Raw genomic sequence first — 72,089 nt, forward strand, 5'->3', positions numbered from 1 at the left:
TCCCCCCCCCAGGAATGTTTATTAGCATATTAACATGTTGAACTATGTCTGCTTTATTTTAGATTTGTAGGGGTTTTTTTTCCTTAACATTAAAATCCTTTGAATTTGTTTCCTATGTTTTGTGTGTCTATTTGGATAAGTAATTCTTTTTTTTTACATTAATTGCTATATTACAGTGCTTATTTTTCTTATGTTAAATCAATTCTAGGACAGATTTCAATTAATCATGGTATATAATTATTTTAATGTGTTGTCTGAATCAGTTCCTAATATTTTAAACAACTTTTTCTTTTTTTTAATCATTTTATTAGGGGTACATACAACTCTTTTCACAATCCATACACACATCAGTTGTGTAAAGCACATTTGTACATTCATTGCCCTCATCATTCTCAAAATATTTGCTCTCCACTTAAGCCCCTGGCATCAGGTCCTCCTTTTTTCCCCTCCCTCCTAGATACCCCCCTCCCTCATGAACCTTTGATAATTTATAAATTACTATTTTGTCATATCTTGCCCTGCCGATGTCTCCCCTGACCCACTTTTCTGTTGTCCATTCCCCAACGAGTAGATCACATGTAGATCCTTGTAATCGGTTCCCCCTTTCCAACCCACCCACCCTCTACGCTTCCAGCATCGCCACTCACACCACTGGTCCTGGATTCCCTGTTTTTCTGTACATCCTCTGGTCTAGCCAGACTTTCAAGGTAGAATTCGGATCATGATAGTGGCCTACAAACGGGCTTTGGGTTTCCACTCCGCACTCTCCCCCACTCATTCACTATGGTAAGATTTTTTTGTTCTGTTGATACCTGATACCTGAATGCTTCAACACCTAGTCATCACACCAGCTCATGTGCTTCTTTGGGCATGATCAGCTTTCTTTATCACATTTGCTTATTCACCCACTTTGTCTTCAGCGATTGTGTTGGGAAGGTGAGCAGCATAGAATGCCAATTTAATAGAACAAAGTGTTCTTGCATTGAGGGAGTACTTGAGTGGAGGCCCAATGTCCTTCTACTACCTTAATACTAAACCTATAAATATATGCACATAGATCTATTTCCCCATCCTCATATATAAATATATTTGCAAATATACATGTCTTTATCTAGACCTCTATAAATGCCCTTTGCCTCCCAGCTCTTTCCTCTATTTTCCTTGACTTTCCTCCTGCCCACTATCATGCTCAGTCCCCATCAGGGTTTCAGCAATCCCTCTTGGTTACATTGCCCTTGGTCATGCCCTACCAGGCCTCCCACCCCCTCCTCACCACGAATTTGAACAAGTCTTTCATGTAGATCCATTATCAATATTTGGCTACAGTTTACTTGAAATGTATGATCTTGGTATCAGGTTATTACTGGTCTCAAAGAAAATGTTAGTAATTTTACTTTCACAAACATTGTTAATATTTGCACCCAATAAACTTGAACTTAAGCAACAAAACATTAATCTGTCTACAGTTTATCCTTGAAGTTTCTCAGGAATTTAATTGTGATTCAGTTGTTTATAGCCCTTCTGAGCATCCTGAAACCCACACAATTCTCATAGATCACTTGCTCTGGCTGGATCCTCTGATCTTGCAGCTGACCCTTCAGTGTAGACGGCTACGTGATTTACACTCCCCTTGACAGACTCACACCTTAGTGACTGTGTGCTGACCTCACACTAGAGCCCAAGTTTGGGAAATATTCTGTCATAAGACATGCTAGGTGGATCTTAGAGAATTTCCTCAGCTCACCTCTAGGAGAATTGTCTAAATCAATGAGGGGTAGGAATTCCTCAGTGATTTTGTCATTGCTTTGTTCTACACACACACACACACACACACACACACACACACACACACACACACACACACACAAAACCTATTCCTTCTTTTTAGTAAGAGAACTAATGTTCCAGCAAATGTCACATGAAAAATTTGGCATTGGTTACTATGGAAATAACATTTTTAAACATAACTAACACACTGACTGGAATTTTGTGCACGTGTTGGGTACTGATTAGTGGTTTCTGAGGTGGTTATTGTTGTTAGGTGGCATTGAGTTGATTCCACATCATAGGGACCCAGCATACAACAGGAGGAAACACTGCCTTCTCCTTTGGCAGACTCACAATTTTGGATGAACCAATTGCTGCCATCCCTGAGTCACTCCATGTAGTTGGGGATTCCTATTTTTCCCTGCCCTTCCACTTTACCACATACACTATCCTTCTCCAGGGACTGCTCCCTTCTGACAACATTGTCCAAAATATGCAATGTAACTCTTACTCTCTTTACCTCTAACTCGCACTTCTTCAAAGACAGACTTTTTCGTGCTTTTGGAGACCAATGATATTTCAGTATTCTTGGCCAGCATTACAATTCAAACAACTCAGTTCTTCAGTCTTCCTTATTCAGTGTTCAACTTCCACATACATATAAGGCAATTGACAATGCCATGATTTGGGTGAGGTGAACCTAGTCTTCAAAGTAAGATCCCTGCTCTTCAACACTCTAAACTAGCCTAATAAGGCATATTTATCCTATACAATGTATCTATTAATATCTTGACTGTTAGTATCAACATTCTGGTTTTTTGGGTATGTTTTGTATAAGCTAGCAGTATTTCTGGAAGGAGTTAAAATTTAGTCAAGGTTAAATTAAGAATGTTGCTCAAAGAGGGGCCTGGAAGCCAACGTTACTCTGTAACCAACCAATGTAAGAGCCCTGCGTTTAAGCCTGTCAAGACGTGGTGGAATGATGAGCCTTATATTCAAGGTATGCTTGATGGCTGGTGTACATGAGAAAGTTTAAAACAAATTTTACTTTTCTCTAGTAGCCTGACTGGCTGATTAGTTTTAGAGATGCACTAATCTGCACCCTTTGTCCTATAACTGCAACCTCACACAACCCCGCCTTCAGAAACACCCTGGGGGTTGCAGAAGCGCAGTGCCAATGATATCCAACTAGCCACTCAGGCTACTGCCTCTCTAGTTCATCGCAGCATTGCCTCTTCCCACCATGTTCATTTTGTTTTCCCGCCAAACTAGGTTCCTGGTGGAGCATGTTTCACAAGCTCAAGCCTAGGCACTAGCCTTGAACCCAAGCCAATGACACCTCTCCTACAGTCTATGTTGTTTGCTCTCTGTCAGCATTACCTAGAAAGCTTGGAATCCAGAATCTAGGCCAAGATGACACAATAGTTGATCGGTCATCTCTTTCCTGGTTCTCTCTTGTACTTTTAAACTTCTGCCCTCACCTTGGCTCTTTCTATGACCCCTCTACATACCCCTTTACTTCCTTGACTGTAGGCTGCAATCTTTCCCAAAGGCTTTAAAATTGGATGTCTGTAAACACAAGAGCATAAAAGAGTAGCAAATAAAGGTTTCCCTGGCTTGTTTTCTTGTTTAGGATAGCTCTGTCTTGGCTTAGGTACCTCTAGGATGTCCTATTGGTGTCCCTCTGTCTCTTGCTGTCCACCTGTACAACAAATTTCTCTAGTTACCACACTCTACTTTGCATAAATGGACTACCCAACCATAGGCAGTTCTTCACAATAAATATTGTAAAGAACACACAGGATGCAAGGGGGTAGGGACAGGTTAAACTTGATGAAAAGCTTAGCATGGGTTAGAGTGGTGTGACCACTTTCGCCAGATATGTCAAGGGTTATGGTCTGAGGTGCAATACGGGCTGGTAAAGAACGTTCTTCATAAAATACTCCGTTCTTCAGTTAGATTGGTTTGAAAACATGATATTTACCTTCAATGGAGATTGAAAATTTTGAGGCCTTATGCACTTTATTCTACGAATAAATATTGTATATATAGGATGTGGATCCAGCGTTGAAAATGATATTTCAGAAACTAGTAAAATTGTTCCGTAAAGATAGAGTGGACTCTTGTTTAATGCAAACACCCTCAGATGGGAGCATGGTTTTGATCCCAAGGGGTGGGGGTGATCACTATTTAGCACAAGAAGTGTAGGCCAAGAACCTGACATGCCTTTCTTAACATTGATTCCACTTCTGTTTCAGAAAAAAGAAATATGGTCCAGTCTAGGGAGTTAGAAATCTCTTACTACTGCCTTGCACATTGAAGCATCACAAGGAAGAATTTCAACTTCTGGTTGGGTTATTAACCAAATCCATTGACCTGACTCCAAACAGGGTGAGCCACTCTGGGGTTTCAGGAGGTAGTGCCGGGCAGGGAGCTCGAGGGGAAATAGGAGAGCACCAGTGTACAAGGACCCAGGCTGTCCTGATAGTCAGGGTCCGAGGTCTTTGCTCATCTTCCTGAATGAGAGAATTCCCTGGGTAAGTAACTGTTATAATTGTATTTGAATTTAAGTTCTGAGCACTCCAACTTACAAAAGGCTCATGGCATAGTAGTTACAGATTGGGCTGTTTGTTAACTGCAAGGTCAGCGTTGCAGAATTACAAGTCAGGGTGTCTACTCTTATAAACAGTTAGTCTTGGAAACCCACAAAGGGCAGTTCCATCTTCTCATAGAGAGTCTCTGTAATCGGAATACACTTGATGGCAGTGAGTAGGGTTTTAGTTTTGGGTTGCTGATGACAGTGACAACTCAGTGTCTATTTGCTGTGTCCTCACTTTGATTAAGCTTCCATTAAATTCTCTCTGATCATTCACCAAGCAGGTAGATCATCTTCCCCGGGGTTAGATTGCCTTCGAAGTAGATTGCCTGCACTTCTTTCCAGCCAGCCCCACTCCACTTGCCAGCCTAGGTGTATCCTTGATGGAGGTCAACTTCCTGAGTACAGAACAGGGGACATTGTCATAAGTGTTACCTTGACTGGCTTTGTGTAAAGGCTCTGAATCTATCTTGTAAGTACCTCTATCTAATAATGTGCATGTGCTGATCATGGTCCCATTCCTGCTGCTGAAGTCCCATCTGTACCTGTAATGTATTAATCTGTCACCGAACGTCATTTGTGACTTGCATTTTTTTGTATACCCTATTTATTCAGGGTCCCGGCTATGAATCCTCAGTAGTTATTTTGACCTCGTGCTCATGGCCTCCCTTAATATATGATGTGTGTGTTGTTGTGCGTGCATGTGTGCGTGTGTATCTTTTGTTATCTCTTAAGTTTAATAAATGTTCTCCTTAAATTACATTTGGCATAAGGGTCACTTTTCTACCCTAACACACAATTTAGGATCATAACACAGTTCTCAACACAGTTCTTCTTTCGGACATTATCTTGACAGACATAAATGCGGATAAGGTCAGGCCCTGCAGCCTCCTGGTTTCTATCCTGAATGGGAAAATGTTACAAAGGATTTTTTGCTCTGCCCATAAATTCTCACTCCGCCCCTTAGTCTCAGACCAAATACACTCAGCACTGTGTAGGTTGGCAAATGTAGTTCCCCAGATAAATACTCATACGTACACCACTTCACCTACTAACCTCCTGGCCAAAGGCACTGAGCTCTCTTGTTCTGTGGCATGGGAATCCCACTGCTCTGTCTCAGTGTCTTGGTGCTGTTGCCACCCTGTCTCTGTATCTGCTTCTCCCCAATACTTTCTCTCTTGTGTCACAGTTCTCTGTCTTCTGCATTGAAGAGTTTCAATACCAGAATCTAGCATGCAAAGGCCCCACTCCTGGCTCTCTTTTTTAGATGGTAGTGAGATCCTAATTTCTGTCTCTGAAATGGCTCAATTAAACCTGATGTGATGTCCAATGTGACTAATTGACAGGTTAGGTTGTTAGACATCTTATTTGCCTAACTACAATGGTACCAGTCTATTGTTGGGGAAGCTGCCCATCCTCTTAAACCCGAAAAACCAAACTCAATGCTATCAAGTTAACACAGATTCATAGAGAGCTTATCTGACAGGATAGAACTGCCCCTGTGGGTTTCAAAGACTGTATCTCTTTAGCAGAGTAGAGAGCCATGTCTTGCTTGGGAGAAGAAAGTGCCATCTTTCTTTTGTGGAGAAATATGTGGTTTCCAACTGCTGACCTTGGGGTTAGCAGCCCAACAGTCACCACTATGCCACCAGGGCTCCTTTGCTTCATTCACATTGGCGGGCGACAAACCCACGTAAATATTTGGAAGGAGTTAAGGGACCACAGCTAGAAAGACTGTGTACTTGTGTAAGCCAATGAGCAAATTCCATTAGGTACTACAAATAATGCTGCATTAAATCATTGCTTACCTTGGGATTGAAAAGTGCACTCATTATGGGGGGATATATACTTCTTATTTCTATTAAAAATATATAAATTTCAATCTAATATGATATATACGTGTTTATTTTGGAGCCCTGGTTTTGCCCCATGTATTAAGAGTTGGACTGCTAACCTCATAGTCGGAAGTATAAATCCCATTGGCTGCCTGTCTTGGCTTTAGTGTCTCAGAAACTCCATGCAGCAGCTTTATTGTGTCCTATCGGGTGCTTACATGTCTAACTCTACTTGATGGTGAGTTTTAAAATGTTTCTAAAGTGATTGTGCAATTTATAGTTCCTCTAGAAAATAATTTTCAATTTATAATAGCTTTTTGTGTAGCCCATTTGAAATGTTTCCAAATGCTTTAACATAATCATCTTCAAATTTCATTGATTTGTCATTCTCCTTGAGAGTCACACAGTAAGAAATTGGTGGTTGTGTATGCTGTGAGGTAGGGACCCAGCTCTTTTGTTTCTTCCTTTTGATATGTATGTTTGATTATCCAATCTCTATTTTATAAAGTCATCTTTTATTCACATGTCTGAAAATTATGAATTTTAGGTTTTATTGCTCATGGTATAAGCATGTTTTGTCACTCAATAAGGTATAAGCATGTTTTTGTCACCCATTAACAGTACTGGGGACTTTTTGTAGGAAGAGGGACAGAATAGTAACAGCATCTGGACTTACAGGTTTTGTATTACTCACATTGTATTCTCCCATCAGCCTGCAGATTGTGCATCACCAGCAGCTTAGAGGAAAGAAGAAGTTCCTTATTTTGGTATTATTATTTCTGGGGTGTCTTCATGAAAGATTGAAATTTGTCAACATCATTAGAGCTGATCCTGATAAGACAAAAATAGAGCATCCAAGTTGCTGGCAGTGGTCTAAGCACCAAAGAAAATGAGAAATGATCAGGTGATTTTGATGTATTTTATCCTTTTCTGTATTTCCTACTGAAATCATAGGAACCTGTATAATATACCAATTCAGTTCATTGGAAAAGTAGAAATTTGAAACAGTAGAAATTATATTTAAACTTTGATTCTGATTTCAATATTGGGCTGGAGAAGATTAGGAATATGTTGATCATAGGAATAATACTAAACTACTGACATTGAGCATAATATGTTGCTGAGGATTCTTTGGATGATATTAGCTTCCAACTCATAATTCATTATTCTATGGCCAACCCATGAGAATCATTCATATTAAGTACTATGCCTTGTTTTTAATGCGAAATAAGATCACATCTTTCAGAGAGTTCAGTATTCCATGGAATTTTTATCTGATAAGTTTCTTTATTGTTTTTTCCTGAAGGTGATATGTTATGTAATCTCCCAAACAGCAGCATCCTCATTAATGCATCTAAAATGGGCCTTGTAGAGCTTTCCTCTAGTTCCTAAGTGCTGCCGCGCCCCCTCCCCCCCACTCCCACTATCATGATCCGAATTCTACCTTGCAAGTCTGGATAGAGCAGAGTTTGTACACTGGTGCAGATAGGAGCTGGAGGCACAGGGAATCCAGGGCGGATGATGCCTTCAGGACCAGGGGTGTGAGTGGCGATACTGGGAGGGTAGAGGGAGAGGGGGTTGGAAAGAGGGAACTGATTACAAGAATCTACATGTGATCTCCTCCCTGGGGGACGGACAACAGAAAAGGAGGTGAAGGGAGACGTCGGATAGGGCAAGATATAACAAAATAATAATTTATGAATTATCAAGGGCTCATGAGGGAGGGGGGAGCGGGGAAGGAGGAGGAAAAAAAAGCAGACCTGATGTAAAGGGCTTAAGTGGAGAGCAAATGCTTTGAAAATGATGAGGGCAGTCAATGTACAGATGTGCTTTACACAATTGATGTATGTATGGATTGTGATAAGAGTTTTATGAGCCTCTAATAAAACATTCAAAAATAAATAAAACGGGCCTTGTAGCAATAGTGGTTTAAAACTGGTTGATAGCTTCTCACCTCCTCTAACTATAGATGTAGAGGAGAATATCAGCCATCAGTACCAGCTCTGATTCCTCTATGGGAGAGCTTAAGCATACACCTGTACCCTCCAATGGTTTTCCAGTTCTGACAGCAGTTACCTTTACCACAATTCACTCCTTCTCAGTTCACTAGTTCTTTTCAGTGGCCACATAGAAATTACAGTACAGAGTCATAGGTTCAAGTTTTATTAAGTAACAGAATGTAACTTGGTATCAGAATCAATAGGCTACACATTGGGATTCATAGTAAGGAAACATTAGGCACATTTGCTCTTCTTCAGGGCAGGCCTGTTTTCCCTGTCCTGAACAGTCATCTTTTCTTCTAAAGATAGGCTCATTTCTTACTTCCATCTGTATAGGCTCCTCTCAGCTCCTTGAGGATATCCTCCTCTTGATCTTGCCTGCCTGTTCCACTATCTTGGCTGAAAAGCCCTCTCTGGACTTTTCGCCATTGACTCCTTTGCCGTGTCTTTTCTGCCCCGGTCATTATCTTCATTGGACGGCTCTTGATCCATAAGTATTAAAGTTCCTTTTGCAGGAGCAGCAGTAGACCAGTCCCTATGAAGTAGAGATATAAGCTGTTCTATGATTTGCTCTGCAGTATTTCACAAAACTAAATATATATCAAGTTAATAACTCTTCAGGATGTGGAAGCTGGTGAGTCCCAAATCCATAGTTCCAGTATCAATCTGGAGAGTGCTCCTCATTAATGTGTTTGCCAAGACTGATGAACCAGCTGCCTCACAAGTTGAAGTTGTTGAATCTGGTCAGATAGTAGGTTGCAGGGGTCAGGAACCCAAAGGGGAAGGTCACACAGCATGCTGGGGCTGACAGAGTAGTGGAAACTCCCAAATCAGGTCATACATGTAGCACTCAGTTGCAAGGATGTCAAGGAAATACTTCCCGTATTTCTGGAAGCTGGCAAATCTTCAAACCATTGGTTCATTCTGAACTTTGTGGCTGCACAGGATAACAAAACTAAATCAATAGGTCAGATGATAGGCCAATATCTCACTGTCCCTTCTCAACCATGCCTGCAGGCAGTTCTCTCTCTCCCTCTGGCTTTTATTCTGGATATGATAGCTTCTTTGGCCATCCTAGCACCTTCACAGCCTAGGTGAGATTAGGTGGGCTTCAGAGGTCAAGGCAATGGCAATAAAACTAGGAGGGGCCCATTGGTGAGCTTGTGATGACAGGTAGCAGGTCCAAAAGGACCCTGTAATTAAAGTGAAGGCAATACTGTCCACAGGTGGCTGAGGAGAATTTGTCCTAAAGTAAACTAAACAAGAGATGTTTGTCCTAAGGTGGCCTCCAAGAGCTTCGAAAGTTGTTCTGTACTCAGGAAGGTTTTGCCTTTGAGCTTTCTGTTCTTTGTCCTTAATTATAGGTTCTTGTTCCTGATCCCGACTTTTACTTTGTTCATTAGTAAACCACTGTAGTCTGTGAGTTTTGTGTGACCATAGCAATGGATTATCATATCCGGAAATAAGACAAAGAGTGGTGTGGGAGGAATGACTTGTGTAAGAATTGACAAAAATGTTGGAGAGCTGAGGTATGTTTGACCTTTCCCATAGGGATCAGCTCTGAATTGAGCCTGATGCCTATCACCACTGAAGGTACTAGAGCATCTTATAATGGTGATACTGCTAGGCCTCCTAATTCCATTTCACAATGTACTGTAAACTTGTTTTTTAATATAAACTGGTATGTGTTTACCTACTGTGTGCGAGTATAAATGGGAGCTATTTCTAGCTCATTCAGCTAATTTCACTCTTACACAAAATTCTAATTTTATGAGTGGATGCATTAATATTTCCAACACTGGATCAGGTCCGCTGGAATGACTTTGTGATTGTGGAAAACATTAAAGACAGACAGACAGCAGGCACAGGAGCTCCTCTTCCCATGTCGGGACTGAGAGATTGAATATATTTTCCACTGGATATATATAATTGCATTTACAGATCTTTCATTAGGCATGCACGTCATAGAGTTAACATACTTAGTCTATGGGTACTATTACAAGCAGGTAACAACAAAAAATCAAGGAGGTGAGTTACTATCTTTACCTAATGCTACTTGACCTCGAAAACCCCAATCGACCCTTCCCTTTTCCCTCCCCAGTGATTTGTTACATTTATATTGGGTTGGCTATACAAGATGATTGCTCTAATCTACAGATAACCTTCAGATATAGTGAAATAGTCTAGTCCACACAAATGATTCATCTACTATGGTAGCTGCTTTAAAACTGCTCCTTAATTGAATGTTAATTTGCTGGGGTCAGGGGCGGGTGGGCACATTAGTTGGCCTGGAGAACGTGTATTTGCAAACATTTCTATTTCAGAACAGTGGAGATTTTTCTATGAATAGGGCTAGTATCTCGTGCTTGTGGTAGCGAGTATAGAAATAAGGTCAAATACTTTCTACTAATTCCTCGGTTTACCACACACTATGGAATGTACTAGCACAGAATAGTTTTTATTTCTGTTTTGCTTTCTTTACTGTACAATAATTTTTAAAAAATCTTCCAATGGAAATTACTTACCATATATACTTGAATATAAGCTGACGTCAGTATACGCCGAGGTACCTAATTATTACCTGGGAAACCAGAAAAACTGATGGACTCGAGTATAAGCCGAGAGTGGAAAATGAAGAAGTTAATGATGAGTTTCAATAATCCAAACAAATAAAAATAAAATTACTAAAAATTGAGAAATCAATGGGGTAATGTATTTAAATATTTATTTTTAACTAAAAAACTTAAATAAAAGGACAAGTCATTTGACATTAGTAAACCAGCACAGTAAGTTGAAAATAGGTTCAACAAGACCAATAAGATATTAACAATGATAGCTTAATAGTACTATTCCCTGAGCTCAATCAGCAACGAAGCTAAAATGTGAAGAGTTAAAATCCTTCAAAACTGGATCCCTAATCATCATCCATATCCCAATGCAGAGCTTCAGCTGGTGTGAGGTCATCATGGACGCTGTCCTCATTGATATTGCTGTCATCACCATCACTGCTGTCATTTTCACACAAAGCGCAGTCTTCACTGCCATCCATTGCATTACTAATACTACCACTGACTCGTGTATAAGCCGAACCCCATTTTTTCAGCACATTTTTTGTGCTTAAAAACTTGGCTTATACACGAGTATATATGGTAATTAACTAGACTTCTCTGACTACAGGAATCACTGACATTCAACGATGTGGCTGTAAAGTTCACCTGGGAGGAATGGCTGCTCCTGAACCCTGCTCAGAAGACATTATATCAGGATGTGATATTGGAGAACTTTCACAACCTGGTTTCCATTGGTGAGGAGCATTCTAAAGTCATTGGTTTTTCCTATCGTATGTGTTAAAATCTTTGCAGTGTCTGTGGTGTTCTCAACGAGGTAGATTCTTGTTGCATTCTCTGGTCCTAAGTTAGTGGATACATTCTTCTACCCTTGAGAAAACACTATTTACTTTGTTCCTTTGAACATTTTTGTCCTAGAAATACAACATCCTGCACGCTTTACAAACCTTAGGTTAATGATGGTCTGTCTGATTCTGTAAGTTCTCATGAACAGGTTATCTAGTTGTCATCCCAGAAACTTTCTCTCAATTGAAACAAAGAGAACTGTGATCTGTATTAGAAACAAGCTACAGTACACTTTTTCATGTGTGTGGTCAAAATACCTTAAGGAGAATTGGCCAGGGTGGTTGATTCAACTGGTAGAAGGCCTCACAGCCATGATAGGTGTCGGATAATGCCTAAAAGTGTGTACTTGTTCAAATGTGATAGCCCAATTTTAGTGGAAGTTGAGAGAAGAACTCCTCTAGCTCTTCTGAGATTAGATTTCCAATTATTTGATTTTTACTATTGTATATTTGGTTCCATAATTTTCTTTCTTGAAGATTCTCATACCTTTTCCTATTTTATGTTCTTCTACCTTACTATGAAAGTCCGTCTTATACGCCTCTCTCCATACAGAGAACTTTCAATTTGTAACTGTTGTCCAAATACAGAACACTCTTCCCCTATTGAGTAAGAATGGATTTCCCTTTGTAGTATCTCACCCCACCTTGGATCTTGAGCTCCCACCATAAGCGGGTCTCCATTGTGCATCCTTAGCTTCATCCCTTGGAGTTTCTACAAAGGTTTTGGTGTCCATTTTCTCATTTGGTCCCCTAACCCTTTAAAGTTTTCTTCATTCTGGGTGATATAAGTTCTTTCTATTTTCTAGTACTGATGGTCAATTTGCCTTCTGTGTGGGAATTACTTAACAGACATGTTTCTCTATATTTTACTCCTTTTAGTGAAACAAGTTTATGACTTCTGTTAATTTTCAGATATCTAACATCATCTTCCCAGCAAGACAATTGTTATCAGTTTAGAATATCGTTTAGCACTGTACCTTCAATTTTTTTTCCACCTATAGGATTTTCTTTGAAGTTGTCTGCTCCTCTAATAATTTTGTAAGTGGAAAGGACATTTTTAACATCGTGCATCCTTGGATTTTTCACGAAACACTTACCTGATGTATATTCCTTACTATGCAGTATGCCTTCTTTAGGCCCACCCCTTCCTAACACGTCCAAAATGGGAAAGATGACCTTGCTGCTTTTAAAGAACTCTTCTGGCTCTATTTTCAACATTGAAGTTTTGGTGATATTCAAACATGCACGGTATAGTCAGTACTGCTCTTTTGTTTCTGTCTTTTGAGTAGCCTTTTGGTTTCCATATGTATGATGTCTTTGTTGTAATCCCACAACTCATCTGGTCTCAGTTATTAGTCTTTAGTCATCAGTATTTTATTCCTCAAGATTATTTTTTATATTATCTCTAAACTCAAGTGAGGTAGATATTTTAGCTATTGTTGAGTTCTTTGAACTTTTCTTCAGATTCAACTTGGATTTGAGCATTTGATGATCTGTTCCACAGTTGATCCCAGGCCTAGTTTTGACTGATTAGCTTCTTCATCATTTCTTTCCACAGATGTGGTTAATCTGATTTTTCTGTAGTCCATTCAGAAAAGTTCATATATATAGTTTTTAATTTTGATGTTTAATGAGGAATTTGCTATGAATTCATCATTAGTTTCTCAAAATTTTATTGTTAATTTTGAGTGTCATTTCTATCACTCACACCACATTTTTCAACTACTGATACTTTTTTGAAATTTCACATTCATCAGTGTACATGATTGCATGGTCGATCAATTTCAGGCTATAAAACTTAGGTGAAATTTTCAATATAGATTTTTTTTAATTATTGTTTTGTGAACTCTTACAGATAACACTAGTTCAATCACATCAACCAGCATTACAAAATTGCTACCACAATCAGTTTTAAAATATTTTTTTTTCTTCTAGAACTCCTTGATATCGTCTCCCCTTTTTCTCCTTCAACCCCCACCCTTCAATTTCTTAATTGTGGGAAACAGAACCTGAATAAAAGTGTAAGCAGCCTCATCTCAATACTCCTGACCACAGGGCTTGGAAGACCAGTGTTAATGGTAAAGGAAATCATCCAGAGTCTAGAGGATATAGATAAAGTTGAAACTCCAGAATCTCCAGATAGAAACAGTTCTCTCTATGCTGCCCTCCATTAAGATGCTAGTATAAAACTGTCTCCTATAGGCATCTGACTTTCTCTCCTCAGCTAAAAGATGTCTAGCTTTAAGAGGAATCAGGCTCTCTTTGTTGCTATCAAAGAGTCAACTATTCCTTTGTCTCTTATATGCCTTCTGGATGGGTCCTAAGAGATGGTTGTGTAACTGAGGGGCAGAAATAAAAAGGGAGAGAAAAGTCTTCAGGCAGTCACCTCTTCCATGATGTCAGGTCTGAGCTGGATTGAGAGAATGTATTCTTTCACCACTTTATATAATCTCGAGGCTTGCAAACCTACCCCCACCCCTCAGCAAACACAGAGAGACTTACCTACATAACGAGGTGGCAGAGTCTTTACCGTGGAGGTCCCTGAGTTCCTTGATTGAGTAACTTAACACCACTGCTGAGGGCAGTTAGAGGCGAGTATCTTGTCCCCTGAGTGGGGAGAACAATAACAGAGTGTCTGCTCCTCTAGATAAAACTGGTGGCTATTAGATATTAGCCATATGGTCTTATGAGGTATCATTACAATGGGAGAATATTGTGAGAATGATGGGGATGAATTTTCATTAGGACAATATGACTGGGATGCTTCTCTAATCCACCTTCAGGCTTTTTATTCCAGACAATAGAGAATTTATCTGCAAATGGGCTCTTCCTGGTCCTCAATTTCACAGCCTGATATTTATCATGAAGTGTTCTAAAAGGATCAGGATATTCCAGATTCATACTTTGCCCATTCTGTTGTGTATTTGGCTGCTGAAGACTTTCATGTCTCACTACTACATAAACTCCCTACTAAATCACCTCGATCATTTATCAGCATTGGAGATGAGGACGCTGTACCCTGTTTTTGCTATCTGCTTTATCTTCCTTAATTTCACATGCTACTTCTACGGACCCATTTAACTGTGAGGCTGGATCCCACAGTTAATGTCTGCTTTAAGAGTTGGTACAAAAATGAAATAACAGTTGTAGTCATTGTTCTCACTTGTAGGCATATGAAAATTAACCCACCACTGGCAACATTGTACTTCAGGAAAGATCTTGCAATATACTTTATTGATGGTGAATATGACACCAGTTTTTAATTGGTAAATCTCAGCCTCATAAACCACTTGGTAATCTAAAAATAGCTAGTGCTTAAAGTCCAATAGTACATACACTATCAATTTTAAACATTTCGTTTTTACAATTTGCAATTTTTCTTGATAGTGTTTCATGCATTCTGTCGTCCAATTGTTAGTGCATGTTTGCAGGCAGCTATTTTTTCTCATTTTCACTCATGCCATGTCACCCACTGAAGGTCCCCAAAGCGTTACTCCATTCGCATCATTACTGTAGACTGTACTTTGGGAAGTTAGTACTTCTAAAGTGTTATTTCAGTGCCATTAAACCTGAAGGGCTCATGTTCTAGAAGTTAATCACCAGTTCTTTCTCCCAGTCTGTACTTCTGGAAATTCCACTAAGACCTGTGCACCATGTGTGATCCTGCAGGTATTTGAAATACTGGTGACATTGCTTCCAACACAGCAACCTGCACACCACCACAGGAAAACACTTGAAGATGAGTTTTATAAGCTAGACGTAGGCTTCACATAAACATAAGGATTATGTTTGTGTAACATAGTACCTCTCATATATACCTGTAAAATTGTGTTCTCCCAAGTTGAACATTCTGCATTTTACACGTTTCCAATTTGTCTAGTACCTAGTTGTCTTTCAGTAAAGATTGATGGAATGAATACATCTGACCTCTAGCATCTGAAATTAGAAGGCCTTACCACCTTGTGGTCTATGGGTCTCAGTGTCTTGCCTGTATTCACATTTTTTGCATGTTTTCTACAGTAACTGCATTTACCATTTGGATTGTTTACACAATTGTGTTTGTACCAATGGGCAAGAAACATGAAGCATAGTATTTTATTTACATTTATATAAGCAGTTTGTCACTAAAGATCTACCTTGTATCAATGCATGTTTTAAGGGGTCCATTGTAAATCAATATGATGGAGTTTCTATGTTCTGTTTTTTTTATAGAGACTCAGAAAGTTGATGATCATTTGGTTGAGCACTCGCAACATGAAAGAAGTGTGGAGAGAACTGAACGATGCTATAAATTTAATACATTTGAAAATATTCTTTATCAACACAAAAATAATTTTCCTGTAAAGGCAAATTATGAGATATTAGGCTTACATGATAAAATTGAAAAATCAGATTTGATCATTTTGGCATTAAATCAGAACAGTAGCAGCAAAATAAAGAAGTCAGTTGTTTTCAATGAAGACGAGAAAACTTTTCTCAATATTGAAGAAGAGCAATTTTGTACTGAAATGAAATTCCCTGAATGTGAAAACTCCAGTAGCATGAAGTCACAATGCATTCAGCATCAAGAATCGCACAAAATTAAGAAATCACTCATAGGTGATAAATGTAGGAAAACCCTCTTCAAGGAGTCTTTCCTCTGTGAGCATCAGTTCATTCATATTCTAGATAAGATCTATGAATGCGGTCAGTGTGGGCAAGAATTCAAGAAAGTATTCAAACTCACTGCACAATATCAAACCGCACATAAAGGACAAAAGCCATATACATGCTTGCAATGTGTCAAAACTTGTCACAGTAAATCATACCTCAAGGAGCTTCAGAAAACTCATGTGGCAGGTACCCCCTGTGTATGCAGTGAAGGTGGGAAAGGCTTTAACAGGAACAGTGATGTCACTGCTCATCAGCAAACTCATACTGCAGAGAAACCCTATGTATGTGGTGAATGTGGCAAAGTTTTCAGGCAGATGCGATGCCTGAGAGCACATCAGATATTTCACACAGGAAAGAAACCCCATGTCTGTGGTGAATGTGGAAAAGCCTTTACCTGGAAGACAAACCTCACTGTTCATCAGCGAACTCATACTGGAGAGAAACCCTATGTATGTGATGAATGTGGAAAGGCTTTTAACAGAAAGACAAACCTCACTGTTCATCAGCGAACTCATACTGGAGAGAAACCCTATATATGTGATGAATGTGGAAAAGCCTTTACCTACAAGACAAACCTCACTGTTCATCAGCGAACTCATACTGGAGAGAAACCCTATGTATGTGATGAATGTGGAAAGGCTTTTAACAGAAAGACACACCTCACTGTTCATCAGCGAACTCATACTGGAGAGAAACCCTATATATGTGATGAATGTGGAAAAGCCTTTACCTACAAGACAAACCTCACTGTTCATCAGCGAACTCATACTGGAGAGAAACCCTATGTATGTGATGAATGTGGAAAGGCTTTTAACAGAAAGACAAACCTCACTGTTCATCAGCGAACTCATACTGGAGAGAAACCCCATGTATGTGGTGAATGTGGAAAAGCCTTTACCTGGAAGAGTAGCCTCATTCTTCATCAGCAATCCCATGCTGGAGAAAAAACCTTATGTATGGTGTGAGTCAGGTAAAGCTTTTAGCCAGAAGCGGTGCATGGGATATTCTTCCATTTGTTGAGGTCACTCTGGGTTTCTTGTAATAGTGTTCCATTGTTTTCCCCATATATTTTCTTTTAGTCAGGTATATCCCTAGATATTTCAATATGTGCTTGGCTATTTTGAAGGGTACCACCTTTTTGATCTCCTCTTTTGTGGTTTTATCCGATGTGTATAACAGTCCAATGGACTTCTGTTTGTTGACCTTGTATCCTGCCACTCTGCCAAACTCCTCTATTGCTTCCGGTATTCCCCTCGTGGAACTTTTGGGATTTTCCATATATAAAATCATATCATCTGCAAATAACAAAAGTTTCACCTCTTCCTTCCCCAGAGAATAACTTTGATATCTTTTCTTTGCCTTATGCTATTAGCCAAAACCTCCAGCACGATATTAAATAATAGTGGGGACCATGGTCATCGTTGGCTGGTCCCCTTTTTCAGTGGAATTGTATTAGTCTTTTCTCTATTGACTACCACATTGGCTATTGGTTTTTCATATACAGCTTGTATTGTCTTGAGGAATTTTCCTTCCATTCCTATCTTGTCAAGCGGTTTAAACAGAAATGGGTACTGGATGTTATCAAATGCTTTTTCTGCTTCTATTAATGGTATCATGTGATTCTTACAGTTTTTCATGTCAATGTAGCGAATGATACTAATGGTCTTTCGTATGTTGAACCATCCCTGCATCCCTGGTATGAATCCCACTTTGTTATGGTGAATTATTTGTTTTATATACATTTGTATTCTGTTGGCTAGTATTTTGTTAAGGATTTTTGCATAGATGTTCATTAGGGATATTGGTCTGTAGTTCTCAATTCTTGTGGGATCCTTGCCCGGTTTTGGTATCAGAGATACTAGCTTGATAGAAGGAGTTCGGGAGTTGGCCATCTTTTTCAATGTTCTGGAAAAGTTTGTGTAGGATTGGTGTTAGTTCTTCCCTAAATGCTTGGTAGAATTCTCCAGTGAAGCTATCTGGTCCAGGGGATTTTTTTGTTGGTAATCCCTTGATAACCTTTTCTATTTCTTCTATTGCTGTAGGTCTGTTGAGATTCTTGACATCCACCGAGGATAGCCTAGGGAGGAATTGGTTTTCCAAGAATTTTTCCATATCTTCCAAATTGAAGAATTCATTGGATTTCAATCCTTCATAGTATTATGTGACTATCCTTTTGATTTCATTAGGGTTCGTTGCAATTACCCCTCTTTCATCCCTTATTCTTGCTATTGAGGTTTGTTCCCTCCTTTCATTGGTTAGGTTTGCCAATGGTCTATCAATTCTGTTTATCCTTTCAAAGAGCCAACTTTTAGCAGTATTAATTTTTTCCATAGTTTTTTTATTTTCCCTCTCCTGAATCTCAGCCCTGATTTTTATAATTTCTTTTCTTTTGCTATTAGTAGGGTTGTCCTGCTGACTCTGCTATAGTTGTTGTGAATTTTGTGCCGGCATATCAATCATGAGTCTCTCTTCCTTTCTCAGGTGTGTGTGTTTTGCTATGAAACTTCCTCTGATGACTGCCTTGCTGTGTCCCATAAGTTTTGGGACATCATGTGCTCATTCTCGTTGGTTTCTAGAAATTTCTTAGTTTCATCTCTGATCTGCGCAATTACACATTCTTTTTGCAGCAGAGATTTATTCATCCTCCAATTGTTTGCTCTTGTTTTTTTTCGTCTTCCTTTTGTTGATTTCCAGCCTTATGGAGAGAGAGGTCTGTATTATTTCAATGTGCTTAAATTTATGTAGATTTGCCTTATGCCCCAGCATGTGATCTGTCTTCGAATATGTGTCTTCTGAACCTGAAAACAATGTGATTTTTTTGGGATTTGTATGAAAAGCTCTGTAAATATCTATTGGGTCAAATTGTCTAATTGTGATGGTTAGTTCTCTAGCCTCCTGTTGAGTTTCATACCCTGTGATTTATCTTTCTCAGAGAGTGGTGTGTTGTATTCACCCACTATAATTGTCGAGTCTGTGATTTCTATTTTAATCTTATGGAGTGTTTGGTTGACGTATTCAGCCGGTCTCTCATTCGGGGAAGATATGTTTACAATACTTCACCTACCATTTCCTTGAGCATCATATAGTGTCCCTCCTTCTCTTTCTATGGTTTGCACTTTGAGGTCAATTTTATACGAGATTAGGATTGCAACCCCTGCTTTTTTTTTTTTTGAATTTTTGTTTGCTTGGTATACCATTCTCAGCCTATTTTTGTCTGTAGCCTTGACATGTGTCTCCTGTAGGCAGCAGATTGATGGCCTGTGTGTTCTAAGCCAGTCTGCTAGTCTCAGTCTTTTAATGCCTGAGTTCAGGCCATTGATATTCAAGATTATTATCTCCATCTGCGGACTCTGTGATGTCATTTTATACCTTTTGTGTTGGCAGTTTTCCTAATTTCCTTTCTCATTAGTGTGTTGTGCATGTGTTTGTGTGTATCATTCTTGAATGCTTTCCATCCTTATTCCAGTGCTATCTTGGGATCTGTTATCTCTTTATTGCCCTCTGGGTGAGGTTGTTCTATGTGGCGGTCTCTTATATATGCTTGGTGAGTGTTCTGCCCATACTGGGTTGGCAAGAATCTTTGGTAGGGCTGCATTTCTTCTAACGTATTCTTTGAGCTTTCCCTTGTCTCAGATGACTGTTACTTCTCCATCTATCTGGATCGGTAATTTGGCTGGGTAGAGTATTCTTGGGTTTGTTTTGTTTTCCTTCAATTTTTGGAACATGTTACTCCACTCTCTCCTCTTCCTCATAGTTTCTGCTGATAGGTGTGTGCATATTCTTATTTGGGAACCTTTATAAGTGATTGCTTGTTTTTCCCTAGCTACTCTCATGATTTTCTCCCTTTCCTCAGAGTTGGATAGTTTGAATATTATGTGCCTTGGTGACTTCTTGGGATTCAGTCTAACTGGTGTCCTTTCAGCCTCCTGAATGCTTGCCTCTTTTTCATTTATTAAGCTGGGAAATTTTCCTCCAAGAACTCACTATTATTGCAGATGATTTCTTTGTTGTGTCTTCCTCTGGTATGCCAATAATTCTGATGTTGTGCCACTTCATAGCATCCGACATAGCTCTTGGGTTTTCTTCAGCTTCTCTAATGATCAAAATTCTGATGTTGTGCCACTTCATAGCATCCGACATAGCTCTTGGGTTTTCTTCAGCTTCTCTAATGATCTCATTAGATTTTTGTTCATGTTTGTTAAAGTCTGCTTGGCTGTCCTCCAAGTCACTGATGTGGTTCTTTGCTTCCTCCAGTCAGTTCTCGGGGTCCATGTTTCTGCTACTGGTTTTTGTTATCTCCTCCCTAAACTCCTGTATTTCCCCTTGGTGTATGGCCTTTATCTCCTCTATCATTTCATCCTTTTTCTGTATTGTTTCCCTCATATCATGTATGACTCCAAGCAGCACTCTTAAAATATTGGAAGACATATGGAAACAATTAGTCCAGAGGAAAAATGGACCACAGTCAACCTCAGCCTCCATGTATCTCAGACCAGAAGAACTAAATCGTGGCCATCTACCACTGCTAATTACTCTGAAAGGGATCGCAAAAGACTGTCCTGAGTAAAGTGGGAGAACAAAGTGGAACAAAATCCAAAATCATAAAATAGACCAGGCTTTGCATGAACAAAAAGAGCATTCTACTGAAAAAGCAGTTGATCCTAAGGCACGTTTACTTATGTATAAAATGGTCAACTCTGGAGTATTGGAGACAATCACTGGCTGTATTATTACAGGAAAGGAATCTCTTGTCTTTCATGCATGTAGAGGGAGCATGGAAGATGAAAAGGATGATAGTAAAGTTGTACCTACAGAATATGCTATCAAGGTATTTAAAACAACACTTATTGAGTTCAAGAATCTTGACAAATATATTACGGATCATTAAAGATTTAGACTGCGTGAGTAAACTAAATCCACGTAAGATTATCCACATGTGGGCAGAAAAAGAAGTGCACTATCTCTCAAGAATGTAGAACATTGGAATTCCTTGTCCAACAGTTGTCATGCTCAAGAAACACATTTCAGTTATGTCTTTTATTGGCCACGATCAAAGTTTCTCTTCATTAAAAGAAGTAAAGCTCAGTAGTGATGAATTTAATTATGCACACTATGAAACTCTTGATATGATGCAGCAGTTGTATGAGTGTGCACTGGTCCATACTGACATCAATGGGTATAACATGCTGTGGCATGCTGGAAAGGTCTGGTTGATTGATGTCAGTCAGTCTGTAGTACCAACCTCACGGCCTGTAATCCCTGTTCTGGGAATGTAGGAATGTCTTCCAGTTTTTCCAGAAAGGAGGTGTTATGGAAGTTCTCAGTGAATGAGAACTCTTTAATGCTGTTTCAGGCTTAAACATCTCAGCAGATAATGAAGCTGATTTCTCAGCTGAGGTAGAAGCTTTGGAGAAAATGAGCAAAGATTATGTTCACAAGAATGGAAGGAAAGCTGCTTCATTTGTCAAGGATGACAGAGGTCCACCAGTACTACATAATGAATAACACCGATGCCCACTGCCTTTCTATGTTAGCAGTGACTGTGACCATGATCCTACAGGAAAAAATGTTCTCTATAGTTGGTATGAAAAATGAAAATTTGGTTTCACAAAAGCATGGAAACAGGCAAAACCTTTCATTGGAACATCATTAAATGGAATTGAATGGCACGTCTTCCATACTATAACACCCAAGGAGAGACATCATAAGTTTGTGGAGAAGATAAATGCATAATAACTACCTAAATATCCTGGCTCAAAAAGTTTCTTTAAATTTTCAATTTTTTTGCATCTACTTAATATGGTTAAATTGTAACTCACAGCTATAATGTAAATGGACTATTTGAAAGCATGGGCTATAAGATTTAAACCATCTTTGGCCCATTCTACGCTCTGTTTACATTTTATTCAAACTAGTTATTAGTTTTCTAGGGAAATATGGCAAATGAGAAATAGAGAATTCAATGGTAAAATTACCTTTAAAGCAGATCAGGAACCAAACTAACCAGCTGATTTGAGTGATCTGATCTTTAAATAGTCTCTAGTACTGAGAATGGCTGAGCCCTTCTGCAAGAAAAGCAAGCTCTCTGCTTTCCTCATTAGTTTGTTAGGATGAGGTTTACAAAGTACAACATGGTGAATCCTACTGTTACTATTAACTCAGATTAGAGAAAGAAAAAAGCAAAACATGTTAACCCTTAAATGCCAAATAAGTTGTTCTTAAACATTTTTATTTCTCTGATACTGTTTTTAACTGCATTTCAGAAAAGTGTGTTTGAGGTAGATACTCATTACAATCCTAAAATGTTTACTCTTAGGAAGCACAGGTTAAGTAGCTGGTGATTAGTGACAGAAATTCCAGAGGACTAATTTTTAAAAGCTTTAGCATTTAAATGTTTTGTTTTGTAACATTGGCTGTTTCACAAAGAGCAACAAACCATTGCTGCGTGAGATTCTTAAGTGTGTTGTGAACATGCTTTTTTAAAATTGAAAATGAAGAGATCGTTAGAAAAAATATATAGACCAGGCTTTCTGGTCTGACAGAGACTGGTGGAATCCCAAGACTCTGGCCGTTAACGACTCTTCACTCTTGGAACTGTGCTCTCTCCTCTGACTCAGGTTTCTGCCAAGTGACATGTAGGCTTGGAGGGGGAAGAACAACATCTGAGAGAGATGCACTCCTTAAAACATCCAACTGTACGAAATCGTAAGGTCAGCATTTTCTTATGGATAGAAACTTGTAAGCAGGGAGGGACAGGAAAGAAGCTTGAATAATAATGGAAAAACAGGGAGGGCGGAAGTGGAAAGAATGCTGGTACATCCTGGGGACTGCATCAATGTATGAATTGTTGAATGGAAAACCAATTTACTTTTGTTAAAAAAACAAAACATTTTAGCTGCAAAAGGTAGCTTTATCGTTTCTATTTGGTCACCAGCTTAGGGGAGGGACTCCTGGGCGGTGCCACTGTGCCTGGCCTGGCAGGTTCAGGTAGCGGGGCAAAGGCCAACTGTGAGGCAGAGGGCCCCTCAGGTGGCTCACCGCAGTTCCTAGTCGGGTTTGAGGGTGAGCCTCTCCAGAAGATACTTGCCCAGCCCACTCTGGGAGCTGGCCAGCCTGCGGAGGTTGGTTAGGTGGTCTCCCATCTTGAGTTTCACCTCCTCATCTAGGAAGTGGTTTTCCAGAAAGTCACAGAGATGGGGGTCAGTGTGAGTGGATCCCACATATGCAGGCCCAGAAGGGCCTGATTGAGGGTCTTCTCCAGGGCCAGCGCAGCTTCCATGGTGTCCAGGTTCTACCCCACTCATCTTCCCACGGCTTCTGCACCTCCTGGAAGAAGGCCTGGCCACCACGCTGGTTTTGCTGCTTTAAGAGATGTTCAACTCCCTCACGCTTCTCCTTTGCCAGCTTGCCGAAGAAGTGCCTCTTGCCTTCCAAGGCCGCATCATTGTGGTTGAAAAAGAAGCCCAGAGGCCCGCACATGCAGGTTGACCAGAAGATTGACTCTGGCCTCAGCTTCAGTAGAATAATTTTCATGGATCTGAGACCTTTTGACTGGTTGGTTTGGAGGTCACCACACACAAAAGTGTCAACTGGTCCCAATAATAGGGGTTAATCAAGAAGTTCGCCCAGAACATTACGTCAGGAAAGGAAACTGGAGAGTGGTCGAATGGAGGTAGTGAGTCTCCGGATCTGTTCCGTTCAAACAGTTGAAGCAAGACAGATCCACAGGAACACATGGCGAGTTTCTATAAAATTTTAAATCAATAAAAGTTGCAAAAAAAAATGAAGAGCTCATGTTTCTTCAATGATTTCATGTAGGACAGTTACCGTGCAGCTGTATTGAGTGTGGGGATACTTTTACCTGTTTCTAAGTTTTCTTGACATAAAGAATCCCGCAAAACTGAAAAAGCTTTAAATTCAAATGTGGTTGGGAAGCCCTCCCCAGGGAGTCATGTGTCATCACACATGTCAATATAGTGACTTTGTATATGCCTTCTGTGGCGTCTCTCTTGTGTCAGTAAATACCAGTGGAATCCTAACTGATGTAGCTCTGGTGAGACGGCCTTTAGCCAGAAAGGAGTCAAGTGACAGTAGAGGATTAGAAACCATATAAATACAGTGAATGTGGCACTGTGCATGCATTTAGTGACTCTGGAAGTGTCTCCAGTGTCTAGCTACGTTTTATTTTATGTTCCACAAAGCTCAGGATCAACTTTTATGCACTGATTATACAGGAGGGCTGACAATATGCCTGCTTCATTGTGACTACATGCATATCCTGCGGGAAATCATGAATACAGAGACTGGGAAAGTCTGATTCATCCTATGTTTGTATATACATTGATATCAAGACCAATCTTATTTTACATTCGATCTCCCTTTTGACCCATGTTAATATAGTTTTAGTCTTTAAAAAAGTGGAGAGATACTCTGACCATAGACCAGGAATGTGAATGGCCTCACTGTCTTGCAGAATGCATTGGAAAATGGATTGTTGCAGATGCAGTTAGGTTAAAATATAGCCCTTTATCTTTTGAGCTCCATTATGACACATTTTAAATCTATTGCAGTTTTTAATATTCCTCTTCCACTCAGATTTATCTTTTTAAATTTGTTGTTGTTGTTTAAAATAGATATTTCTTGTAAATGAAACCCATGATGCCTTGTTGTAGTAATGCTGGATCATGTAGGAATTCAGTTTCTGGTTACTTGTAAGTATCGCCATATCATTTTCCAGTGTCTGTATGTATTTACAAGTCACCAGCATTATATACGAGTTCAAATCCCTCTATATCCTCTTCAGCATTTGTTGTTTTCTGTTTCTTTGATTTGAGCTGACATTGTGGGTATAAAGCGTTCTCTCATTGTGATTTTAATTTGCATCTCTGCAGGCTAATGACTGAGAATTTTTCATGTATTTGTTAATGACTTGTACTTCATTTTGAGTGAACTACATGGTCATACCTTTTCCCCATTTCTCTATTGGGCCTTTTGTTATTTTCTTATTGATATATTTTAGAGTTCCATATATTTTTGTAATTAGCCCTTTGTCTGATGTGTCATTGGTAAAAATTGTTTCCCAATCTGTGGGTTCTCATTTCATTCTCCTGATAAAAGTTTTTGATGTGCATAAGTGATGTCATTTCAGCAAGTCCAAATCGTCTACCTTGTCTTTGCTGAATATGCGTCCTCCATTATACTTAGTAGTCTATGCATGCCCTGCAATCGGGTTGTTCTGGGGTGTATAGTGTCGCTATGGGTTGTAGCCACTAAACAGTTCTATCTTGGAAGAAATACGACCAGATTTTCCTTAAAGAAAAAGGTTGCAATGCTTGTCAAATATTTTGAATATATTGTGTCATGTGCTGTGAGAAATGAATAAACACTATGCCATTTCCTTCCAAATTGGGAGTCATTTTTTTAGCTGGTGGCCAATGGGAGGATTTAAGTCTCTTAGAAAATCCCCAAGGGCTGACCCCAATCGCAACTTCATTGACAACTCCCTCTCCCGCAGAATAATTCACTTCAGAGGACAGCACTGAAGCTACATCTCAGGGAGAGAGACATGTCTGAATGGAACATACAGGAACAAATGAAGGGGGAGAGAAAAAGTGGAGCGCATCATGGACCACCAAGCCCTGAGGACGATATTCCTGCTCAGAGCAGCCAATGCACAGAGGGTACCATAAGGCAGGCCCCACCACGAGACATGATATCCTTCACTGACCCATAGTGCTACAGCGCACAACACTGGAGAGACAGTGCAGGGCTTGTATGCAATCTGACCCCATCACACTGAAGCAAAACACTAAAGGCATGCAATAGAACAACAAGGGGAACAGAGCAATTAAGTCCACGGGGAATACCAAAAATAGACTGTGGGGTCAGGACAATGAACCCATCGGATGTGACTGGAAAACACTCCTAAAGGTTAAAAAAAACAACAACACAGACCTTGAATTATTTATAGGCTTTTCCTCTTGGAAACTTCTTTTGAAAACTAAATGACTTATTAAGTTTGTTATTAGGGTAGTAACCTATGGTGAGCAAGAAAACAGCTTATGATACCATCTCTGTCCTGCCTTTAATTCTTTTTAAAAAAATCATTTTACTGGGGGCTCATACAGCTCTTAGCACAATCCATACATCCATCCATTGTGTGACGCACATTTGTACATTTGTTGCCATCATCATTTTCAAAACATATTCTTTCTACTTGAGCCCTTGGTATCAGCTTCTCATTTCCCCCCTCCCTGTCCCACCCTTCCTCACGAACGCTTGATAATTTATAAATTATTACTTTCTCATGTCTTACACTTTTTGATGTCTCCCTTCACCCACTTTTCTGTTGTCTGTCCCCCAGGGAGGGGGTTATATATAGATCATTGTGATCAGTTTCCCTTTTCTCCCCCCACCTTTTCTTTACCCTCCTGGTATTGGTAATCTCATTATTGATCCTGAGGGGTTTGTCTGTCCTGGATTCCCTGTGTTTCCAGCTCTTATCTGTATTAGTTTACAATCTCTGGTCTAGCCAGATTTGTAAGGTAGAATTGGGATCGTGGTAGTGGGGGGGAGGGGGGAAGAAGGATTAAAGAACTAGTGGAAAGTTGTATTTAACCACATTTGCTATACTGCACCCTGAGTGGTTGGTCTCCTACCAACGGCCCTTTAAGAGGATGTCCAGTTGCCTACAGATTGGCTTTAGGTCTCCACTCCGTACTTCCCCTCATTCAGAATGATATGATTTTTGGTTCTGGGTCTTTGATTCCTGATACTTAAACCTATTGACATCTCATGATCACACAGCTGGTGTGCTTCTTCCACGTGGGCTTTGTTGTTTCTCAGCTAGATGGCTGCTTGTTTATCTTCAAGCCTTTAGGATCCCAGCCACTATATCTTTTGATAGCTAGGCACCATCAACTTTCTTCACCTCATTTGCTTATGCTCCTACTTTGTTTTCAGCGATTATGTTGGGAAGGTGAGCATCATGGAATGCCAGGTTATTAGAAAAAAAAGTGTTCTTTCCTTGAAGTAGTACTTGAGAGAGGCCCAATGTCCATCTCCTACTTAAGTGTACATGCCTGTATTGAGACCTCTATAAATGTCCTTTGCCTCTTGGTGCTGTCCTCTATTTCAGAGTTTCTCAACCTGTGGGTCACGACCCCTTTGGGGGCGGGGGTCGAACAACCCTTTCACGGGGGTTGCCCGATTCATAACAGTAGCAAAATTACAGTTATTAAGTAGCAACAAAAATAATTTTATAGTTGGGGGGTCACCACAACATGAGGAACTGTATTAAAGGGTCACAGCCTTAGGAAGATGTAGAAGCACTGCTCTATTTGCTTTTACTGTCCTCTTGTCCCACCATCATGTTCAGCCTTCTTTCCAGTTTAGTAATTCGTTACTGCTACACTGATCAAGCCCCTTGCTGCCCTTGATCAAGCCCCACTAGGCATCCTGCGCCCCTCTCTCCACTGATTTTAATTAACTTATTGTTCCCTTGTCTCTGGGTTCATTTCCCCACCCCCACCCCACATCCTTCCTTTCTACCACATCCCCTTCTCCCATATCTCCCTCAGAACCTTTGGTCCAATTCTTTTCATCTCTGAATTGTTTATCCTGCCTATCTTCCCCCTTGTTACACTTCCCCCTTGTGATAGTAACAAGTATGTAAAAATAACAATACAGAATGGGACATCATAGGAAACTTTAATCAACTGTAATGACTGAACTATGCCATGTACCCTCTTTTGTATTATTAAAGCTATTATGCATTATTTTCATTAGCAAACCATCCCATGATGATGGATCATGTACAGAAGAATGCTAAGAAAAGAAAATATAGTGAGGATTTTTTACAGTATGGTTTGACATCAATCATTACAGCAAGGATTAAGAAACTGCAAAGTATTATTTGTTGTGAAATTCTTTCAGCAGAATCTAAGAAGCCGAACAAACGAAAATGCCGTTTTGATAACAAGCATCTGAGTTTTGCCAACAAGGATCCCAACTATTTTAGAAGCAAAGCTGATGGACTCAATAATGCCAGACTTGACATTGGTGGCAAGTGCCACAAACAAAATGTAGCAGCCATTGAAGCTTTATATTTGGTTACACTCAGAATCACCAGAGCTATGAAACCTCACACCACTGTTGAGGATTTACTGTTGCCAGCAGCCAAAGACATTGTCCGCCTTATGAATTTGTTATGAAATCGAGTGAAATTTCCTTATTTAACGACCCTGTCCGCAGAAGAAAAGATAACATGTCTGCTGATATTCCTGATCAGGTTATCCAGGAAATTAAATCTCCACTTCCAATATTAACATCCAGCTTGATGAATCTACAGATGTTGCAAACTGTAAGATGATGCTGCAGCAATGCTAGGATGTCGATCTGGATTTCAATGTTTGGTACTGAATGAGTCACCAAAAGACATCAGAACTCACTGTACAACTCATCAGTACACATTAGCAATGCTGCGACAAGAGTTACAAGAAGTAATGAAAAGCATCCTAAGTTCTGTCATTTTTTTAAAGGTGGGCGCTTTAAACAGCTGACTGATTTTGCAATTATGCAATGAGATGTATGTGCCAAAAATGCTCTGCTGTTTCACACTAGGTGACATAGGTGTTAAGAGGAAAAGTTTAAAAATGTGTTTTTGAGCTTCATGATGAACTGAAAAAACATTTTTAATCAGAAGGCAAGACTGGACTTTGAAAAACTATTCAGTGACAAATGTGAACTGCGGAAAATAGCTTACTTAGTTGACATCTTTGCATCTTGAATGAGTTAAATTGATCACTGCAAGGACCAAATTCAACCTGACTTGATTTGTCTAAAGAGATCCGATCATTCCAAATGAAACTTCAACTTTGGGGTAAAAAGTTGGATGAAAATAAAGTTTACATGTTGCTTAACTTGTATGCTTTCTTTGAGGAATATGACATTGAACCAGGCAAAAGGAATATGATGATAATTTCTGTGAAAGAACACTTGCACGTGTTTACAGACGAAATTTCATCTTATTTCCAAATCTACCTGACACACCATTTGCACTTACCACAAGCCAAAGTTGAAGTTGTTCTTAAGACAGCACAAGAGGAGCTCATTGAACTTATTAACAGCGATACAGTGAGAACTGATTTCTCTATAATGCCAGTTAAAAAATTCTGGATCAAGTGTTTGCAATCATATCCTGTTCTGTCTGAGACTATGTTGCACCTTCTTCCATTTCCAGCATCATATCTTTGTGAAACAGGGGTTTCCAGCTTGTTGGTTATCAAGTCTAAATACAGAAATAGACCTGTTGTGGAAGATGATCTTCGTTGTGCTCTTGCAAAGACTGCTCCGAGCATTTCTGATGTGGTGAGAAAGACGCTATCTCAACCTTCACACTGACATTGGCTTTTTATGCTTACTGTTGCAAAATGTAGCAATGTAGTTTACTGTTGTTATATTAAGACTGTCTCCCACGGTACACCATGCTTCAAAACAAAATTTCATTTATTTGTAATTAGAAAGAAATATTTCGAGGGGAGGGGGACCAGCACCCAGCCCCGACCGCGCGCACTCCTGCTCCAGGCTAGCCGCACGTTCCGGGCCGCGTTCGATTCCCGGGCGCCCCCTCCCCGCAGGGACCTTGAAACCTGTTCCAAGTAACCTGCGAGACTGCGGGGTGGGGGTGGGGGTGGGGACACCAGGACTCAGTCAAGGAGAGGGGGGTGTGCGCGCATAAGGAGGCTCCCTCCCGGCCGGAAATTTTAAGTATGCAGCCAGAAGGACGGACCGAGCGCCGAGTCCGAAGAGTGCCGCCTCGAGGACTTCCTAGGCCCCGTCGCCCGATTTGTAAAGCGGCCCCCAGATGCTCGGTGAAGAACTGAAGGAGGAGCCAGGGGGAAGAAGAAGGGGTTCGGGGCTCGGGCCTGAAGGGAGCGGCCCTCGCGGTGACCCAGGCCCGAGCCCGGTAGAGGTCCTCTACAGGACTTACTCCTCAGTGACCAGGAACCTGAAACCGAAACCTAGCACTACCTCAAACCCCGGCTTTCATACAGCCTGTTTTAACTTTTACTCTGCTGATTCTAGCAGTTGCAAACCCGTGCCCCACAGATGCACCACTCCCACTTGAAGGGCATTCGAGAAGAAAACTCATGGGTGATGACCTCAACCACAGAAGATCCCTTAAAGCTAAGACTCTTATTTTCTAATATTTACTTCCTAGTTTTCTGCAATTGCCATAAGACCCAAGCCCACTTTCTACCTTGGACTAGCCATCCCCTTAGTGCCCCAGGTAAAAAACATTTTAAAAAACATTTTATTAGGGACTCATACAACTCATCACAATGCATATATACATCTAATGTGTAAAGCACATCTGTCCATTCCTTGCCCTCATCATTTTCAAAGCATTTGCTCTCCACTTAAGCCCTTTAAATCAGGTCCTCTTTTTTCCCCTCCCTCCCACTCTCCGCTCCCTCATGAGCTCTTGATAATTTATAAATTATTATTTTATCATATCTTTCCCTGTCCGACATCTCCCTTCACCCCCTTTCCTGTTGTCCATCCCCCAGGGAAGAGGTCACATGTAGATCCTTGTAATCAGTTCCCTCTTTCCAACCCACTCTCCCTCTACCCTCCCAGTATCACCACTCACACCCCTGGTCCTGAAGGTGTCATCCACCCTGGATTCCCTGTGCCTCGAGCTCCTATCTGCACCAGTGTACAAACTCTGCTCTATCCAGACTTGCAAGATAGAATTTGGATCATGATAGTTGGGAGGGAGGAAGCATTTAGGAACTGGAGGAAAGCTGTGTTCTTCATCGATGCTACATCGTACCCTGACTGACTCATCTCCTCCCCTAAATCCCTCTGCAAGGGGATCTCCAGTGGCCGACAAATGGGCTTTGGGTCTCCACTCTGCACTTCCCCACTCATTCACTATGGTAATATTTTTTTGTTCTCATGATGCCTTATACCTGCTCTCTTCAACACCTCGTGATCACACAGGCTGATGTGCTTCTTCCAGGTGGGCTTTGTTGCTTCTGTGGTGGATGGCCGCTTGTTTACCTTCAAGCCTTTAAGACCCCAGACGCTATACCTTTTGATAGCCGGTCACCATCAACTTCCTTCGCCACATGTGCTAATGCACCCGTTTGTCCTCAGCAATGCTATCATGAAGGTGTGCACCCAATGATATGATTTTTTTTGTTGTTCTTTGATGCTTGCTAACTGATCCCTTCGGAACCACGTGATCACACAGCTTAGCGTGTTCTTCCGTGTGGGCTTTGTTGCTTCTGAGCTAGATGGCCGCTTGTTTATCTTGAAGTCTTTAAGACCCCAGACGCTATATCTTTTGATAGCAAGGCACCATCAGCTTTCTTCACCGCATTTGCTTGTTCACCCGCTTTGTCTTCAGTGGTTGTGTTGGGAGGATGAGCATCCTAGAATGCCAATTTAATAGAAGAAAGTATTCATGCATTGAGGGAGTACTTGAGTAGAGGAAAACCATCTCTTTTGCTACGTGTGGAGCCGCCTTGACCATTGTAGATCTACAGGGATCAGTACGGTGCTTCATCTCCCCTCAGGACCAGACATCCCAATCCTACTCAGCTTACTGTAATTTTACCAGAATAGCCACTTACAACGGTATAGCCCTGTTTTACCACACCCTGACTACAGCTTGTTTGCCTGCTCATTTGGATTAGTTACTTGTATCTCCTCTTATCAGTTTAACTTTTCGGGCTACCTGAGTTATGTACCCTAGTGAATATCTTACCCCGAATCTCAGTGTATCACCAAGAACAAAGTTCGATTCTCCTACTGAATTCCCTTTAATAAGATGGAAACGAGTTCCTTTAGTAATCCCACGACTAGTAGGGTTTGGAGTAGCTGCCTCAGCTGCTACTGGAATAGGAGACTGTATTTAGAATGACTAAATTTCAGAGAACTATCACAAAGCGTAAGTATAGATATCAGTCCCAGAAAATTCCATAACCCAACTTTCAGAGCAAGTAGAGTCATTGGCAGAGGGGGCTCTCAAAAACTGTATGGGGTTAAACCCCCTGTTCCTTAAGGAAGGAGGGTGACCTGCTGATTTAGGTAAAATATGCTGTTTTTAAATTTTATTTTAATCATTTCATTGTGGGCTCTTACAGCTCTTATAATAATCTGTACATCAATTATATCAAGCTCATTTGTACATAGGTTGTCCACCTCATTTCCAAAACATTTTCTTTCTACTTGAAAACTTGGTATCAGCTTCTCCTTTTACCCCCTCCTCCCTCACTATCACAGCCTTGTGACCACTTGACAATTTATAATTATTTTAATTTTTATATTTTACATCATCTACTGTCTCACTTCACCCATGTCCACTGCATCCCTTCACAAATGTTTCTGTTTATCCCCCTTGAGGGTGGGTGGGTTGTATGTGGATCATTGCAATCATTTTCCCCTTACTCTCCCCACTTTCCTCCTACCCTCATGGTATCTCTATGCTCATTAATAGCCCTGAGGGTTTTATCTGTCCTGAATTCTGAGTGTCAAGAGCTCTTATCTGTACCAGTGTACATGCTTTGTTCTAGCCAGATCTATAAGACAGAACTGGGGTCATGATAGTGGAGGCGGAAGCATTAAATAACTAGATAAATGTGTGTTTTGTCAGTGCTATACTGCACCTTGGCTGGCTTGTCCCTTCCTTGTGACCCTTCTGTAATGGGATGTCCAATAGTCTACAGATGGGCTTTGATTCTCCATTCTGAGACCCCACGTTCGCAACAAAATGGTTGCTTCTTCTGATACCTAATCCCATGGACACCATGTGATCACAGGGGTTAGTGTGCTTCCTCCATGTGGATTTTGTTACTTCCCGGCTAGATGTCCACTTGTTTAACTTCAATCCTTTAAGACTCCAAATACTTTATCTTAAAATAGCTGTGCACCATCAGCCTTTTTTACATTGGCTTATGCACCCATTTTGTCTTCAGTGATCACGTTGGGAAGGTGAGTATTACAGAATGCCACGCTATTAGAACAATGTGTTTTTGCAAGGAGGAATTGAATAGAGACCCAATGTCTGCCTGCTACCTTAATACTTAACCTATATGCATGTACATAGACCAATATTCCTATCATTATATATTAATATATTTTCATATGCACATGCCTATGTTTATACTTCTATAAATGTCTTTTGCCTCCTACTTCTTTCTTCTATTTCTTTTTTGCTTTCCTCCTGTCCCAGTATCATGTTCAATCTTCAATCGGCTCTCTGTACTTCCTCTCAGCTACGTTGCACTGGCTCAAGCCTCGCTAGCCATTCTATGCCCTTTTCGCCATTTATTTTATTTTTTAAATTTCTTAAATAATTTTATTAGGGGCTCATACAACTCTTATCACAATCTATACATACATCAATTGGGTAAAGCACATTTGTACATGTGTTGCTCTCATCATTCTAAAAACATTTGCTCTCCAACCAAAGCCCTGGCATCAGGTCATTTCCCCCTCCCCCCTGCCTCATGAGCTCTTGATAATTTATATATTATCATTTTGTCATATCTTGCTCTGACCCACGTCTCCCTTCACCCACTTTTCTGTTGTCTGTCCCCCAGGGAGGAGGTCACATGTAGATCCTTGAAATCGGTCCCCCTTTCTAACCCACCTTTCCTATACCCTCCCAGTATCTCCACTCACACCACTGGTCCTGAAGGGATCATCCGCCCTGGATTCCCTGTGTTATCATTTCCTATCTGTACCAGTGCACATCCTCTGGTCCAGTCAGACTTGCAAGGTAGGATTCAGATAATGACAATGGGGGTTGGGGGAGGAAGCATTTAGGAACTAGAGGAAAATTACATTTTTCATCATTGCTACATTGCACCCTAACGGTCTGGTCTCTTCCCCAAGACCCTTCTGTAAGGGGATGTACAGTGGCCTACAAATGAGGTTTGGGTCTCTACTCCGCACTCCACCACTCATTCACTATGGTAAGACTTTTTGTTTTGATGATGCCTGATACATGATCCCTTTGACACCGCGTGATCGCACAGGCTGGTGTGATTCTTCCATGTGGGCTTTGTTGCTTCTGAGCTAGATGGCCGCTTTTTACCTTCAAGCCTTTAAGGCCCCAGACACTATATCTTTTGATAGCTGGGCACCATCAACTTTCTCCACCACATTTGCATATGCACCCATTTGTCTTCAGCGGTCGTATCAGGGAAGTGAGCACAAAATGATATGTTTTTTTGTTCTTTGATGCCTGATAACTGATCCTTTCAGCACCTCGTGGTCACACAGGCTGGTGTGCTTCTTCCATGTGGGCTTTATTGCTTCTGAGCCAGATGGCTGCTTGTTTACCTTCAAGGCTTTAAGACCCCAGACACTATCCCTTTTGAAAGCCGTGCACCATCAGCTTTCTTCATGACTTTTATTTGTTCACCCACTTTGTCTTCAGCGGTTGTGTCGGGAAAGTGAGCATCATAGAATGCCAATTTAATAGAAGAAAGTGTTCTTGCATTGAGGGAGTACTTGAGTGGAAGCCCAATGTCCCTCTGCTACCTTAATACTAACCTTATAAATATATGCACATAGATCTATTTCCCCCTATGTACACATATACATATGTACATATCTTTATCTAGACCTCTATAAATGCCCTCTGCCTCCCAGCTCTTTCCTCTGTTTCCGTTGACTCCCTCCTGTCCCACTATCATGCTCAGTCCCCACCAGGGTTTCAGCAATTCCTCTTAGTTACATTACCCTTGATCATGCCCAACCAGGCCTCCCATACCCTCCTCACCACCGATTTGGATTGCTTGTTGTTCCCTTGTCCCCTGGGTTTATTAACACTACTGCTTTTCTCCCCACCTCCCGTCTCCCATGTCCCCACGGAACTATTGGTCCTGTTGTTTCCTCCTGCAACTATTCATCCAGCCTATCTTATTTAGACAGACCTGCAGAGATAATAACATGCACAAAAACAAGACAGAGCACAACCAAGCAACAATATAAAACAGAACAAGAAAGTTAGTTCCAGGATTATTTGTTGCCCTTTAGGAGTATTTTCCAACCAGTCTGTTGGGGCATCATGCCCTGGCCCCAGAGTACACCTTCAGCGTTCCCTGGGGCCCTCACTGCTCCATTCCCTTGCTGTGCTGCTGCATCCCCTTAATGTTTTGCCTAACTGTGGCAGATCCGATCGGGTGCAATTCCCTCACTGTGTCTCTGGTGTTGTCACCTATAGGGCTATGGGTTAGTGAGGGACGTTATGTCTCATAGTGGGGCCGCCCATGTGGTCCTCTCTGTCGACTATCTGTTCTAATTGGGAACATCGACCTCCTGGCCTGGTGGAACATGATGTGCTCCACTCTCTCCTCCCCCTTCATCTGCTCCCATGTGCTCTGATCAGATATGTCCCTCTTCTGGAGCTGTAGATTCAGTGCTCTCCTTTGAAATAAATTCTTCTAAGGGGAGGGGTAGATGTCCCCTTAGTAGTTAGGGTTAGGGCTGGCCCCGCACACGTATCCACTGGTTCTCTACTCCACACCGGCATGTTGCATTCACATCTTGGAGCATTGGGTTGAAGTCTGGTCCCTCTTTTCCTGTGGTGACACAAACAATACCCTCCCCTTGGGTGAGTTAGTGCCCTATGCTCCTGCCACCCTTTTCTCTTTTATTATTATTTTTCCTTTTCCCCACCTCCTTTTTAGTTGTCTGCCATGTGTACCCCTGTATTTGGTTTGGTCCCTGCCATATTACCTGGTCCTCACCCCAGGCATATTTGTATACCATAGCTTTTTCCCTATGCCCCTTTTGCCTTTTTATTCACTTTAAACTTACCTCAGCAGCCTTTCAAGTCTTTCTATATTTAAGTCAATGCTATCTTGAAGTCTGTTATCTCTTTTTTGCCCTCTGGGTGAGGTTGTTCTATGTGGTGGTCTCTTATTTATGCTTGGTGAGTGTTGTTCTTCTGCCCGTACTGGGTCGGGAAGGATCTTTGGTAGGGCTGGGTTTCTTTTAACGTATTCTTTGAGATTTTCCGTGTCTGGGAAGACTCTTACTTCTTCATCTATCTTGATCGATAATTTGGCTGGGTAGAGTATTCTTGGGTTTGCATTGTTTTCCTTAAATTTTTTTAAATATGTTACTTCACTCTCTCCTCTTCTTCATAGTTTCTGCTGATAGGTCTGAGCATATTCTTATTTGTGATTGCTTGTTTTTCCCTCGCTGCTCTCATGATTTTCTCCTTTTCCTCAAAGTTGGATAATTTAACTATTATGTTCCTTGGTAACTTCTTCTTGGGATTCAGTCTTGCTGGTGTTCTTTCAGCCTCCTGAATGGTTGCGTGGTTTTCATTCACTAAGCTGGGGAAGCATTCCTCCAAGAATTCTCTCACTATTGTTGCAGATGACTTCTTTGTTGTGCCTTCCTCTGGTAAGCCAATAATTATAATGTTGTTCTGCTTCATAGCATCAGACATAGCTCTTACGTTTTCTTCAGCTTCTCTGATGATCTTATTAGATTTTTGTTTGCATTTGTTAACGTCTGCTTGGCTGTCCTCCAAGACATTGATGTGTTTCTCTGATTCCTCCAGTTGCTTCTCAGGGTCCATGAGTGTGCTACTGGTTTTTGTTACCTTCTCCCTAAACTCCTGTATTTCTCTTTGATTTATGGCTTTTACTTCTTTTATCATTTCATCCTTTTTCTGTATTGGTTTCCTCATATCTTCAATGACTCCAAGTAGCATTCTGAAAATTTCTTTCTGTGGCAGCTCAATGTCTGCTTCCTCTATGCATGTCGTTATGTTCAGGACATCTACTGGCATTACCTTTTGTTTCTCCCATTTTTTTCATTGAGATCATTGGGGCTGATGGATGTTTATGTTGCGTTGTTTCAGATGAGCCAGGTGCCATTTTCCAGGGAATCGAAGAGCACTGGCTCTCTCTGGGAGACTTGTAGGAGTGCTTTTGGAACTGCCAACAGCTTATTTCACTATGGGATTAACTTACCACTTTATCCTCCAGTGGCTTCCCTCTCAGGGGAGTGACCCAGAAGGGTTGTCTGCTTCTATGTTGCCGAGGTTGGGCAGAGGTTCCTGCAGCAGCGTTGAGGGGTGTTGGCTGAGCTTCCTTATTGCCCAGGCACACAGGCAGGAATTCCCCAGTAAGAAGTTGAGCAGAGTATCCCCTGGTAGGGGTCAGCAGGGATTTCCCAGCCTCTTTAGCTATACAGGGTGGAACTCACCTAGCTGGGTGTGGCGCACTTGTAAATGCCCTAGGGTAAGGGGAGTGGTCTGGAGGTTAGCAGTAGAGTGTCAGTGATCAGGAAAGAGGCAAAGAGGAGGGGAAAAAAGTTAAAAAGCAAGCCCGATGAGCCTGTGGGGGCGGGGGAGTGGGAGGATATAGTGAAGAGATGGAAACAAAACAACAATGTAGCTGAGTCCTGATTCCCAATAGTGGAGCTGCAAGGGTTTAGTCCCTGCTCCGCGGTGGCAGTGGCAAGCTGTGACTGTGTTGAGAAAAGGCCCCTGCCCAGGCCTCCAAGACTGACTGGGGCGAACAGAGAGGAGATGCAAGGGTCTGATCCCTGCCCCGAGGCGAGCGGTGGCAAACTGTGGCTGTGTTGAGACCAAGTCACCCTACAGGCTCCAAATGGTCCTCGCCCTGGCAGAGACAGTGGCGGGGCCAAGGTCAAGCCCCAGCCGGCCTCCACTGAGGTAAGCCAAAAGCCCCCAGCCCCTCAAAACCCCGTGGATCTGTGCCTACTTATCTTTATGATGCTCCTCCTGCATTTCAGCAGTGTTGAATTTCCCTCTAAGCAACTCTCCTGGGCTGAATTTGGCAGTCTCTCTGGTATGTGTTACTCTGTCGCCATCTTCCAGAACTCCATTGTTTTTTGTCACTCTCTATTTTCATATTTCCCTTATTTTCCCCATAAAACAACTGAGTAAACGGTGTGGCTTTATCTGACTTCTTGCTAGGCAAAGAAGAAAAACTACCATGAGGGAGAGGTCAAACAAACATCTACTCTCCGTTTTAGTATTTGTTTCTCCAGTATCCCTCTTCCAAGGTACCATAATGTGTTAGTCTGGGCACATTAGAGAAATAAATCCACAGAAACTCATGTGTATAAGAGAGTGTTTTATATGAAGGTTAAGTGCACATCAAGAAAACATCCCAACCCAGTGCTACCCAAACCCACAAGGTCAACATTAACCCATATGTTCAACACCAATCCACAAAGTCCTCTTCCATCTCACCAAACAGATGCAATGACACTGACTGCAGTAGGAAAGCCGAATCAGTGAAAGGGTAAACATCTCAGTGCTGGCAGGGGTCTCCACACGGGTGCTCCAGCACCCAGGGCTGCATTGGGGTAGGTCCATGTGACTTATTTTCAGGAGTGTCTTGCAGGAAGTGAGCCTTGCCAGCTGAAGCAAGGAACTGGCTAAGGCAGCTGCACCCTGGTCCGACCATCACAAAGCAAGAGAAACTAGAAAGGCCAGGCTCACAAAACCATTTATCTACCTTCTTCCAATTAATCCCACATGTGTTTATTGGCCAGGTTGGCACAATAAGCTTTAACTGTCTAATAGGTTTAGTATTAAGGTAGCAGATGGACATTGGGCCTCCACTGAAGTACTTCTTCAATGAAAGAACATTTTGTTCTATTAAACTGGCATTCCATGATGCTCACCTTCCCACCACAATCCTTGAAGACAAATGGGTGCATTGCAAATGTGGTGAAGAAAGCTGATAGTGTCCAGCTTTCAAAAGATATTAGTGTCTGGGGTTGTAAAGACTTGAAGATAAACAATCAGCCATCTGGCTCAGAAAAAAAAGCCCACATGGAAGAATCACACTAGCCTATGTGATCATGAGGTGTCAAGGGGATCAGGTATCTGACACCAAAGTACACAAAAATAATATTGTGAATGAGGGGGAGTCTAGCGTGGGGACCCCAAGACCATCTGTAGACAACTGGACATCCCCTTATAGGTGGGTTAAGGGGAGGAGACAAGCCAGACAGGGTGCAGTGTAGCAATGATGAAACCTATAGCTTTCCTCTAGTTCTTCTTTTAAATTTTTAAATCATTTTGTTGGGGGCTCATAAAACTCATCACAATCCATATATGCATCCATTGAGTTAAGCACACTTATACATTTGTTGCCATCATCATTCTCAAAATGTTTGCTTTCCATTTCAGCTCATCATTTTCTCCCTCCCTCCCTGTTCCCCTTTCCCTCATGAAACCTTGATAATTTACAAATTATTATTTTGTTATAACATACACTGTACAACATCGCTCTTCGCCCACTTTTCTGTTGACTGTCCCCAGGGAAGGGGTTATATGTAGATCCTTTTAATCGGTTCCCACTATCTCCCCTACCTTCCCTTCATCCTCCTGGTATTGCTACTCTCAGCATTGGTTCTGAAGGGATCATCTGTTTAAAAATAAAAAACAAAAACAAAATACAGTTAGCCTAAGGTGCTTTACTGAATGAAGTCTCTATGGAATCATCACAACTGTCCACATACTCAAAAGCAGACAGATTGGATGTGGATTTCTTCTAAAGGGGCCAGATAATGCTGAGAGTCTTCACTTCTTTTTTTTTTTAACAGTTTATTAGGGGCTCATACAACTCTTATCACAATCCATGCATATACATACATCAATTGTATAAAGCACATCTGTACATTCTTTGCGCTAATCATTTTCTTTTTTTACATTTTATTAGGGGCTCATACAACTCATAACACAATTCACACATATACATACATCAATTGTATAAAGCACATCCGTACATTCTTTGCCCTAATCACTCCCAAAGCATTTGCTCTCCATTTAAGCCCTCTGTATCAGGTCCTCTTTTTTCCCCCTCCCTCCCTGCTCCCTCATGAGCCCTTGATAATCCACAGATTGTTATTTTGTCATATTTTGCCCTATCCAGAGTCTCCCTCCCCCCCCCCTTCTCTGCCATCCATCTCCCAGGGAGGAGGTCTCATGTGAATCCTTGTAATCAGTTCCCTCTTTCCAACCCACTCACCCTCCACTCTCCCAGCATCGCCCCTCACACCCCTGGTCCTGAAGGTATCGTCCACCCTGAATTCCCTGTGCCTCCAGCTCCCGTATGCACCAGTGTACAACCTCTGCAAGGTAAAATTCGGATCATGGTAGTTGGGGGAAGGAAGAATCCAGGATCTGGGGAAAGCTGTGTTCTTCATCGGTACTACATCACACCCTGACTGACCCATCTCCTCTCCTAAACCCCTCTATGGGGGATCTCCAGTGGTCGACACTTGGGCTTCGGGTCTCCACTCTGCACTTCTCCCTTCATTCACTATGGTGTATACACACACTCACACACACACACACACACACATATATATATATTCTTTTTTTTTTTACATGATGCCTTATACCTGCTCCCTTTGGCACCTCGTGATCGCACCAGCTGGTGTGCTTCTTCCATGTGGGCTTTATTGCTTCTGAGCTAGATGGCCGCTTGTTCACCTTCAAGCCTTTAAGACCACAGACACTATCTCTTTTGATAGCCGGGCACCATCAGCTTTCTTCACCACATTTGTTAATGCACCCGTTTGTGTTTGGCGATCGTATCATGGCAGTGTACAGCCAATGATATGATTTTTTGTTCTTTGATGCCTGATAACTGATCCCTTTGGGACCACGCGATCACACAGGTTGGTGTGTTCTTCCATGTGGACTTTGTTGCTTCTGAGCTAGATGGCCGCTTGTTTATCTTCAAGCTTTAAGACCCCAGTCACTATCTCTTTTGATAGCCGGGCACCATCAGCTTTCTTCACCACATTTACTTGTTCACCCACTTTGGCTTCAGCAGTTGTGTCGGGAGAGTGAGCATCATAGAGTTCCAATTTAATAAAAGAAAGTATTCATGCATTGAGGGAGTGCTTGAGTAGAGGCCCAAGGTCCTTCCGCCACCTTAATACTAAACCTATAAATATAGACATATAGATCTATTTCCCATCCTCATATATATATTTGCATGTACATGTCTTTGTTTAGACCTCCATAAATGCCCTTTGACTCCCAGCTCCTTCCTCCATCTTCCTTGACTTTCCTCCTGCCCCACTAGCATACTCCGTCCCCACCTGGGCTACAGTTATACCTCCTCTCTACGCAAACTTACCCTTGATCATTTCCCACCAGGTCTGCCACTCCCCCCTCACTACTATTTTGGGTCCCATGTTGTTCCCTTTTCCCTGTGTTTGTTAACACCACTTCCTTACCACCCTAGCCCACCCCACCCCAAGTCCCCCCGGAACTGTTGGTCCCGTTGTTTTTCCTCCAGATAGTTCATCCAGCCTGTCCTATTCAGACAGACCTGTGGAAACACTAACATGCACGAAAACAAGACAGAGGAACACAAAGCAACAATATACAATCAGACAACAAGAAAAACCACTGACAAAGGACAAAACAGAACACTTCACAAGAGAAAAGCTTGTAGTTAGTTGAAGGATCGTTTGCTGGCCCTTAGGAGCATTTTCCAGTCCAGTCTGTTGGGGCATCACGCCCTGGCCCCAAAGTCCACTTTCAGCATTCCCTGGGGACCTTGCCACTCCATTCCCTTGCTGTACCGCTGCTCTCCCCCAGTACTTCGCCTCGGTGTGGTGGGATCAGGTCTGGTGCAATTCCCACACTGTGTCTCCGGTGCTGTCCCCTGTATCGCCCTTAGTCACTGAGTGGCATCATTTCTCATAGTGGGGCCAGCCATGTTGTTCTCTCTGTGGACTGGCTACTCTACTCAGGAACATCCTCCTCACGGCCTGGTGGGCCAGGCTGTGTTCCACTCTCTCCTCCTGCCCCTTCATCTGCTCCCGTGTGCTCTGATCAGATATGTCCATCTCCCAGAGCTGCAGAGTCAATGTAGTCCTTTGGAACAAATTCTTTTCGGGGGAGGGGCAGGAATCCACTTCATTTATGGTGCTGGGGCCAGCCTCCCAGACGTCTCCACTGGTTCCCTACTCCACGCCGGGATATTGCATTCACACCTTGCGGCACTGGGTTGAAGTCTGGTCCCACTTCCCCTGTGGAGATATAAATACCCTCTCCTTGGGTGGATTAGTACCCCATGCCCCCACTACCTTTTTCTTCCTTATATTCATCCTTTTGTTTTCCTTCCCCCCCCCTCCTTCACCATTGTCTACCATGTGCATCCCTGGTTTTGGTCTGGTCTCTGCCATACTACACAGTCTTCACCCCAAAAATGTTTGTATACAGTAGCTTTTTCCCCTATGCCACTTTTTCTTTTTTTAAAAAAAATTTTAATTCTTACCTCAGCGGGCTCATGTTGTACTTGTCCCTTTGTGACTGACTTACTTCGCTTAGCATGATTTCCTCCAGTTCTTCCCATGCCACTATGTGCATCATACATTCGTCACTGCTTTTTAGTGATGCGTAGTACTCCATTGTATGTATATACCACAGTTTTTTAATCCAATCGTCAGTTGATGGAAATTTCAGTTGCTTCCAACTCCTTGCAATTGTGAACTGTGCCGCAATGAACATTGGAGCACAGATGTCTGGTCTTGGTTTGTTTCTTGCCGCTTCTGGGTATATGCCCAGTAGGGGGATTGCTGGGTCATATGGTAACTCTATTTCCATCTGTTTTAGATATCGCCAGATTGATTTCCATAGTGGCTGTACATACTTACAGTCCCACCAGCAGTGGATGAGAGTTCCTCTCTCCCCACAGCCCCTCCAACACTTGTTGCTTTCTGATTTTTTGAATTGGGCTACCTTTGAGGGTGTCAGGTGGTACCTCATTGTTGTTTTAATTTGCATTTCTCTTATGGCTAAAGATTGGGAACATTTTCTCATATGTTTGTTGGCCATTCGGATTTCTGTCCCTGTAAAATTTCTGTTCAAGTCCTTTGCCCACCTTTCAAGTGGGCTATTGTTATTTTTCTTTTTGGACTCTAGCAGAGTATTGTAAATTTTAGTAATAAGGCCTTTGTCTGATGTGTCATTGCTAAAGATGTTTTCCCAGTCTGTGGACTCTCTTATTACTCTCTGGGTGAATTCTTTTGATGTACACAGGTGTTTTATCTTCAGTATATCCCATTTGTCAATTTGTGTCTCCTCTGTGTTTGTGTCTTTCCCTATTTCTGACAGCCTGTGTATGTTGAACCATCCCTGCATCCCTGGTATGAATCCCACTTGGTCATGGTGAATTATTTGTTTTATATACTTTTGTATTCTGTTGGCTAGTATTTTGATAAGGATTTGTGCATCAATGTTCATTAGGGTTATTGGTCTGTAGTTCTCGATTCTTGTGGGATCCTTACCCGGTTTGGGTATCAGAGTTATACTAGCTTCATAGAAGGAGTTCGGGAGTTTGCCATCTTTTACTATGTTCTGGAAAAGTTTGTGTAGGATTGGTATTAGTTCTTCCCTGAATGCTTGGTAGCCATCTGGTCTAGGGGATTTTTTTGTTGGTAATCCCTTGATATCCTTTTCTATTTCTTCTATTGCTATGGGTCTGTTGAGATTCTTGATGTCCACCGAGGATAGTCTAGGGAGGGATTGTTTTTCCAGGAATTTGTCCATGGCTTCCAAATTGTTGAATTCATTGGAGTACAATCCTTCATAGTACTGTGTAACTATCCTTTTGATTTCATTAGGGTCTGTTGTAATGACCCCTCTTTTATCCATTATTCTTGCTATTGAGATTTGTTCCCTCCTTTCTTTGGTTAGGTTTGCCAATGGTCTATCGATTCTGGTTATCCTTTCAAAGAACCAACTTTTAGCGATATTAATTTTTCCATATTTTTCTTACTTTCCCTCTCCTGAATCTCAGCCCTGATTTTTAATAATTTCTTTTCTTTTGCTATTAGTAGGATTGTCCTGCTGACTCTGTAAATTTTGTGTCAGCGTATCCATCATGAGTCACTCTTCATTTCTTAGGTGTGCTTGTATTGCTATGAACCTTCCTCTGATGACTGCCTTTGCTGTGTCCCATAAGTTTTGGTACGTCGTGTGCTCATTTTCGTTGGTTTCTAGAAATTTCCTGATTTCATCTCTGATCTGCACCAGTATGCACTCCTTTTGCAGTAGAGAGTTATTCATCCTCCAATTATTTGCTCTTATTTTCTTTGTCTTCCTTTTGTTGATTTCCAGTCTTATGACACAGTGGTCAGAGAGAGAGGTCTGTATTATTTCAATGTGCTTAAATTTATGTAGATTTGCCTTATGCCCCAGCATATGGTCTATCTTCGAATATGTGCCATGGGGAGTTGAAAAGTATTTGAATGTTTTTATATTTGGATGAAAAGCTCTGTAAATATCTATCAGGTCAAACTGTCTAATTGTGGAGTTTAGCTCTCTAGTCTCCTTGTTGAGTTTCTTTCCCTGTGATCTATCTTTCTCAGTGAGTGGTGTGTTGAAGTCACGCACTATAATTGTCAAGTCTGTGATTTCTTTCTTAATCTTTTGGAGTGTTTGCTTGACATATTGAGCTGGTCACTCATTCGGAGAATATATGTTTACAATGCTTAGTGGTTCATTGTCTATGATTCCCTTGAGCATTATATAGTGTCCGTCCTTATCTCTTTTTATGGTTTGCACTTTGAGGTCAATTTTATCCGAGATTAGAATTGCAACCCCTGCTTTTTTTGTATTGCTGTTTGCTTGGTAGGTCCTTCTCCAGCCTTTGATTCTCAGTCTATTTTTTTCTGTAGCCTTGAGATGTGTCTCCTGTAGGCAACAAATTGATGGGTTGTGTTTTCTAAGCCATTCTGCTAGTCTCAGTCTTTTAATGCCTGAGTTCAGGCCATTGATATTCAGGGTTATTATCTCCATGTGTGGACTCTGTGATGCCATTTTATACCTTTTGTGTTGGGAATTTTCTTACTTTCCTTGCTCATTAGTGTGTGTTTTGTGTGTGTATCTTTCTTGACTTCTTTCCATCCTTAAGCCATTGCTATCTTGGGGTCTGTTTTCTTTGTTGTGCTCTGGGTGACGTTGTTCTATGTGTTGGTCTCTTTTTTGTGCTTGATGAGTGTTGTTCTTCTGCCCATACTGAGTCGGCAAGGATCTTTTGTAAGGCTGGGTTTGTTGTAATGTATTTTTTGAGTTTTCCTTCTCTGGGAAAACTTTTACTTCTCCATCGATCTTGATCGATAATTTGGCTGGGTAGAGTATTCTTGGATTTGCGTTGTTTTCCTTCAATTTTTGGAATATGTTACTCCACTCTCTCCTTTTTTTCATAGTTTCTGCTGATAGGTCTGTGCATATCCTTATTTGAAAACCTTTATATGTGATTGTTTGTTTTTCCCTAGCTGCCCTCATGATTTTCTCCTTTTCCTCAAAGTTGGATAGTTTATCTATTATGTTCCTTGGTGATTTCTTCTTGGGGCCCCATCGTGCTAGTGTTCTTTCAGCCTCCTGGATGGTTGCCTGGTTTTCATTCATTAGGCTGGGGAAGTTTTCCTCCAAGAATTCTCTCGCTACTGTTGCAGATGACTTCTTTGTTGTGTCTTCCTCCGGTAGGCCAATAATTCTAATGTTGTTCCTCTTCATAGCATCAGACATAGCTCTTAGGTTTTCTTCGGCTTCTCTGATGCTCTTATTAGATTTTTGTTCACGTTTATTAAAGTCTGCTTGGCTGTCCACCAAGACACTGATAAGGTTCTCTGATTCCTCCAATCGATTCTTAAGGAACATGATTCTGCTATTGTTTTTCGTTATCTCCTTGCTAAGCTCCTGTATTTCCCTTTGGTGTATGGCTATTATCTCCTCTATGGGTTCATCCTTTTTCTGTATTGTTTCCCTCATATCCTGCATGGCTTCAAGCATCATTCTGAGAGTTTCTTTGTATGGCATCTCAATGTCTGCTTCTTCTATGTATGTTGCTATGTTCAGGACATCTTCTGCCTTTGTCTTTTGATTCTACTGTTTTTTCGTTGAGGTCGTTGTTGGGGCTGATGGCTGTTTGCATTGAATTGTTTTAGAGGGACCAGGTGCCATTTTCTAGTCTCTCTCTGGAAGACTTATAGGAATGCTTCTTCGAACTGCCTACAGCTGATTTTGCTACGGGATTAACCTTCCACTTTATCTTCCTGTGGCTTCCCTATCAGGTGAGTGCCCCAGATGGCAGGTGGACTGCCTGCTCAAGTGTTGCAGAGGCTGGCCTGAAGTTCCTGCTATTGGTTTGAATATTGATAAGTTTTGGCTGAGCTGCCTTATGTCCCCAGGTATACAGGCAGGAACTCCCTGGTGAGAAGTCTGAGGAGTATCCCCTGGAGAGCAAGCAGGCCTTTCCCTAGCCTTGGACTGTCTATGCAGGGTGGAGCTCACCTAGCTGGGTGTGGCCCAGGCACAAATGTCCTTGGGCAATGGGAGTGCCCCGTAAGTCAGCAATGGAGTGTGAGAGAGCAAGGTAGGAATAAGAAGGACTGGAAAACGCTCCTAAGGGCCAGCAAATGATCCCTGAACTAACTACAAGCTTTTCTCTTGTGAACTGTTTTGTTCTGTTCTTTGTCAGTGGTTTGTTTTTGTTGTTTTGTTGTCTGGTTGTATACTGTTGCTTTGTTTTCCTCTGTCTAGTTTTCGTGCATGTTAGTGACTCCACAGGTCTGTCTGAATAGGACAGGCTGGATGAACTATCTGGAGGAAAAACAACGGGACCGACAGTTCTGGGGGGACTTGGGGTGGGGGGGTAGGGGGGGTAAGGAAGTGGTGTTAACAAACCCAGGGACAAGGGAAAAACATGGGACCCCAAATGGTAGAGAAGGGGGAGTGGCAGGCCTGGTGGGAAATGATCAAGGGTAAGGTTGCTTAGAGAAGAGGTATACTCTAGCCCAGGTGGCGATGAAGCATGGTAGTAGGGCAGGAGGAAAGTCAAGGGAGATGGAGGAAAGAGCTAGGAGTCAAAGGGCATTCATGGAGGTCTAGACAAAGACATGTACATGCAAATATATATAGTAGGATGGGGAAATAGATCTATGTGTCTATATTTATAGGTCAAGTATTAAGGTGGCGGACGGACCTTGGGCCTCTACTCAAACACTCCCTCAATGCATGAATACCTTCTTTTATTAAATTGGAACTCTATGATGCTCACTCTCCCGACACAACGGCTGGAGCCAAAGTGGGTGAACAAGTAAATGTGGTGAAGAAAGCTGATGGTGCCCGGCTATCAAAAGAGATAGTGACTGGGGTCTTAAAGGCTTGAAGATAAACAAGCGGCCATCTAGCTCAGAAGCAACAAAGTCCACATGGAAGAACACACCAGCCTGTGTGATCGAGTGGTCCCAAAGGGATCAGTTACCAGGCATCAAAGAACAAAAATCATATCATTGACTGCACACCTCCATGATAGGATCGATGAAGACAAATGGGTGCATAAGCAAATGTGGTGAAGAAAGCTGATGGTGCCCGACTATCAAAAGAGATAGTGTCTGGGTTCTTAAAGGCTTGAAGGTGAACAAGCAGCCATCTAGCTCAGAAGCAAATAAGCCCACATGGAAGAAGCACACTGGCCAGTGCGATCACGAGGTGCCCAAGGGACCAGGTATAAGGCATCATGCAAAAAAAAAAAAGATATAAGTGTGTGTATGTATGTGTATATATGTATGTATGTGTATGTATATATATCATATTAAATGAAGGGGGAAGTGCAGAGTGGAGACCCAAGGCCCAAGTGTCGACCAATGGAGATCCCCTCATAGAGGGGTTTAGGAGAGGAGATGGGTTAATTAGGGTGTGAGGTAGTATCGATGAAGAACACAGCTTTCCCCCGGATCCTGGATGTTTCCTCCCCCCAACTACCATGATCCGAATTCTACCTTGCAGGGCTGGATAGAACAGAGGCTGTACACTGGTGCATATGAGGGTTGGAGGTACAGGGAATCCAGGGCGGATGATACCTTCAGGACCAAGGGTGTGAGGGACGATGCTGGGAGAGTGGAGGGTGAGTGGGTTGGAAAGGGGGAACTGATTACAAGGATCCACATGTGACCTCTTCCCTGGGAAAGGGAGAGCAGAGAAGGGGGGAAGGGAGACTCCGGATAGGGCAAGATATGACAAAACAACGATGTATAAATTACCAAGGGCATATGAGGGAGGGGGGAATGGGGAGGGAGGGGAAAAAAAAAGAGGACCTGATGCAAGGGGCTTAAGTGGAGAGCAAATGCCTTGAGAATGATTGGGGCAGGGAATGTATGGATGTGCTTTATACAATTGATGTATGTATATGTATGGATTGTGGTAAGAGTTGTATGAGTCCCTAATAAAATGTAAAAGAAGAAAAGAGAAAAAAATGATTAGGGCAAAGACTGTACAGATGTGCTTTATACAATTGATGTATGTATATGTATGAACTGTGAAAAGAATTGTATGAGCCCCAATAAATTGTTAAAAAAAAATCTTACCATAGTGAATGAAGGGGGAAGTGCAGAGTGGAGACCCAAAGCCCATTTGTAGGCCACTGGAGACCCCCTCACAGAGGGGTCTAGGGGAGGAGATGAGTCAGTCAAGGTGCGATGTAGCACCAATGAAGAATACAGCTTTACCCCAGTTCCTAAATGCTTCCTCACCCCCAACTACCATGATCTGAATTCTATCTTGCAAGTCTGGATAGAGCAGAGGTTGTACATATAGGAGTTGGAGGCACAGGGAATCCAGGGTGGATGATACCTTCAGAACCAGGGGGTGAGGGGCGATACTAGGAGAGTAGAGGGTGAGTGGTTTGGAAAGGGGGAACCGATTACAAGGATCTACATGTGACCTCCTCCCTGGGAGATGGACAGCAGAGAAGGGGGTGAAGGGAGATACTGGATAGGGAAAGATATGACAAAATAATAATCTATAAATTATCAAGGGCTCATAAGGGAGAGGGGAGCGGGGAGGGAGGGGAACAAAAAGACGACCTGATGCAAAGGACTTAAGTGGAGAGTAAATGCTTTGAAAATGATTAGGGCAAAGAATGTACAGATGTCCTTTATACAATTGATGTATGTATACGTATGGATTGTGATCAGAGTTGTATGAGCCCCTAATAAAATGTTTAAAAAAAATTAAAAATTGAGACTAGACTGTGCAGGGGTATAGGGACGTGAGGGAAGGAAAAGCAACTATGTAGCTGTGTTCCAATCCCTGCCTGTGGACCTGCAAGGGCTTACTCCCTGCCCCAAGCCCCAGCGGCTGTCCACAGCTGAGCCCCAAGAAGAGTCGCAAGAAAGCTGCTGAGCAGCTCCCAGAGATATGCGGGGACAGAGAGCCGAGATGTTAACAGACGCCGCAGTGTAGCTGAACCTTGATCCCTGCCTGTGGAGCTGTGGGGGTTTGGGTTTAGTCCCTGTTCAGACCACGCGGCGCGGCAAGCTGTGGCTGTGCCTTGAAAAAGCCCCTGCGCAGCCCTCTAAGGCTGTGTGGGAATATAGAACAGAGATGCAAATAGAAGCAACAAAGTAGCTGTACCCCATCCCTGCCAGTGGAGCCACAAGGGTCCTGTCCCTGCCCTGAGGCAGGCAGGGGAAAACTGTGACTGTGCTGAGACCAAGCCCTGCTACAGGCTCCAAATGGTCCAGGCTCCGGTAGATACAGCGTCTGGTCTAGGGTCAAGCCCCAGCCGGCTTCCACTGAGGTAAGCCAAAAGTCCCCAACCCCTCAAAACCCCGTGGATCTGTGCCTACTTATCTTTATGATGCGCCTCCTGCGATCCAGCAAAGTTGAATTTCCCTCTAGGCAACTCCTGAGCTGGATTCTGCGGAGTCCCTCTGGTATGTGTCGCAATCTTCCTCTTTACCATATGAGTCTTCACTTCTTTATGCAACTTTTAGTGATTAAAATCTAGTTGTTAAACAAAGACCTCCAAAGGCTGGCCTAAGGCTTGAAAAATGCTATTCTGGATATTTACTGATGGGCAACAGATGTTTCCCATGGTTACCCTGAGTCCTGAGTTAATGTAAAATAGGTATAAATGACTTCTCAGAGTGTACATTTAAAATCAATAATATGAAATTTATATGCATTTTGATTTCAGACATGACATAACAGACATTCTATTTTGCAATATTATGGTCGCCTCACTGGGATACCTTCTAAATCAAAACTTCTTTCTTCCCATGACTTGAAGAGGCTGAATTGGCTGTACCACTGCATGGGGTGGGGGAGGAACCTTATATTTTGGGTGGCATTCATTTTACTAAAACTAATCTCAAATTTGGCAAAAGAAAAAGAAATTGGTTTCTGAGTATCGTCAAAGGTGAGAGCTTATTGCAGCATATTTCACACACCTGCTCTCCACCATCCCCTTCCCCGCAAAACAAAACAAAGAAAAAATTGTAGGGTGGGCACCAAGAGGGCTGGGCCATCATTGCCAGATAACAGAAAAAAGTCTTTAAGAGATGGCGAGTAATCTGTACCACTTTGAGCTGTAGTAGTAGGTCCTTGCCATCCATTCAAGACCTCTCCCAGGGCACTGCCTGATCCAGTTCCAACCAGAACTGGTGCTGCATACTGAGTCACCACTGATGGTGCTGGTGACAGTCAGTGTCTGTGAAGGTCTCACCACCCGAGGGGCTGACTCTTGCAGCTGCAAATGGGACAGGCCACCTGGAGACAAAAACAAGTACATTAAATACTCCACCTGACTGTGAATATATTGTGACCCACTTCATCTTCCTGGCTCTGACCTTATGGGAGACCTAGCACCATGAGGAGGAGGAAGAAGGAGACAGACATTTCTGAAGTAAGGTCGCCGTGGCTAAGTAGGCTATGGATCTCCTGGTGGAGAAGTTGCATTAAACATTAAACCATGACTAATATTTGCCTGTGAGTGTCCCTGACTGGTATGAAATCTGAGGACCATGAACAGCTTGTGAGTCACAGCTACACAAGAAGGTTTCTCCAGAGCTGGTTCCTGAAGCCACTTGGAGACAGGCAGGTGGAAGAGCTAGAAGCAAAGGTGCTCACAGTCATGGTTGAGTTTGCAGCTTCCACCGATCCAAATGCCTGTAATCTTCAATTAACGAGAATTTCATTGTACTGTACTTTGTGGGTTGAATACATTCAAGGCCTCATTCACCCACTGATTTGCTCATTGCCAGATATGAGAGCCACACGCACACCAGGAAATCTTCTGCACTAAAGAACAATCGCTAAATCAATCATACAAACAAGCAAGCAAGCAAGTAAACACACAATCTCTTCCTCAAAACCTAAATCTACTGCCATTGGGTCAATTCAGACTCATTGAAAACCCCCGTGACTGAATACAACTGCTCTTTAGGGTTTCCAGGGCTTTTAATATTTATAGGCGCACATAACTTCATCTTTCTCCCAAGGATTGGCTGCTGGATTTGAAATCCTAGTGCTGTGGCTAGCAACTCAATACTTAGCCCACAGCACCACGAGGACTATTTATAGACCTGCCTCAGGGAACCTATATTACCAGCTAGTATGATCTTACTGTCCCTCACATGCCCATGGAAGTTGGACAATGAGTATGGAAGACTACAGGAAAATTGACGACCTGAAAATTATGCTTTTGGGAAAGGATATTTAAAAGCACCATTGAGTGCAAGAAGAACATATAGATCTGTCTTGGAGGAAGAACAGCCAGAATGTTTCCTGGAAGCAAGAGGAGTCAGAAGAAACACCATGTCACCTAGCAACAACAAAGATTAATATGCATTTAAAATTGTTAGTTTTTAAAAAATATTTGGCTGGTCGTGAACATATGTAAGGAAACCTTACCTCATCCACTCTGTATCCATGATGTTCTACTTCAGGCTTATTTTTGTTCCCCAAATGCAAAGGACATTTTAAAAATGTGATTTGAGGCTCTCAGAAAATGTTAGAAAAAGGAAAAACTTTGGTTTCAGACTTACATAGATATCAGTGTACACTGTAAGGAAAGAATAGCTTTATAATTTGTGGGTTTTATTAAAGATTTCTATGTTTTGTATCAATAATATTTTCTAACATTCGGGTATATCTACAAGGGGCCCTCAAAGAAGTGCCATACATACATGGAAAAGACCCGGCATCCTGTGCCTGTGCTGTTTGTGTCCCAGGATCCCCTGCCGGTCGGAATGCCCCTTCAGTCCAGGAATTCACTCTGAATTCCCCTCACTGTGTCTCCTGCACAGTAATTCACAGCATGTCTTCTGTGGTCATGGAGTTCAGCTGCAGGGAGAGCTGGTTCTTGGATGTGCCTGGGCTGATGACTACACGATGTTTGCCTGGTGGCATGTAATCTCTGTCCCACTTTGACTTGTAGTGGGTTCTTCTTGTCCCCTAGAGGCATTTCTTATGGAGATGCCTGATTCAATTCCAAGTAGCACTTGTGCTGGACACGGAGTCCCCAGTGATGGTGAAGATGAGAGTGAGAGTCTGTGAATGTCTCACCACCTGAGGGCCTGGCTCTTGTAGCGGCAGCTGGCACCGGACACTTGGAGTCTCAGAGAACAAACATTAAATGCCCCATCTGTCTTTGAATCTGCTGTGACCCACTGCATCTCCCTGCCACTGACCTAGGTGAGTTACAGCACCATCAGAAGGAGAAAGAACAAGGAGGCAGACGTTTTTGTATCAGAGTCTTCCTGACTCAGCAGGATCTGGAATCTGCTGATTGGGGTGGGGTGGTTGTCTCATTTAAATAAAAAAACCACACCACGCATTCGCCTTTGAGTGTTACTGGCTATTATAAAAGGTGGGGACTATGAACACCAGATTAATGGACAGGCCTCACAGCTCTACAAGGAAGTGTCACCTGAAACAAGTTGGATGCGGTCAGATGTCAGAGATTGGAGTGATGTGACCCATAGGCCTACATTGAATTTGGCAATCATAAAATTATCAGATTTCAGAGTAACTGTCTTATTTGACTGAAACACATGCATCCACTAATTCATGCTTTAATTTATTCACAGTTATATGAGGAAGGGGAAATAGATCTATCTATGTGCATATAATTTTAGGTTTAGTATTAAGGGAACAGATGGACATTGGGCCTCCACTCAAGTACTCACTCAATGCAAGAATACTTTGTTCTATTAAATTGACATTCCATGATGCTCACCTTCCTGACATGATTGCTGAAGACAAAGCGGTGCATAAGTAAATGTGGTGAAGAAAGCTGATGGAGCCCAGCTGTCAAAAAATATAATGTCTAGAATCTTATAGGCTTGAAAGTAAAGAAGCGGCCATCTAGCGCAGAAGCAACAAAGCCCGCATGGAAGAACACACCAGCCTGTGCGATCACGAGGTGCCGAAGGGATTAGTTATCAGGAATCAATGAAAAAAAATCATATCATTGTGATAGAGGGGGAGTGTGGAGTGGGAACCTAAAGCTTATCTGTAGGTCACTGGACATCCCTTTCACAAGGGTTGCAGGGAGTAGATGAGCCAGTCAGGGTGCAGTGTAGCAACGATGAAACATAAAACTTTCCTCTAGTTCTTAAATGCTTCCTCTCTCCCCATCCCACATTCATGATCCCAATTCTACCTTAAAAATCTGGCTAGACCAGAGGATGTACACTGGTACATATAGGAACTGGAAACACAGGGAATTCAGGACAGATGATCCCTTAAGGGTCAGTGGTGAAAGTGCCGATACTGGGAGAGTGGAGGGAAGGTAGGGTAGAAAGGCGGAACCGATTACAAGGATCTACATATAACCTCCTCCCTGGGGACAGACAACAGAAAAGTGGGTGAAGAGAGATGCCAGACAGTGTAAGTAAGATATGACAAAATAATAAGTTATGAATTATCAAGGGTTCATGAGGGAGGGAGGAAGAGAGAAAAATGAGGCACTGATGCCAAGGGCTTAAGTGGAGAGCAACTATTTTGAGAAAAAGGGCAATGAATGCACAAATTTGTTTTACACCATTCATGTATGAGTGGATTGTGATAAGAGTTGTATGAGCCCCAATAAAATGATTAAAATATTTATTCATAGTAAGATCTAAGAGCTACGAATATTCCAGATATTCTTCAGCACTGAGGAAAAATCAGTAAATCAAGCAACAGTTAGCAAATGAACAATCTCTTCCACAAAAACCAAACCCACTGTGATTACATTTATTCTGACTCACATGAACCCTATAAGACTGATTAGAACTGCTTCTGGCTGTAAATATTTACAGGAATAGACCACCTCATCTTACTCAGAAGGAGCAGTTGGCTTGTTTGAATCCCTGACCTTGCGGTGAGCAACCCCATACTAATCCCACAGTACCACCATGTCTCTTTCTATCACTGTACCAAGAGCCCCACATGACAGGGTTTTTAAATGTCACTTTGAGAATCCAAGTCATAGTATTTTCAATACTGTTTTATGAATAGGTACTCTGCACTATGAATGAGAAGGGCCCATAGAAAATGGTGGTTTTTGATTTATGGTGTTGAAAAAGGATGTTGAAAGTACCATAGGATGGGCTGACAAAACAAAAAGATGTGTTTTGAAGGAAGTATAGCCAGAGAGTTCCTTAGAATCAAGGACAGTGAGAATTCCTTTCAAGTACTTTAGATAACTTATTCTGATACCAGTCCCTTGAGAAAGCCATCATCCGTGATAAAGTGGGAGACCAATAAATAATAAGTCACATCATGAGATGAATTGACACAGTGGCTTTAACAAGAGCTCAACAATATTAATTGAGATTATGGTATAGAACTAGGCATTATTTAGCCCTGTTGTACACTGGATCACTGAGAACTGGAACTGATTCTGTGGTGCTTAACATCATGACAGATAAATAAAAACACATCTTCTCAGGGGGAATAGCAGTGCTGGGGGGGCAAAGGGTATATATATATATATATATACCCTTTGCCCCCCCAGCACTGCTATTATATATATATATAATCTTTAAAATTCTTTACTTTGAAACAATTTTAAATTTATAGAAGTGTTACAGATTTATTTAAAAACACCAATTGTTACCAGTTTGCCTGTTTGACTTCTCCTTTTATAGATATTTAAAATTTTTCCTCTCACATAAGAGTGGGTGTATGTATTATATTCTCATATACATTTGTTGGGTGAATATATGCACATATTATTTTTTCTTGCTCAACTGTGAGTCAATTGATGTAAATATTTTTAAGACACATGGGCTTACATTGCATTCAAGAAATTGTACTTCTAGCAGGAGTGTTGGAAATTTGTATTTCTATGATTTTAATTTTACCAATGATTTTAATTAAAATTATAAATTAAAAAATCATTTTATTGGGGTTCATACAACTCTTAACACAATCCATACATACATCAATTGAGTAAAGTATCCTTATACATTCGTTGCCCTCATCATTCTCAAAATTCACCTTTCGTTTGGATTCCTGGAATCAGCTCATTTTCATTTTTTGAAAGGGTATATATTTTATGTGGGTAAACACCTGGCCAAAGAAATACATAGCAGCCTACATTGTCATTATAATTGTTCTTATGCTGAAGTTCACTGTATCTTGTATAATTATTTGGCAGCAAATATCTACATATTTATAGAACTTTAAACATCCAAAGTTATTTGGGTGCAGGTTGGTTGTTACAGACTCAGTGACCCTGCATGAGAAAGAACTGTAGGAACAGGATTTTCTTTTCTTTAAAAATGACTGGAGCCCCACTGGCTGCTCTGAAAAGCCATCTCTGCATTGTTCCCGGGTTCCGCGCTTTGCAGCCACCTCTGCCAAGCGCCTGCTCCGCCACCGAACTCGTCTTTCCTTGTCGTCCGAAGCACCAGATCACCAGCGTGAGTGTGCCCCAGCACGCCAGACGCGGCAGTGGACACCTGCGCCGAGATCACCACCAACGACTTAGAGGAGGAGGAGGAGGTTGTGGAGGAGTCGGAGAATGGAAGAGAGGCCCTCGCCTGCTAAGGAGTAAAATGGGGAACAGGAAGCTGACAATGAGGTAGAAGAAGAAGAGGAAGAAGGTGGGGAAGAGGAGAAAGGTGATGGTGAAGAGGAGGCTGAGGCAGCTACAGGCAAACGGGCAGCTGAAGATGCTGAGGATGACGATGTGGACACCAAGAAGCAGAGGACTGACGAGGATGACTAGACAGCAAACGGAAAAGTTCAACTTAAAACAGCAAAACAAAATCACCAAGGCCACCGTGGCCTAGTCACCCTCCACTTGCAGTCTCAGAATCTAAACACGGTCACCTTCAAGTAAGAGTCTCGCCTGGCCACCTCAGGCTCACCACCCCACCAAAACCACACCGTGAATTTGCAACAGGGGAGGCAAAAAGAACCTAAACTTCCCATGCCCTGCTTTTTTTCTAAAAAGTTCTTTAAAAAGGAAAATTTGTATTTTTTATTTACATTTTATATTTTTGTACATATTAGGGGTCAGCCATTTTGAAGGATCTCATATAATCAAACCAGCCTTTGGGGCGTTCTCTGTCCTACTTCTGACTTTACTTGTGGTATGACCATGTTCGTTATAATCTCAAAAGAGGAAAAAAAAACCTTGTGGGGAAAAAAAAGCAGAAATGACAACAAAAAATGCAATCTTATTCCGAGCATTCCAGTAACCGTTTTTGTGTATGTACTTAGCTGTACTTTCAGTAGTTAGTTTGTATGAGATGGTTTAAAAGGCCAAAGATAAAGGTTTCTTCTTTTTTTATGAAGTTGCTGTTTATTTATTTATTTGCCTGTTTAACATATGTGTGAAGCAATATTGTCAAACAATAAACCTGAATTTTATTTTGCTGAGTTCTAACCAAAAAAAAGAGAGAGAGAGAGATAAAGACCAGAGAAGGTTTATCAGGTCCTTAACCAACTGAGTCACTGGGTGGTTTTGAACTTCCAACCTTCTGGCTATCATTTGAGCATTTAATTGCTGTACCACATAGTTTTGTACTCCAAGTTCACCTAAGTATGACATACATGAATCGGCCTTTACATTCTGCAAGAGAACATTTCCCTTCAGGTTGGCCAGTGTTAAAACATTATATAGAGTTCTTCAATGACTGCATTATTGCTAATTTTTTGCTCCCTGGGTATTTATTGTGTGGTGCTGCCCTATGCATTGTGTGATTTTAGTTTTAATGCTGGACACTAACTGTAGTGCCAAAAAACCTGCCAGAGTTATGTAAACGAATCGTGAGTCCACGAATGGCCAAATATCCTACAGGACGAATTTATGCATTTGAGTTACAGTGTTAGAGTCTAATAGTAAATACATCATGGGATGCCTAAAGGACTAGCAACTCTGTCTTGGAATAAGCACATCCTGGATGTTACTTGGAAGGATTCAAGTAAGATTTTATCTCACTGATTTTGGCATGTCATTAGGAGGTACCAGACCTGGGGAATGGTGTGTGCTTGGTAAAGTGGAATGTCAGTGAACAAGAGAGACTTTCTAAGGATAGATTGTCACAAAGGCTGCAATGATGAGTCCAAACAGAGGAGTGATTGTGAGGATACTGCACTTCGGGCAATATTTCATCTGGTTGTACATAGGATCTCTGGGAGGTGGAGACAACTCGGTACCTAACAATATAAACATATACTATACATTCCAGGTCATTTGAAGTTAAAATTATTATATACATGTACATTGTGAGCACTCACTGGAATGAAAATATTTGACATACATCTGATGACTTGGGGAAAATTTGGGATTCACATGATAATTTCTCCTGCATTAATATTTTTATAAGGAGCCCCTTTGACATACTGATTATGCTTTGTGCTGAGATCTACATTGAGATCTACATGTCAGCAGTTTGAAGTTTCTAATGGCTAATTTTTTCAATTTCCATAAACCACATTATTTAATAACAAATAATTATTTTGATCTCCACAAATGCAAAGGTGGTTATAAAGTATAAAAACCAGGGTTATTGGGTAAAAGGGACTGCAGGACACAGGGTACTAGGAACTTCAGAAGCCAAGGGATTTGGGTGGAAACATTCATTCAGGCACACTAAGACACTGCTTGAGGTGGAATAGCCCTCATGCAGACCTAGGAAGTGTGATATCTAGGCAGTGAGTCCTTCTACTCACTCACAATCACCGACTCCTCAGAACTTTTCTGGAGTCTGGGGAGACTGTATGTAAAGACCCCACAAAGGATCAATGTTCAGCCTGGATTCTGGAGGGATCAAAGTATTAAAGATACTTGCTTGTGTTTGCATCACTTTTATCCCTATCATTCGTCTCCTGCAACCAAATCTCAGCCCCAGGGAGGATGGCAACTACAGTGAACAGTCCCTTCTGTATGACATATCCAGTTGGACAAATAGACCATTTGAAAGGGCTCTTCGATTCTGTTGCCCTCTCCCTCCCTTAGACAAAACTGCAGCCAGCACCAGACACCAAACCCTCAGGCTAAGAGTTTGTCACAAGTCCTGAAAGAGCTATCAATATCCTGAAAATCTAGCCTGCAGAAGAGAAGACATAGAATCAATAGCGACAGGTGAAAAAGATTTTAAAAAGCTACAGCTGAGTATAATTCAGACAACCGACATCAATGAAAACAAGAGAGCTTCTCACAGTGTAAAATTACTTTTACTTTTGTTCTATTGTAATTCAAACACTTTCACATATCTCATCTCCAAAGATAACTCCAGCAGTTGGTCATAATACAGCTCATTATAACTTTAATACAGCACAACTCAGAGATTGTGTGTTCTGGGTCTTTGAACTGATATGAGCCAATTCAGTTGTGGGCTGATGAAGTGAATGTGAAATTGACCTGTTTTTTTAAAAGCTTGAATGATCTGGAAGGCTAAATGGAATGCGGGAAAATATGGTTTAAATTCTTGGAATAGTGATTTGGGAACCTTTCAGGAACCTGTTTTATGACGCCAATTCACTTCCAACACTGTGGATGGTGACACATATTCAATGAAGCAAGTGCTTGGCTGCCAACTTTGAGCCGGCTCTATTATTTTACACTCAGCTTACCCAGACATTTCCTTGCAAACAGGCATTATTTTTTTTAAGCCAAATAAGTTTCTAATGGCTTAATTTTTCAATTTCCATAAACCACATTATCTAATAACAAATATATATTTTTTAATCTCCACAAATGAAAAGGTGGTTACAAATTATAAACACCAGGGTTATTGGGTAAAAGGTTCTGCAGGACCCAGGGTACTAGGAACTTCAGAAGCCTAGGGATTTGGGTGGAAACACTGATTGAGATGCACTAAGATACCGCTTGAGATGGAATAGCCAACATGCAGACCAAGGAAGTGTGATAACTAGGCAGTGAGCCCTCCAACTCAGTCACAATGACCGACTACTCAGAACTGTTTTGGAGTCAGGGTAGACTGTATGTAAAGTCCCCAGAAAGGATCAGTGTCCAGGCTGGAGTCTGAAGGCATCAATATATTAAAGAAACTTGCTTGTGTTTACATCATTTTTATCCCTATCATTCTTCTCATGCAACCAAAATTCAGTCCCAGGGGGATGGTAATTACAGTAACCAGACTGTTCTGTCTGACTTCTACAGTAGGACACATAGAACATCTGAATAGACCCTTTGATTCTGTGCCCCTCTCCCTCCCATAGACAAAACTGCAGCCAGCACCAGACCTGAAACATGCAGATTAAGACTTTGTCAAAAGTCTAGAAAGAGCTTTCAATACCCTGAAAAACTAGCCTGCAGAGAAGAAGACACAGAATCAAAAGCTACAAGTGAAAGAAAAAAAAAAACCTCCAGATGAGTGGAATTCAGACAACAGAGACCAATGAAAACACTAGAGCTTCTCACAGTGGTTCACGCTGGTTTACTGGTAGCCAGGTTGAAGTCACATTGACCTGAATCAGTGTCTCCACCCAAATCCCTAGGCTTCTGAAATTCCTAGTACCCTGTGTACTGCAGTCCCTATTACCCAATAACCCTGCTGATTCTATCTTATAGCCACCTTCTCATTCATTGAGGCTTCTGATTCAGAGTGACTCTGCAGGACACAGAAGGAACTCTGGGATTTCCAAGGAAGCGGGTCTTTATGGGAGCAGCCAGCTTCATCTTTGTCCCGGGGAGTTGTCTGGTGCTTTTCTAACACCAAACTTGCAGTTAGCATCCAGATGTTAAACCCCTGCACCAATAGGTTTTCTGTTTGAGTTTTGTAATCATCCACTGCTATTAAATCTGTTCCGATATATAGTGAGCAAGTGGACAGAGCAGAACTGATCCCTAGAGTTTCTGTTTGGTGGAAAGCCTCACCTTGGTCCTGGTGGTTTCAAAGTGCTGACCATGCAGTTAGCAAGCACAACACACTCTACCCCCTGTGCTTCTCAGTGTGAGGGCTCAACTAAAAAATCATTGCTACTGATTCAGGTCTGAGGTTAGTGTCTCTATGGGTCACAGTAGAGCTGTCTCTGTGGGTTTCTGAGATTGCAGATCTTTGTGGAAATAGAAAGCATCCTCTTTTTCCATAGAAGCATCCGGTGGTTTGAACTGTTGACCTTACAGTTAGCAGCCTGTCATGTTATCCACTTTCACAAGTGTGCTGTGTGAGGACTCAAAACCAAACCAAACACACTACTTTCGAGTCCATGTTGACTCCTAGTGACCCTCTTGGATAGAGTAGAACGGCTCCTGTGGGGTGCTGAGGCTGTAACTCAATGAGTGTAGACATCCTCAACCATCTCCCAGGTGAGGGCTTGTGGAGGAAAAATATTACCTAAGGGGCTTAATGGAAGGGTGACTAGAGTCTGTCCCCTGAGGAGCAAGCCCTACTGGCCATCGAGGCAATGCTCATAAAATTCTTTCCTAGGTGGCAGCAGCAGCAGCAGCAGCAACCTGGTTGGTGGAGACCATCTATGTAATCTAGAGCCTGCATAGTGTCACAGCACTAACAGCAGAAAATGAAAAGCTTGAGTTACATTCCTTTCCCTTGGTTTCAATCCACATGAAAATAGTGAGTCATGCTTCAGGAGTGAGCAAAGAACTATAGGTGAGGTGAGACCTGGCCACTGGTCACGTCTCCATGAAGACAATGGTGTTGTTTTAAGCCCAGCAGTTGCCTGAATGTTGCCCCAAACATCTGAGCAGGGTGGATCCAGGTTGCATGTAGTCTTGCTGCCTAACCCAGATGAAAGTGCATCTCTAAAACACTCACTGCCATCGAGTTGAGGGTGACTTATAGTGCCACCATGGGACAGGGTATAATTGACCCTGTGTATGTTTTGGTGGCTGGAACACTTTTCTGGGAGTAGCAGAACTCTTCTTTCTCCTGAGAAAGGGGCCAATGGTATATATTTTTGACCATTTTGTTAGCAGCCCCGTTTTACACACATTCCTCCACCAGGCATCCTGAATTGTGTTAAAATAGGGGGAGTGAAAGTGGCAATCTAGCTGCGCGCACTCTTGGCGACCCCCTGTCTGTCATAGAACTCTGCTCCATTGGTTTCCCAGGGCTGAGAGTTTGGAAGTATAACACCAGGTCTTTCTTCTGAGTGACCTCTGGATGGATTCAAATAGCCAGTCTTTTGCTTAGTAGCCAAGCCCCTTCACTTTAAATAACCCATAGGTGTGATTAGTTATTTAATTGACTAACCACAAAGTGGAAGATGTGGGGAGAATTATCAATCACATTTTCCAAACAAGGAAACTGAGGCACACTAAGACACCGCTCGAGTTGGAAGAGCGTTCATGCAGAACTAGGAAGTTTAACATCTAGGCAGTGAGCCCTCCTACTCAGTGATAATCGCCGACTACTCAGAACTGTTTTGGAGTCAGGAGAGACTGTATGTAAAGACCCCACAAAGGATCAATGTTCAGCCTGGATTCTGGAGGGATCAAAGTATTAAAGATACTTGCTTGTGTTTACATCACTTTTATCTCTATCATTCGTCTCCTGCAACCAAATCTCAGTCCCAGGGAGGATGGCAACTACAGTGAACAGTCCGTTCTGTCTGACATCTCCAGTAACAAAAATAGACCATTTGAAAAGGCTCTTTGATTCTGTTGCCCTCTCCCTCCCTTAGACAAAACTGCAGCCAAAACCAGACCCCAAACCTGCAGGCAAAGAGTTTGTCACAAGTCCAGAAAGAGCTGACAATATCTAGAAAAACTAGCCTGCAGAAGAGAAGACATAGAATCAAAAGCGACAGGTGAAAAAAAAAAAAAAGCTCAAGGTGAATGTAATTCAGACAACCGAGATCAATGAAAACAATAGAGCTTCTCACAGTGTAAAATTACTTTTACTTCCGTACTATTGTAATTCAAACAGTTTCACATATCTCACCTGTAAAGATAACTCCAGGAGATGGTCATAATGCAGCTCATCATTACTTTAATACAACACAACTAAGAGATTGTGTTTTCTGGGTCTTTGAACGGATATGAGCCAATTCAGTTGTGGGCTGATGAAATGAATGTGAAATTGACCTGTTTTTTAAAAGCTAGAATGATCTGGAAGGCTAAATGGAATGCGGGAAAATATGGTTTCAATCCTTGGAATAGTGATTTGGGAACCTTTCAGGAACCTGTTTTATAATGCAAATATACTTCCAACACAGTGGATAGTGACACACATTCAATGAAGCAAGTGCTTGGCTGCCAACTTTGAACCGGCTCTATTATTTTCCACTCAGCCTATCCAGACATTTCCTTGCAAACAGGCATTATTTTTTTTTAGCCAAATAAGTTTCTAATGGCTTAATTTTTCAATTTCCATAAACCGCATTATTTAATAACAAATAATTTTTTTAATCTCCACAAATGAAAAGGTCGTTATAAAGTATAAACACAAGGGTTATTGGGTAAAAGGGAGTGCAGGACACAGGGTACTAGGAACTTCAGGTGCCTAGGGATTTTGGTGGAAACACTGATTCAGGCACACTAAGACACCGCTTGAGGTGGAATAGCCCTCATGCAGACCAAGGAAGTGTGATATCTAGGCAGTGAGCCCTCCAACTCAGTCACAATAACCGACTACTCAGAACTGTTTTGGAGTCAGGGGAGACTATATGTGAAGTCCCCAGAAAGGATCATTGTCCAGGCTGGAGTCTGGAGGCATCAATATATTAAAAATACTTGCTTGTGTTTGCATCACTTTTATCCCTATCGTTCTTCTAATGCAACCAAAAGTCAGTCCCAGTGGATGGCAACTACAGTAGCCAGATTGTTCTGTCTGACTTCTACAGTAGGACACATAGAACATCTGAATAGACCCTGTGATTCTGTGCCCCTCTCCCTCCCATAGACAAAACTGCAGCCAGCACCAGACCTGAAACATGCAGATTAAGACTTTGTCAAAAGTCTAGAAAGAGCTGTCAGTACCCAGAAACACTATCCTACAGAACAGAAGACACAGAATCCAAAGCTAAAACTGAAGGAAAAAAAAAAAAGCTCCAGGTGAGTGGAATTCAGGCAACCGAGACCAATGAAAACACTAGAGCTTCTCACAGTGGTTCCCCCTGCTTTACTGGTAGCCAGGTTGAAGTCACATTGGCCTGAATCAGTGTCTCCACCCAAATCCCCAGGCTTCTGAATTTCCTAGTACCCTGTGTCCTGCAGTCCCTATTACCCAATAACCCTGCTGATTCTACTTTATAGCCACCTTCTTGTTCTTTGAGACTTCTGATTCAGAGTGAATCTGCAGGACAGATTTGGAAACCCCACTCTTTATGGGAGCAGCCAGCTTCATCTTTGTCCTGGGGAGTTGTCTGGTGCTTTTCTAACACCAAACTTGCAGTTAGCATCCAGATGTTAAACCCCTGCACCAATAGGTTTTCTGTTTGAGTTTTATAATCATCCATTGCTATTAAATCTATTATTATATATAGTGAGTAAGTGGACAGGGCAGAACTGATCCCTAGAGTTTGTGTTTAGTGGAAAACCTCACCTTGGTCCTGCTGGTTTCAAAGTGCTGACCATGCAGTTAGCAAGCACAACACACTCTACCCCCTGTGCTCCTCAGTGTGATGGCCCAACTAAAAAATCACTGCTATCGATGGCCCAACTAAAAAATCACTGCTATTGAGGTTAGTGTCTCTATGGGTCACAGTAGAGCTGTCTCTGTGGGTTTCTGAGATTGCAGATCTTTGTGGAAATAGAAAGCCTCCTCTTTTTCCATAGAAGCATCCGGTGGTTGAACTGTTGACCTTACAGTTAGCAGCCTGTCATGTTATCCACTTACACAAGTGTGCTGTGTAAGGACTCAAAACAAAACCAAACTCACTATCTTTGAGTCCATGTTGACTCCTAGTGACCCTCTTGGATAGAGTAGAACGGCTCCTGTGGGGTGCTGAGGCTGTAACTCAATGAGTGTAGACATCCTCAACCATCTCCCAGGTGAGGGCTTGTGGAGGAAAAATATTACCTAAGGGGCTTAATGGAAGGGTGACTAGAGTCTGTCCCCTGAGGAGCAAGCCCTACTGGCCATCGAGGCAATGCTCATAAAATTCTTTCCTAAGTGGCAGCAGCAGCAGCAGCAACCTGGTTGGTGGAGACCATCTATGTAATCTAGAGCCTGCATAGTGTCACAGCATTAACAGCAGAAAATGGAAAGCTTGAGTTACATTCCTTTCCCTTGGTTTCAATCCACATGAAAATAGTGAGTCATGCTTCAGGAGTGAGCAAAGAACTATAGGTGAGGTGAGAGCTAGCTACCTGGCCACTGGTCATGTCTCCATGAAGTCAGTGGTGTTCATTTGAGCCTAGCAGTTGCCTCAATGTTGTCCCAAACATCTGAGCAGGGTGGATCCAGGTTGCATGTAGTCTTTCTGCCTAACCCAGATGGAAGTGCATCTCTAAAACACTCCCTGCCATCGAGTTGAGGGTGACTTATAGTGCCACCATTGGACAGGGTAGAATTCCCTTGTGTATGTTTTTGTGGCTGGAATACTTTTATGGGAGTTGCAGACCTCTCCTTTCTCCTGAGATAGCGGCCAATGGTTATATATTTTTGACCATTTTGTTAGCAGCCTCATTTAAGACCCATTCCTCCACCAGGACTCCTGAATTGTGTTAAAATAGGGGGTAAAAGTGGCAATCTAGCTGCGCGCACTCTTGGCGACCCCCTCTCTGTCATAGAACACTGCTCCATTGGTTTCCCAGGGCTGAGAGTTTGGAAGTATAACACCAGGCCTTTCTTCTGAGTGACCTCTGGATGGATTCAAATAGCCAGTGTTTCAAAATTCCATCCATGTTTTTCAGAAATGCGTGGTATCCACTGTGTGTATTTACCAGAGGGTCTTTATCCAGATTCCTAATAATGGATATTTGGACAGTTTCCAGCCTCAACCAACATGGCAGAATCTCTTACAATAAAATTTCTTAGGACAACCTTCGCTGCTCTCAAAGCATTATCAATTTACTCTGTGTTGTTATGTAAAGTCAATCGTCCTTGAAATTTTACTCACCAATGCAATTTTCAGTTTTCTTACAAGGATTAATCCTTATCACCCATGATAACCATATGCCCACCCAGAAATAACACAATATAAACTCTGTGCAATAATAAGGAAATAAATAAACAAACAAAAATAAAACCAGTCACTCCAGTGTCCATAAACTTCTGATGTGACGTCTCCACTTTTAATTCTTCTTTGAGATCTTGCAGACCTTCCATAAAATACTGGATTCATCTAAAAGCCACAATTTTATATTGAGCATCCAAAGTTCCAGTGACATGGGATATCCCCTTGAATTTTTAAAATACATGATAATAGCTTTCAGTTCAAAATGCTTTTCCTCCACACCCTACAAAACACATACCTTACTTTTCTTTCTTTTTTTAAGGCTCTCTAAGGAAACTAAGACAACTGTATTGCTGAGACAACTTGTTTGCAACAATCCACCGATTCACCAAACATATGTACGTACATTTTACTTGGAATAAACCCTTGCATATAGGAACTGCTTTGCTCCCTAGCTCATTGGCTCCAACTGGATCCTAGGCTCTTCTTCCCACTGGGAAAATCAATAAATCAGTATGGGATCATTGTGCCTCTTCCACATCCCTAAATTTTGCTTTTGGGGAACATGCATGAGGGACCGCCTCAAACACCTTGAGTGAATACATGCTCTTTTCTTTTTGTCCCCTTGTTTACCCAACTGAAAATCTGGCAGCCTGTATACCTTGGTTGACTCTGTCTCCTGTGAGCCCAGCACTGCTTTCTCACTGAGTAATATCATTGGGTTATCTCACTGGGTTTCCCTCATACAGCAATACATGGTCGTGTCCTCAGACCTCAGACCATTCAGCTCCATGTAGGCTGTACTTTTGGATGTTTCCCTGGTCATGGTGACTCTGCCTTGGAACTTTGGTGGGTACCTTGTTCCTACTTTCCCATGCTAATACATAAATATATTTACATATGTACACATCTTTATCAAGACCTCTATAAATGCCTTTTAACCCCCAGCTCTTTCCTCTATTTCCTTTGACTTTCCTCCTGTCTCACTATCATGCGCACTCCCTACCAGTGTTTCAGCAATTCTTCTTGGTTACATTACCCTTGATCATGCCCTACTAGGCCTCCCACACCCTCCTCACCACTGATTTGGATCACTAGTTGTTCCCTTGTCCCTGGGTTTGTTAACATCACTACATTTCCCCCACCTCCTCCTCTACCATGTCCCCCCAGAACTGTCGGTCCTGTTGTTTTCTCCTCCAGATTGTTCATCCAGCCTATCTTATTTAGACAAACCTGAGGAGAAAATAACATGTACAAAAACAAGACAGAACAAAAGCAAGCAACAATATACAACAAAACAACAAACCAATGACAACAAAACAAAGCACAAGAAGAAAGAAAAGCTTGCAGCAATGAATGTACAAATGTGCTTTACACAATTGATGTATGTATAGATTGTGATAAGTGTTGTATGAGTCCCTAATAAAAAGGTTAAAGAAACCAAAAAATTAGGAGCTTTTCCCAGTCCAGTCTGTTGGGGCAACATTCCCTGACCCGTCTGCATTATTTCTCACTGAGCTACATGCCACACCCCTGTTCTGGTTCCAGAAGAGATCAGGCAAGATTTTGCATGATAGTATTGCTCCAACTCAAGTGAGCTCACCTCAACATGTTTAGTAACAAACATGGCCCAGTCCATATGGGCTTCATAAGGGTAAACATCACCTGCTCCCCATTATGACCCCATGAGTAGAAGAATATGGCATTGGTATTACAGGAAAACTTACTAGTACATTGCAATATGCAGGTGACTCAACCTTGCATGCTGAAAATGAGGAAGACTTGAAGCATGTGCTTATGAAGATCACGTATTGTGGGCTTAAGTATGGTTACCATTCACCGTAAAGAAGCCTAAAATCCCCACAACTAGTCCAATTGGTAACATCAGGACAAATGGAGAGAAGACTTAAGTAGTCAAGAATTTTGACTTACTTTGATCCATATTCAATGCCCATGCAAGCAATGGTCAAGAACTCAAAAGATTAGTTCCAATAGGGAAATCTGCTGCACACTCCCTCTTTAGAGTATTGAAAAGCAGAGATGCTACTTTGAAGAATAAGGTACAAATGGCCAAAACCTTGGTATTTTCAGTTGTCTCATACACAAGTGAATGTTGGACATTGAATAAGGAAGACCGAAGAAGAACTGAGACATTTGAATTGTGTAAGAGGAAGTCTCACCATCATTGCCTTTAAGGAGCTCTCTGCCTGTACTTCTTAACTGCTCTTGGAATGACCCTGTCATAAGTCATGCAACTTCATATATATGACAATATAGGAATGGACCTGTGTTAGAAGAAACCAGCCTCTAACAACCGAAGGGTCAATAGGCCCAACGGTGTGGTTATAGTATAAGAAGATCATTGTAAATATGAAGATCGGAGAGAGAGTACAATAAAGGAGTCAGACACATTTTGTCCCATCCCGCGGGACATTCAACGTGAATCCTGGAGGAGAGAGTGGGAATTGGGGGGCTACAAGAGGCACAGAGAATGAGGACAAGACAATATCCTGATCAAGTCCTGTTTTAATGAACAAAGAGTCACAGCTTATAACGGCCAGCAAAGGGGGGAAGCCTCAGCCGCACATGCAAACTAGGCTACCTTGGCAACAGGCCAATCAGGGAGTTCAGGGGAGCGTGCCCTGCCCGTGAGTCAGTAAGGGCTTACAGTCTTCAATTAGGTACACAGAGGAGTGGCATGTACATGCAAATCAAGCATAGGGGAAGACGATCTTTTGCCCAATCAAGGGGATGCCGGGCATGGGTGCTTATCTAAAGAGCATCACCCCTTGTTTGCTCAAGCTTTACAGCTGCAGTGCTCTGTCACGTAGGCTGGGGTAGAAGAATGCCCAGAGTTCGGGCTAATAAATTCCAAGTAATGGCCAAGCCTCATGGCTCCAAGCAGGTCCTAATAAATTCCAAGCAATGGCCGGGCCTCATGGCTCCGGACAGCATTTCATGGTAGCATGCTCTCCTCAGCCCCTCTTGATGGTCCACGTGGAACTGGAAGATGAGAAGAGAGCATTTTATACTATCGTGGGATACTTACAGGTAGCCATAATACATGCATATTCCGTAGTACATATGTCACAAGGTGTATGGAAGCTATAGTAAGGTCCCTGAGCTCACAGTTGAGGAAAGCTAATACCTGCATCGGGGGAAAGGTATGATTGGGGCTCTGTGACAAGGTGGAAGGGATAACAACCGGATGTCTCCTGCTGTATGTAGGGAGATAAAATCAACCATGGGCTCACTCTAAGACAATATAGCTGTTAGGGGAGAATCTGTGGGAAAGATATTTAAAGCAGGATAATGTACTTGGATTTTATATCTAACTTAACCAAAGAGGTGGCTTTCCTACTGTGGAATAGTAGCTTTCCAGATTCCCAACATGCAAATAATTCCCTCCCTCTGCTGATGACAACCAGTGCAGCCCAAACTTACTGCTCTGCGAGAGGCACCCCAGTGCTAGAATCCCAAAATGTCTCCATTAAGTGATCAGAAAAGAACACAGACAAAAACCATGGAGTCTTTGCTGAGCTAGGTTTTCCCTGTGGGATTTTAACAGGTCATTTTGTGGACAGCAAGTATGTGTGAGTGGGCACTAGTAGATGTGTGTGATGGTTTTCTTGAACAGAACATCTCTGAGTTTTCAGGTGTGCAGTGTAAGGTGCAACTGTTGGAGTCTGGGGAAGACTTGAGGCAGCCTGTGGGGTCTCTAAGACACTCCTATGAAGCCTCTAGATTGACCTTCAGTAGGTATAGCATGGATTGAATCCAACAGGCTCCAGGGAAGAGCCCAGGTTGTTCTCAAACAGTAGTGGGGATGGTAGTACTTACATGTACTACACAAACTCCATAAAGGGTTGATTCACCACCTCCTAGTGACAACTCCAGGAACACAGAGTTTCTTCAGGTGGACAGCCTAAAAACCGAGGACACATCATGTATTATTGTTCAAGAGACATAGTGAAGGGAAGTCAGGATGAGTCCAGACACAAACCTCCCCTGCAGAAAGGAGATTGAGCTCCAGGGGTCCTCAAGACCCTGAAAGCACCATAACCCAGGGCCAGGTGGAAATGGCATTTCAGGACTAATTTCTTGTTGTATTTGGGAATATTTGTCAGTCCCTATTTTCCGCAGGAAAAGGATGGGTCTCAGATTTATTTTTTCAGTATTACTCTCCAAAACTATCCTGATAATATGATGGTTTATAACTTCGTTAGTTTTGTTTGTTTGTTTCCTTTAGTAGTTGTGAGTATTTATAAAAGAGTGGGACGAGAGAGACAACAGACCTTCTATTCTTAGGCTCAAATTGCATCCACAGAAATCACAGATAACTGATCACAGATTTCTACCCTGTGCCTCTTTGCTACTGGGGTATACATTTCCTCTTCTGTTTTGGGAAGACCTTGGGCAGCACGAGTTGCCCAGGACCCACTGACTATGGGGACACAGCCCTGTGCAGGCACAGATGAATGACAGGGAGAATTTCCTGTTGGAATTAGGGCTTCTACTCATAGCTCTCAGCATCGCCAGGAACAGTTTTTCTTTTTCTCTAAATTTTCTCCTCACTGTAGGCTTGCAAGAAGAAACTAATATTATCTGTTTGTAGTACAAATATCAAAAGTGACTGTGATCCTCATTGTCATCTACATAATCCAGTTTCTTTCTTGAAAATAGATTTAAGCAAAGAAAAGAAAAACAGATTACCATGGGAATTCTCACCCTATTCTCAAATATATTGAGTTCCTACTAAGTTCTTTCTGATCATCAACCACGAATATTTCCATCCTAAACAGATCTCATAGATATGAGAAAATGAAGATTAAGACTGGGGGGTGAAAGAGGGAGAACTCCAAGAGTCAAGCCCTCATTATTTTAAAAATAATTTTAATTATAATTCCTATAAACCTGTTTAAACCCAATATTTCAGTATCTGGATTGCAATATATATATATAGAAAGAAAGATGTGGCTCCCCAAAGACCCCATTGTTATGGAATCTATTCCAAATCATAGCAGCCCTATAGAACAGAATAAAACCCCCCTTTAGGGCCCCCTTATTTAATGATGGAAATATAATGAAGTTGGGATCATTATATATTTTTATTTCATGTAACTTAGAGTGGTAGTTACATGATTTCCTGTCAACTTGTTAAATAGTTTATAGGGGTGAAGTCTAACCTGTCAATCAGGTTGCAGCTTGATGACCTCATTTAGAGATGCAACAAGAGATAAATAGCTCACTAGAGGCCTGATACACTCTCTGCTTCCACTATCTGCTTCATCTTCCTGCAGACAAGCCTCAGGGAGATACACTGATGGAGTCAGAGCTTGGAGCTTGAGAAGTCACTGGGAGATCCACACCCATGCTGAGATTCTTCCACCGCCACTGCATCCACAAGAATTTCAACCCGCTGGCCTGTGATCTACCTTTGCATGTGTTGCATGTGTCTGAAGAAGAACTTATGAACTGGTATCAGACATATGGACTAATATCGGACTTATGGACATGATCTGGACAAGGCTGGGGTGTTTCCTTTAGATACAATTACTCTTTGCTCTATGAGTGTCTCTGGATTTGATTCTCTAGTCCACCTAGACTAACACATTTAGCTAGAAATTCTCTTTAGCAGTGACCCTGAGATAAACCCCTCTATCTTGTCTCACAGTGAATCCGGTGATACTGCCCAGGCACGAATTCTTGTTGGTACTGTAAGAACCTCTCCAAGGTTTCACTCGTGTGGTCCCATTTTAAAACCTTCAAGGCTGTCCAGGCATCTCTCATTCCTAAAGCATGTAACCTCTCTCTCCCCACTTCCCCAAGATGTGTTTCACAGTATATTATTACCCAAATGTCAACATCCCCCTGTTCTCCAAATGTTCCCTTTTGTGTCTCACAAAGTTAGGCAAAGATTAACACTCTTCTTAGCTTCTCTAAAGACCTTTCCGGAAGCAATGTTAACCCCTCAACACCCTCCACACCCCCACTCACCCACTGTCCTGCTACCAAACCAGCTGTGGTTTTGTCCTTATAAGCCCCACCTGAATATTGTTCGGGTCCTCGGGGAATTTTTGAGATAGATACGAGTCCTCCCAGTGGTCCTGGGTATAAAAAGGACTCCCAATTTGGACATCTGTGGCATTATAGTGGTTATTAATTTCTCCCAATATGCAACATTTTGGATGCCCAGTGAGGAAATCCTGTGTTGCTTGGAATATAGTCTCAGCCAGAAAGCTGTTCCCGGCAAGGAGAATACCAGGAAACGCCCAGGAGACGCTCATCCAAAATCTTTGTTTGGAGTCTACCTGGTTCAACTCCGATGTAAAGACCTATTTTCTTTCTGTTTTGGAACTAGTCAATCGGGACTTGGGAACAGGGGGAGGGTGATGGAGGACAACCTGCAGTCTTAACTCTCTAAGGTATACTCTTTAATGAGAGTTCC

General features: G+C 41.9%; 1 protein-coding gene and 1 pseudogene across 1 annotated transcript; both read left to right on the plus strand.

Moving 5' to 3' along the window:
- Positions 1-10,153: 10,153 nt before the first annotated feature.
- LOC142424081 (uncharacterized) lies at positions 10,154-17,228 on the plus strand. The gene is made up of 2 exons (XM_075529159.1): positions 10,154-10,204; positions 15,957-17,228. Exons 1-2 carry the CDS (start codon positions 10,154-10,156, stop codon positions 17,226-17,228), a joined length of 1,323 nt encoding a protein of 440 aa, XP_075385274.1.
- Positions 17,229-17,827: 599 nt separating this feature from the next.
- On the plus strand, positions 17,828-21,768 carry LOC142424082 (serine/threonine-protein kinase RIO3 pseudogene; annotated as a pseudogene).
- The last annotated feature ends 50,321 nt before the right edge of the window (positions 21,769-72,089 follow it).

Source organism: Tenrec ecaudatus, chromosome 13, assembly GCF_050624435.1.
Source record: "Tenrec ecaudatus isolate mTenEca1 chromosome 13, mTenEca1.hap1, whole genome shotgun sequence".
NCBI lineage: Eukaryota > Metazoa > Chordata > Mammalia > Afrosoricida > Tenrecidae > Tenrec > Tenrec ecaudatus.

Bases quoted from the DNA above. Each gene is read 5' to 3' on its own strand.
- LOC142424081 (XM_075529159.1), top strand. From the start codon at position 10,154: ATGCACGTCATAGAGTTAACATACTTAGTCTATGGGTACTATTACAAG. The intron at 10,205-15,956 runs GTAACAACAAAA...TTTCCTGTAAAG, and splicing joins ATGGGTACTATTACAAGCAG to GCAAATTATGAGATATTAGG.